The 72,089-nt window shown below is 36.4% G+C and overlaps 2 protein-coding genes and 1 long non-coding RNA gene across 5 annotated transcripts; 2 read left to right on the top strand and 1 right to left on the bottom strand.

Annotated features, from left to right (window-relative positions):
- Positions 1-27,244: 27,244 nt before the first annotated feature.
- On the top strand, positions 27,245-28,366 carry LOC110920094. The gene has a single exon (XM_022164330.1). It carries the CDS (start codon positions 27,245-27,247, stop codon positions 28,364-28,366), a length of 1,122 nt encoding a protein of 373 aa, XP_022020022.1.
- An 807-nt stretch (positions 28,367-29,173) lies between these two features.
- LOC110918227 (serine carboxypeptidase-like 13) lies at positions 29,174-41,694 on the top strand. Of its 3 annotated transcripts, none has more exons than XM_035984930.1 (15): positions 29,174-29,356; positions 29,513-29,658; positions 38,804-38,877; positions 38,979-39,101; positions 39,200-39,302; positions 39,398-39,435; positions 39,520-39,621; positions 39,697-39,786; positions 39,874-39,948; positions 40,049-40,120; positions 40,323-40,471; positions 40,549-40,662; positions 40,749-40,803; positions 40,911-41,002; positions 41,376-41,694. In XM_035984930.1, the coding sequence occupies exons 1-15, from the start codon at positions 29,205-29,207 to the stop codon at positions 41,425-41,427; spliced, it is 1,437 nt and encodes a 478-aa protein (XP_035840823.1). In that variant the 5' UTR covers positions 29,174-29,204; the 3' UTR covers positions 41,428-41,694. The 3 variants fall into 3 exon arrangements, with proteins under 3 accessions (XP_035840823.1, XP_022018258.1, XP_022018257.1); XM_022162566.2 differs by having other exon boundaries at positions 29,175-29,356; positions 40,911-41,038; XM_022162565.2 differs by lacking the exon at positions 41,376-41,694 and having other exon boundaries at positions 29,175-29,356; positions 40,911-41,117.
- A 16,372-nt stretch (positions 41,695-58,066) lies between these two features.
- Positions 58,067-64,644, bottom strand: LOC110916234. The gene is made up of 4 exons (XR_004883087.1): positions 61,134-64,644; positions 59,848-60,492; positions 58,592-59,609; positions 58,067-58,299 (listed from the first exon to the last, which is right to left on the bottom strand). It is a non-coding gene; the product is annotated as an uncharacterized LOC110916234 (long non-coding RNA).
- Positions 64,645-72,089: the final 7,445 nt, after the last annotated feature.

Raw genomic sequence — 72,089 nt, 5'->3', positions numbered from 1 at the left:
ATAGTGTCCATCTCATCTAGCCAGGTGATACAATCAACAGCACCTTTCTCCCCTGTGAATTCCCGGGGCTTACAAGACACGAAGTACTTGTAGGTGCAACCCTTGGCACCAGATGCATCAGTGTTCTCTCGTTCACGACGAATACTATTTTCAGCTGACGAGTGGTTGTCGTCATCTTTCTTGGGTTGAGAGGGTGGTTTGGAGTGTGTCTTTGGTTTGGAGGGTGGTTTTGTTACAGATCTGCTATGAGACTCAGTGTATTGACGATCAAGAGCTGCCTGAACAGCATTGTCAATCAGAGCCTTTAGCTGTGCGCCTGTCAAATGCACTGGCGCATTGTCGTAGTCATCTTCATTTGTATGGCTGTTCTCTCCATTGGGATCCGCCATTGTAACTTGAATCTGATACAGAAGATAACAAAATTTTATTCAGGAGATTATTATATAATTGTCTTTTATGACAATTTGTCAACCATGGTAACAGAGACCATATTTGGTTAACTTATTACTTCATTAAATATTAGGATTTGAATATATCCTATTTCAGCTATATCAATAATATTGGCGGCATAAAGCCTAATCACGAGGATGTTTTATACTATTAGCCGAGATTTCAGAGAATCAAAGGCATAGAGATTTGAACCGTAGTTCTTTTATCTCTTTCTGACAGAGAGTCATAGACCACCACTGCCTTTTGTCTTTATAATACAATTATTATGGCCCATAGGCAATACACCACAAATGGATGTTTTATCAAGGTTGGCCCGTAGGCATTACATCACAAATGGATGTTTTAATAAGGTTGGCCCGTAGGCACTACATCTTTAACGGATGTTCTAATATGGTTGGCCCGTAGGCACTACATCACAAATGGATGTTTTAATAAGGTTGGCCCGTAGGCACTACATCACTAATGGATGTTTTAATAAGGTTGGCCCGTAGGCACTACATCACTAATGGATGTTTTAATAAGGTTGGCCCGTAGGCACTACATCACAAATGGATGTTTAATATTATTGATCACCTTCATTGGTGATTTAACCCACGATTTATAAATCATTTAGTTGGGTTTTGAAATCCTTAAAGGATTATTGTATAAGAATGACGTGCGTGATTTTAACGAATCACATCTGCCATGATTGTTAACATGCTTCCAGCGGTTAACAGGGAATCTGAATCTTTTATTAAGTCCTACCATCTTGGCCGGATCTTAAAAGACACCAGGCTAGGTTTCACTCGTAAGATTCTTTATTTAGGCAGATCAATTTAAAAGGAATGGTTTTGATTTATTTCATACATATTAAAATAAAACTCATAACATACATTCCATAATCTCAAATACAATCACATATTGCCCTAAACGGGTCTTTCAAATAGTACATACCTCCATAGAGGTTTAAAATAAGTGACAAGTCCACGCAGGGACTAACATAAGATAAGTGTCCGTGCAAGGACTAAAAGATAAGTCCACGTAGGGACTGAAATACGATAAGTGTCCACGCAGGGACTTATTTCAAAAATAGAAATTAGTACAACTATTAAGGGCTATTGGTCACGTTTCTTCTTGTTGCCCTTTAGTAGGTTCGCCAAGCCCTTGAGAAATCCTCGGTGGCTCTTTTTCTCTTCCTCGAACTCTCTCTCCACTTGATCTAGTTGATGGAGTATCTCTTCCTGTTCAGGAGGAGAGAAACGTGGTTGTGGCACTTGTTGCGGAACTGGAGGTCTGGGAGGTATTGGATACCCATGAGCTGAGTAGTCCGGTGGTCCCATGTTTCCATGTGCTCCGTCAGGGTAGCGTGCATTATATCTAGCCGACACCACATATGGGTCGCGCTCATAATTGTAGTTGTAATGTGCCTGTTAGTGCAATATCTGTCTATCGCCTCCGTCAATCTAGTTCGTAGCAGAAATAGAAGAAACTGAAGGTTTTTAAGCTTTCAGGTTACAATTAGTTAAGAAGGGCAAGGTGACAAAATTGTAAATAAGGAGAAATCCTTATAATCCTTGTGCCTATAAATAGCTCATTTAGTTGTAAATTAGAAGACTTTTGCCACATTAGAGCTTGGAGAGCTTAGGTGCTTAGAGAGAGAAACTAGAGAGAGAAAGTGGCAAAACGTGATTCACGGAGCTTGTAATCGTTACATCATCAATGGAATCACGACATTTGTACGTTATTGTGTGTTCGATCACATACGTTCACGGATTCCGCACGTCGAACGTACGTTACGCAATCGAACGGTATCGAAACCGGTCCTAACAAGTGGTATCAGAGCTAGGAGCTCGATTGCTTGATCAAACACATCTTTTCGTACAAGATTTCAGCAGAATTTGATCCGATTTTCGTCGATTTCTTCATCTTCTACTCATTTCTTACGTTTTTTTCTGAAAAACGTCAAATTGAACAGGTTTTCACGGTCCAAATCGTCTGATTTTTGGATATGTTGTGCGCATAGACTCGATCTACAATCCTACCAAGTTTCAGCTCGAAACTCCAAGCCGTTTTGGAGATATCGCGATTTTTGGTCCGATTTTGCGTCATACGATCAGATCTGACATGAACCGCTTATACGAACAAGTGTTGGATCGCTCATAGGACATATTTGGGTTGAACCGCTTATACGAACAAGTGTTGAATCGCTCATAGGGCATATTTGGGTTGAACCGCTTATACGAACAAGTGTTGAACCGCTCATTGTGACAAATATGGATCGCTTATAAGGGTTGAGTGTTGGATCGCTTATTAGTCATCGTCTTCATGTGACTATTTGTCAGTTGGGTAAAATCGAGCTTAAAGGTCCAATACTTGTTGCCGACCCATGTAACTGAGACATACATTAATTGGTGAAAACAATCGGCCAAATTGTTGTTGATTAAAGTTCACTGATTCCAATAGGCGTTCCTTGAAGTCCACCGCCCCACTAAGTGTTTGTGACCAATCCATTTTTTTAACCACCGCCCAACCGCCCAAAACTACACAATCCCACGTTTTATTACACCGCCCCATATATAGTTGTTTTTGTCTATGACCACTTATTCACCGCCCATAGTTGGTTTTGAGGCCCTATCACAAGTTCATTTGACAGTTGATTAGTTTTTGAGGTTTTGATATTTTTTTAACTGATCATTTGTTTGTGTGTTCACAGGTGATTCAAGGGATTCAAGTTGAAATTGTGTGAGCTTTGAGCGAAAAACATTTTTTTAAATCAATTCACTATTATTCAAAATTTGGCAAAAATGTTTGATGAACAAGAGAACAAGAATCTTGAAAACTTAAATAATTGGTCTTGTGAAGCTTGGAATGAAACGAGATATGATAAAGAGGTTTATATAAAAAGATACGAAAATTTCTTGTGTATGAAGGATGAATCGATGGAGATGTTGAAAGAAAGATTTTGGGAATTAATTATCAAATTAGAAAAACATAAGGTTTGGTACTCAAATGATGAAAGAAATCTAAAATTTGTTGAGGCGTTACCTTTGGAATGGGATAACTTCGTGAATGGACTAAAACGAGATTCTTGGTTATCTACTGACTTAAGAAGTCTGCTCAACAAAATTACAAATCAGAGTGGTTATGATTATCGAAGAAAAAGAGAATTATTGGATGAAATAAAAGAAGAATCAAAAAATATTGATTTGAATGTAATCAACGAAATAAGAAAACGAATTAATGTGTGTCTTGCAGCAAAAAAGAATATGAGATACGATATTAAGAGGGGTTGTTATATTGATAAAAATTCGAATCCTCTTGATTTTGTTAAACTTTTTTGTGCAGGTACATATGAAAAGATGATTGAAGATGGTTTGAAATGCGAAAAATCAGAAACAGACAATGGCAAACTTCTGAAGGATGTAGAGAGTTTGACATTGGAAAACAAAAATTTGAAGATCGAAAAGAAAGCTGATGAAGAACAGATTTTGGATTTACGTTCAAACTGCGAAAAATTGAGATCTGAAAATGACGAATTTTTAAAGATTGTTGAGAGTTTAACAACAGAAAACAAAATTTTGAAAGAAAATGAAAAAGATTTTGAAAGCAAAAGAAAATCTTCAGAAGATGAAGATCTCTGGATAAAATTGGAAAACAAAAATCTGAAAGAAAATGAAACAAGATTTCAAGAACAGTTAAAAGTCTTGGAAAATGATAAATCTGTTCTTGAAAGTCTTAAAATTGAAAATGAAAAATCAATTAAGTCTCATCTTGAGAGAATATCTCAGCTTGAAAATGAAGCTGAGAATTCAAGGATCAAGATTGAAGAACTTGAAAAGAAGTTGAAAGGTTTTGTGACTTCATCAGATAGGTTGAATTTTCCCTGTCCAAAACCAATCAACTCTGTTCCAATAAGTGACAAGGTCACAAATTTTGACAAAGTCAAAATTGAAGATTGTGATGATGTATCTGATGATGAATAAGAAAAAGAAAAGAAAAGAAAAATATTTTTAGATTTAATAGAAAAATTTAAAAGTACTGTTTTGCAATCTACTGAGAAAGGTGAATGCTCAAAGCAAAAACCTGTAAAGAAGATTGTGGAACAGAAACAAAAAGATAAAAATTTGAAAACCCCTAAAAAAGAAAATAAAAGCTCATCAGATAAGTCATCCAATCATTTTCAAAAATCACAAAAAGTTAAAAATGAAAACTCACAAAATGTTGGTAATAAGTGGTGCAGGTTTGACCACAGTGCTTCAAAGCCAAATCCAACTTTGAGGAGGAGTGCAGATTACCACAATGCCAGACAGTGTCATGATCTGAGCATTTGGAGTGAAGGTGATATATGGTATGATAACAGAGTGTGTTACTCTTGTGGAGTTAGAGGTCACATTGCTGTTAACTGCCAGAATTGGAGTTATGAAACACGAAGATGCTTTAATTGCAATATCAGAGGTCACATTGCAAGAGATTGCCCAAGGAGATCAATGGGAAGATCGAGGGCTGAATCTCAAAGAATGGCAAAGAAACCAGTCAATGTCAAGCCCAAAGGACAGAAAGTTCAAGAACCAAAAGTTCAAGAACAGAAAGTTCAGGAAACGAAAGTAAAACTTTCTCAGGGGCAAAAAGACAGACTGCGGAAGAAGAGGAAGAAGGCGAGAGAATATCTCGAAAGGATTTTGTCCTTGGGTTCACCCGACAAATCGAATAATAGTGCTGATGAAACGATTCACTCGACAACAAAGTCAAGTAAACCGAATTCGTCAGATGCAAATCTGAGGACGAAAAAGGACGAGAAAAAGATCGGCGATGAATCTGATATGTCGAAATCAGACAAGCCACCTTCAGGCGATGAATCTGACATATCAAAGTCAGACAAGCCACATTCAGGCAATGATTCTGGTTCGTCAAAACCAGAAGAGCTAGTTGTTGAGGTAAAAACTATCAAACCCAAGGCTGGTCAGGCTTGGGTGGATCTTTTCAAGTGAAAAATCCTGACTTGCCGGAGTTCCCAGGTTGGTAAGCGTGGAACATGAATCGGCATATTTCTTGAGAAATTTCACTCTGGTGATTTTTCGTTTTACATGTGGTAAATCAGGGACATTAAGTTGTACTTGATTTTCTACAAGTGATGTTTGTGATTAAAGGAAAACAATGTGATGAAATAACCCCGAGTTTATGAAACAACACACAAAACTAATTTTCCGGAAAAACCATTTTGATTAAAACAAACTTAAGTGTTTTGAAATCTAAATGAGAAAATAGTTTGTTGTGAGGGGGAGTTCTGATTGTTTACGCCAAGTGGATGGAGAATTGAAGTGATTCGATATCAGTTTGTCATTTTATTTGTACAGTTTTCAAATTTTCCTTGAAAATCAAAATTGAAACATATTTTGATTTTAGGGGGAGAAAAATTTAAAAAAAAATTAGAAAATTTGAAAATTCCAAAAATATTGAAAAATTTAAAAAATGAGTTTTGTTGTGAAAAAGAGGAAATGATAGTAAATCAGTGGACTATCACAGCACGCTAAAGAATTGTAATGTCAAATGTAATAAACGGTCTCACTGATGATGTGACGATAGGTTTTCGTACATTTAGTAGATTTATTCGGGATATAAACCTAAAATTTCAAACTTGTGAAATTCGTGGGGAACACTACTTGGATATATAGGTAACCCCTGAAATCTCGTTTGAAAGGTCTCGTATTCTGATATACTAGGTGGTTATACTCTATGATGTCTGGGGTATTATTCCGGGACTTCTGCTGAACGGTGGTTCTGACCTAGTCCTTGGCTAATACTTTATCCAAAATGCTTGAAACATAGCATTATAGCCCTCAGATTGATTAAACAATAAAATTGATAATCATCTGTTGTAGCTGAAAAGATTCTCTAAAGGGAACAAATTGCAAAAGTCGAAAACTGATATCTCTCTGCGTATACGGAAGTATCGACCTGAGATCCCTCAGTCTTCGCATACCCTAATTTATGTACAGACATCATTGTAGTATTCTTGCCTGTAAGACTGAATATTGAGATTCTGGATACGGGAGTATATTCAAGAGGTGGGACACATGAATTGAGCTAAGTTCTTAAAACATCTAAATCGTATCCTGAATAGATTGAAAATTGTGTGAAAATTTAAGAGGACAACTATATCGTCAATCGAGGTGAATCGTTTAGAACTTAAAATGATTAAAGCTTAATGGTGCTAGTGATTTGTCTCAAGAACTGATATGATCCTCTTACACAAACTCACAAAAATATTATTTGTATATATTTGTTTACTGCTTTTCATTCAAAAACAAAAATCCAAAAAGATTTTCAGAGTGTTTTAGTATAAATTTTTGAAAAGTCAAAAAGATTTTCGACAACTGATTTTGAAAAGCTGATATTCAAAATTCGAGGGCTAATCATGATGAACAGGTTTGGGAAATTATGTTGAAAACTTTGAATGTTATATATAAATTTGTTTGAAAGATTGTAAGCTTAGTTAATCAAGGTCATTCATTTGAACTTGATGTAACTAATGTATTTGTTGAAAATGATTTCTACCGGTAAGTTTACGGGAATTAATTTGACATAAATTTGTGAAACTTATGATGAGGTAGAGGTTGTGCAGGTTTTGAATTTTTGTTGCTACGAAAAGCCAGACTACGATCCCGACAGCTGAGACTAAGGGGGAGTCTGAAGACGAGCTTAACGCAAGAGGAGCTTGTATATGGAAATCCAGGTGCCGATCCCAAAAGCACGGAAGCTTGACGAAAGGGGGAGCCTGAAGACAGATCCACGGGGATTCTGTTCGAGAGAGAGAAAGAGAAGGCGCTACGAGATTGACTACGGCAATATCCAAGGGGGAGTCTGTTAGTGCAATATCTGTCTATCGCCTCCGTCAATCTAGTTCGTAGCAGAAATAGAAGAAACTGAAGGTTTTTAAGCTTTTAGGTTACAATTAGTTAAGAAGGGCAAGGTGGCAAACTTGTAAATAAGGAGAAATCCTTATAATCCTTGTGCCTATAAATAGCTCATTTAGTTGTAAATTAGAAGACTTTTGCCACATTAGAGCTTGGAGAGCTTAGGTGCTTAGAGAGAGAAACTAGAGAGAGAAAGTGGCAAAACGTGATTCACGGAGCTTGTAATCGTTACATCATCAATGGAATCACGACATTAGTACGTTATTGTGTGTTCGATCACATACGTTCACGGATTCCGCACGTCGAACGTACGTTACGCAATCGAACGGTATCGAAACCGGTCCTAACAGTGCCTGAGACGGTTCGAACGGGTTGTAAGCCGTTGGACCCGTGTAAGCAGGTATGGGTTGGTCGTACCCAAATGGTGGCGAATTTGGTGCAGCTGGTGCGGAGTTCGCCTCCTGTATAGGACTTGAAGGTCCTTCTTCTTGTAGTGGCGGATAGTGGCTACTACTAGAGTGTCGAGGGGTGCTGAAGTGGATACCCCCTCCTCCTCGTGTGGACATACGAGCATTCGTCCTCCTACGCCTTGGCGGATCAGGTATTACTGGTTGCGCTGGTGGCGGAGGTGGTGGCGTAACTGCCACAAAGCGTGAATCCTCAGAGGGATCCTGTGGATGTCGCGGTTGTTGGGATGTCTGTTGAGGTGGTGTGTAGTACCACTCATGTCGGTCAAACAACGCTTGGAAACTGTCTGGCCCCTGATAGGGTGTGCCATGGAAGGATGACCCATCAGAGACTTCTATCGGATGTGTGGGCGTACCACGAGCAGGTTCTGTTGGATCAGTATCTTCATCCATATGGTCCTCGGAGAAGTGATCTTGTGGCCCTAGTGGAACAAAACCTGAAGGTTCCTGTATGTAGTCAGCTGGATTGAACTGACCTATGAAGTATGGAGTAGGGTCGTCGTAATTTCGGTGTGATACCGAACGTTGTAGAGGTATGAAGGAAGGTTGTGGGTTGTTGGGATCATTCTCTGAGTTTGGCCCAAAGGAGTGCCGTTATGATGGCGTCGAGCTGTGCGAGGTGGAATGCCTCGCGGGTTCGTAAAGGTCTCTTCGCCGTTGTGGTTCTTTGCTCCTTGTCATCGAAGGAGGTCTTGTACCTGACGGTCCAGCTTCGTGATCGTGATGTGTCACGATATCTCCTCTGCCTCTTCTTCCCCTTCCTCTTCCTCGGAATATAACAGGTGGCATTTTCCTGCTCCAAAACTTATTAAAAATCGAAGTGAAAATAAAGACAAAAAGGAGTATCAATCCGAATTTGTCCTAAGTTATTGTCTAGACTCAAGTATGTGCAATTGTGTCATCGAGATTAAACACAATAGGATAGTGTTTAATTCACTCAATGTTGGCTCTGATACCAACCTGTCACACGCCGATTTCCACGTGTCTCACCGGTGGGCCCGGTGGGGGATTACTGTGACGATGTTGGCAACAATATAGTCAAACCACACAATTTTATAAATGCACAGCGGAAGCTTAAAGATAAATATATACTTCAACCTCTGGTTGTAATATCAAATGTATTACAGAAGTCGAATATATCCACAGCGGATCAAAATAATAATAAAATATTGTTCATTCAGATACGGCATCGAGTTTGCGGGACTATTCGTGATGCTTAGGAAGCTAATACCAGCCAATTTCGTATAGTACCTGCACTTAATCTTTTGGGGAAAATACGTCAGTTTACACTGGTAAATACATTCAACTGACACATTTGAAAATGTTTACTAAAATTGATTTGAATGCACAAGGCACAAACTCTTTTATAACTTGGGAAAATTATTAAAATCTTGTGAACGTTTTACATGTTCTTTTATTCGTTCAGTAGCCCGGGTCGTGCCGGGTTAAAGATTTATAGACACACAACATTGCGTAAAACCGTAGTATAAAAACCAACTGCTACGTCTTTTAATTTAATGTCGACAATGTATACCGGGTGTACGCCTACACCGGGATGTCGATGGTCGTGGCCATTTCGTAAAATGATGCCAAGGATATCCGGGACAACGGTCATTAAACCCCCCAAAGGCTTTTAAGAAACAAAACTGTTTAAATGAGCCGATCATATTATTCAATTAACCACCTAAGCGATGGAAAAATATAATGCTCAATCAAGCGGTATTAACATACCGTAACCCAAGCCCGTATAGGGGAAATAAGTTAAAGTATTTACCTTTGCAAGTATTATTCCTTAATTTGATTAAATCACCGATAGCTTTTACTGGGCTCCTAATCTGGAACGAAGGTTTCAATTAACCTCTTAGAATCCTAACGGGTCTTCATATTGGCCGTAGCCTAGATCGGTTGGTTCCGGAATATAAATATGGTTTAATCGCGCGAAAAGGCGAAAACCGAGAATGGAATGTGATTCTGCCCCAAACAAGTTCAGAGACTTGTTTTATATGGGTTCAAGGTTCACACTCTGGATTTTGGGGTCCAAATAATATAATTTGACCCATATCGGCTAATTTACGAAAACTAGTTTCATAAGCCGAACCGTGCGCGCAATAGGCGAAACGGTTAATCATGAGAGTCTTACGCTTATTTCCTAAGTCAATATGCCTTAAAGAAGTCGTGGTATCAGTAGGATACCTTCCGTGATGCCCGTAACGAGTTTAAGTTAATATTACGCCCCGTAGGGGTTTTCCGGTCATTTTAAAGACTTTTAAAGAGCTTTTCGAGTTCTACAGGAAATTTGAGTTTCCCGAACAGTTTATAATGTCTAAAATACTTTATTTATTATTTAAAATCAGTAGCAACTGGAATCGGGTCAAAAGACCTTGGAGAACTCATGTTTTGGCCGAAAAGGGCATATTCGGTATTTACCGAACCGTAGCCATAACCGCAGGTTATGAGCAAGGTAAAAATTATTAAAAATCTTTAAAATTCCAAAAATATTATTTTATAACAGTGGATAAAAGTTTTGGTGACGAAATCTTGGTTTAGATGGGCGTTATGCTAATTGCGCCGTTAATTATAAAAGTTTACTTTAATTGCGCTTTTTAGCATAACTCTCATTCTAGACCTCGGATTGACGTGAAACTTTAAGGACATGCTTATAATTTAATAAGCAAGGTTATGGTCCGTTCACGTGTCCGAAATACTCGTTTTATTTTTAAAAAGGCCGTTACAGTCAACTTTTAGGCGATTAACGGAAAGGCGTAAAAGACTCGGACAATTCATGAACCGATCACAGAGGTCTATACCATCATGTAACCTGGTCCTAAGAGAGTCCTAAGGCATATCTATACCTCACTAAAACGGGTCAGAACTGAAGTCAAAGCAAAAGTCAAACTTTTGCGATATTCGGCTCCGAACCGGGTCAATATAGCAAATGGTCGATTCAAACGAGCGCAGACCCGTTTTATTAACAGGATTTATCACTACTTTAGCTACTTTAGCGGCCTGGCCCGTTACAAGTTTATATACTTAATATTATGTTTTATGAGTGTCTAAACAAGTTTCATAGCATATATTTTACAGGTTATGCATAAATCGCAAAAATAGCTTTCTGTTGACTTTTTAACCGCACGTTTGACTCGACATTTGACATAGTTAGAGTGGTGATCAGGGGGAACCCTTTTAGAGGTTTATTACCCACATAAATACCAACTCATAACTACCTTTGATTCGTCATAAGACTGAACCGTCTTGGATTTATTTTAAAGTCAAACCGTATTTACGACTGTAACACCTCGAAATTTTGTGTCCAATGATGTGTTAACACGTGTCATTTGTTTACACGTGGCATCTATAATAAATAAAGGACTAATTTTGACAAACCTTGAAAGTATATAAATTCGAGGGTTATAAATGTCAACAAGGGTAAATATACTGTATAGTATCCCTAAATGATGCTTAAACCTTCAAACGAATAAATTAAAGGTCGTACAAAAACAAAACGCGAAAGAAAGTGAGAGATTACAAACTACAGGGGTTAACTGTGTCAACATGTTTAATAATACCTCTGAGTGACCCTTTAACGTTCCCAAGACTTTGTAACGGTATTATACCCTCACTAAAATAATATATATGAACTTCGCGAAGTTTCGGTATGAAACGAGAAAGTTACGATCGAATTCGTAGAAGAAGGGTTAAAAGCGTCAACAGTGAAAGTTAAGGCTTTCCAATATAATTAATAAATAAACCGGGGACTTAATAATGCGGGTAATTAACACGAGGCCCCTATCGGTAAATAACCGAGGGCCAAACCGCAAAGTTACCCCTTCAAATCCGAAAGGTCAGGTGAATCATTACGAAAGATTTCGTTATTAATGACCGGATTCTGTAATCATTATAAAAGATTTGAAAAATTCAGAAAATATAACCTCACGCGACCCGCGTAAGGTTTAGACATAAGTCGAGGCGGGCCGCGAGCCTCCTCACTAACTCGCCTGATTTCTTAACCTTTAGGCGACCCGCATTAAAATGCATGGGAACTCCCATGCGGGCCGCGTAAAGTGCCCAGATGCAGAAACTTTGTAACTACTTGGCTTTTGGAACCTTTGGACGATCAAACACCACTTAATGGAGCATGGGCACCCTACATTTGACCCATAACACTTAGGGGACATCTACCCATCACCCCTGACCTGTTGTGGTAGTTGTAATGATCATAGGAGCTTGTTTTTGGCTATAAATAGCACCTTTGTGTGCATAACCATTCACACAATCAAAACACACAACTACTGATCATTCTAAGTGCTCCCAAGCCTTCTCTTCTGCTCTATAATCAAGAAGCAACTTCTGTAAGTCGTTGATAACCATTTTGGTTTCACTTTTCCATAGTTATAGCTCATAAACGCAACCGTCGTAACTAACGGTTGTCATTACAATATCTTGCAAATGGTTCAGTCCTATGACGAATCAAAAATGGTTATGAGTTGGTATTTATGTGGGTAATAAACCTCTAAAATGGTTCCCCCTGATCACCACTCTAACTATGTCAAATGTCGAGTCAAACGTGCGGTTAAAAAGTCAACAGAAAGCTATTTTAGCGATTTATGCATAATCTGTAATGTATATGTTATGGAACCTGTTTTGACAATCATAAAACATGATAATAAGTATATAAACCTGTTTGCGCTCGTTTGAATCGATCATTTACTATATAGAACCGGTTCGGAGCCGAAAGTCGCATAAGTTTGACTTTTGCTTTGACTTCAGTTCTGACCCGTTTTAGTGGGGTATAAATATACCTTAGGACCCTCTTAGGACCAGGTCACATGTTGGTATACGCCTCTGTGGTCGGTTCATGAGTTATCCGAGTCTTTTACGCAATTCCGTCATTCGCCTAAAAGTTGACCGTAACGGCCTTTTAAAATTAAAACGAGTATTTCGGACACGTGAACGGACCAAAACCTTGCTTGATAAATTATAAGCATGTCCTTAAAGTTTCACGTCAATTCGAGGCCTAGAATGAGAATTATGCTAAAAGGCGCACTTTTAAGAAAGTTTTGTAATTAACGGCGCAATTAGCATAACGCCCATCTAACCCAAGTTTTCGTCACCAAAACTTTTACCCACTGTGGTAAAATAATATTTTGGGAATTTTAAAGATTTTTAATAATTTTTACCTTGCTCATAACCTGCGGTTATGGCTACGGTTCGGTAAATACCGAATATGCCCTTTTTGGCCAAAACGGGAGTTCTACAAGGTCTTTTGACCCGATTCTAATTGCCACTGGCTTTAAATAATAAATAAAGTGTTTTAAGCTTTATAAACTGTTCGGGAAACTCAGATTTCCTGTAGAACTCGAAAATCCCTTTAAAGTCTTTAAAATGACCGAAAAGCCCCTACGGGGCATAATATTAACTTAAACACGTTACGGGCATTACGGAAGGTATCCTACTGATACCAAAATACTGTTAAGGCATATTGACTTAGGAAATAAGCGTACGACTCTTATGGTTAACCGTTTCGCCTATTTGCGCACACGGTACGGCTCATGGAACTAGTTTTCGTGCAATAGCCGATATGGGTCAAATTATATTATTTGAACCCCAAAATCCAGAGTATGAACTATAAACCCATATAAAACAAGTCTCTGAACTTGTTGGGTCCAAATCATACTCCATTCTCGGTTTTCGCCTTTTCGTGCGAATTAACCATATCTATATATCGGAATCAACCGGTTTAAGCTACGGCTAATATAAGGACCGTTAGGATTCTAAGAGGTTAATTAAAACCTTCGTTCCAGATTAGGAGCCCCAGTAAAAGCTATCGGTGACTTGATCTAAATTAAGGATTAATACTTGCAAAGGTAAATACTTTAACTTATTTCCCCTATATGGGCTTGGGTTACGGTATGTTAATACCGCTTGATTGAGCATTATATAATTTCATCGCTTAGGTGGTTAATTGATTAAATATGATCGGCTCATTTAAACAGTTTTGTTGCTTATAAGCCTTTGGGGGGTTTAATGACCGTTGTCCCGGATATCCTCGGCATCATTTTACGAAATGGCCACGACCATCGACATCCCGGTGTAGGCGTACACCCGGTATAAAGTGTCGACATTAAAACTAAAAGACGTAGCCGTTGGTTTCTGTACTACGGTTTTACGCAAACGTGGTGTGTCTATAAATCTTTAACCCGGCACGACCCGGGCTACTGAACGCATAAAAGAACATGTAAAACGTTCACAAGATCATTATGAATTTCCCCAAAAAGATTAAGTGCAGGTACCTAAACGTAATTGGCTGGTATTAGCTCCCTAGCGTCGGGATAAGCCTCGCAAGCTTGATTGCAGTATCTAATGGAACAATACTTTATCTGTATTTACGATCCACTGTGGATATTCAACTTCTGTAATGCATTTTGATATTACAATCAGAGGTTGAAATTATATATTTAAATTATGCTTCCGCTGTGCATTATATAATTGTGTGGTTTGACTATATTGTTGCCAACATCGTCACGGTAATCCCCCACCGGGCCCACCGGTGAGACACATGGAAATCGGGGTGTGACAGGTTGGTATCAGAGCCAACATTGAGTGAATTAAACACTACCCTATTGTGTTTAATCTCAGTGACACAATTGCACATACTTGAGTCTAGACAAGAACTTAGGACAAATTCGGATTTATACTCCTTTTTGTCTTTATTTTTCGATTTGATTTTTAATAAGTTTTGGAGCAGGAAAATGCCACCTGTTATATTTCGAGGAAGAGGAAGGGGACGAAGAGGCCGAGGAGAAATCGTGACACATCACGATCAAGAAGCTGGACCATCTGGTACAAGACATCCTTCGATGACACGAAGCGAAGAGCCACAACGACGAAGAGATCTTTACGAACCAGCGAGGCATTCCACTTCGCACAGCTCGACGCCATCCTACCGGCACTCCTTTGGGCCAGATTCAGAAAATAATCCCAACAACCCACAACCTTCCTTCATACCTCTACAACGTTCGGTTTCGCACCGGAATTATGACGACCCTAGTCCATACTACGTAGCTCAGTTTAATCCGGCTGACTACATACAAGAACCTTCAGGTTTTGTTCCACTAGGGCCACAAGACCATTTTTCTGAAGATCCCATGGAGGAAGATGAGGATCCAACTGAACCAGCTCGTGGTACGCCCACGCATCCGATAGAAGTATCTGATGGATCTTCATATCATGGTCCACAATATCAAGGCCCAGACAGCTTTATGGCCTTGTTTGACCGACATGAGTGGTACAACACACCATCTCATCAGACATCGCAACCGAGACATCCACAGGATCCCTCTGAGGATTCACGCTTTGAGGCAGTTACGCCACCACCTCCGCCACCGGCACAACTAGTAATACCTGATCCGCCGAGGCGTAGGAGGACCAATGCACGTATGTCTACACGAGGAGGAGGGGGTAACCACTTCAGCACTCCTCGACATTCTAGTAGTAGCCACTATCCGCCACTACATGAAGAAGGACCTTCAAGTCCTATACAGGAGGCGAACTCCGCACCTACTGCACGAAATTCGCCACCGTTTGGATATGACCAACCCATACCAGCTTACACAGGTCCAACGGCTTACAACCCGTTTGAACCGTCACAAGCACAATACAACTACGGCTATGAGCGCGACCCATATGTGGTGTCGGCTAGATATAATGCGCGCTACCCTGACGGAGCACATGGAAACATGGGACCACCGGACTACTCAGCTCATGGGTATCCAATACCTCCCAGACCTCCAGTTCCGCAACAAGCGCCGCAACCACGTTTTTCTCCTCTTGAACAGGAAGAAATACTCCATCGACTAGATCGTGTGGAGAGAGAGTTCGAGGAAGAAAAGAAAAGCCACCGAGGATTTCTCAAAGGCTTGGCGAACCTACTAAAGGGCAAAAAGAAGAAACGTGACCACTAGCCCTTAATAGTTGTACTACTGTAATTTCTACTTTAAAATAAGTTCCTGCGTGGACAACTTATCGTATTTCAGTCCCTACGTGGACTTATCTTTAGTCCTTGCATGGACACCTATCCTGTATTAGTCCCTGCGTGGACTTGTCACTTATTTTAAAAAAAAACCTCTATGGAGGTACGTACTATTTAAAAGACCCGTTTAGGGCAATATGTAATTGTATTTGAGATTTTGGAATGTATGTATGAGTTTTGTTTTAATATATAAAAATAAATCAAAACCATTCCTTTTATATTGATCTGCCTAATAAAGAATCTTAAGGGGGTGAAACCTAGCTTGGGGTCTTTTAAGATCAGTCAAGATGGTACGACCTAGCTGAAAAGATTCTGATTCCCTGTTAACCTCTGTACGCATGTTAACATTCATGGCAGATGTGATTCGTTATAATCACGCACGTCATTCTTATACAACAATCCTTTGAGGATTTCAAAACCCAACTAAATGATATACAGATCGTGGGTTAAATCACCAATGAAGGTGATCAATATTATAAAGACATCCATTTAGTGATGCAATGCCTACGGGCCAGTACTATAAAGACATCCATTTAGTGATGCAATGCCTACGGGCCAGTATTATAAAGACATCCATTAGTGATGCAGTGCCTACGGGCCAATATTATAAAAACATCCATTAGTGATGCAATGCCTACGGGCCAGTATTATTAAAACATCCATTAGTGATGCAGTGCCTACGGGCCAGAATTATCAAAACATCCATTAGTGATGTAGTGCCTACGGGCCAACCATATTAAAACATCCATTAGAGGTGTAGTGCCTATGGGCCATAATAATTGTCTTATAAGACAAAAGGCAGTAGTAGTCTATGACTCTCTGTCAGAAAGAGATAAAAGAACTACGGTTCAAATCTCTATGCCTTTGATTCTATGAAATCTCGGCTAATATTATAAAACATCATCATGATTAGGCTTTATGCCGCCAATACTATTTATATAGTTAAAATAGGATATATTCAAATCCTAATACTTAATGAAATAAAAAGTTAACCAAATATGGTCTCTGTACCATGGTTGACAAGTTGTCATAAAAGACAATCATATAATAATCTCCTAAATTAAAATTTTGTTATCTTCTGTAACAGATTCAAGTTACAATGGCGGATCCCAATGGAGAGAACAGCCACACAAACGAAGATGACTATGACAATGCGTCAGTACATTTGACAGGCGAACAACTGAAGGCTCTGATCAACAATGCTGTCCAGGCAGCGATTGATCGTCAAAATACTGAGTCTCAAGGCAGAACTGTGTCAAAACCACCCTCTAAACCAAAGACACACTCCAAACCACCCTCTGAACCCAAGAAAGATGACGACAAGCACTCGTCTACTGAGCACAGCGTTCACCGCGATAGAGAATATACTGATGCGTCCAGTGCTAAGGGTTGCACCTACAAATACTTTGTATCATGCAAGCCCCGTGAATTTACAGGGGAGAAGGGTGCGGTTGATTGTATCACCTGGCTGGACGAGATGGACACGATTGTGGACATCAGCGGGTGCGCTGAGAGGGACGTGGTTAAGTTTGTGTCCCAGTCATTCAAGGGCGAGGCCCTGGCATGGTGGAGAGCTCTGGTGCAGGCTTCAGGTAAGTCTGCCTTGTACAAAATGTCATGGGGGGAGTTTATTACCCTCATAAAAGAAAACTACTGCCCTCAGCACGAGGTTGAGAAGATTGAGGCTGATTTTGTCTCACTAGTGATGACAAACCTGGATTGTCAAGCTTATCTGACAAGCTTTAACACTATGTCACGCCTGGTGCCATATCTTGTGACACCAGAACCACGAAGAATTGCCCGATTCATTGGGGGCTTAGAACCGGCGATTAAGGCCAGTGTAAAGGCCTCTAGGCCAACGACCTTCAGGTCAGTTACTGACCTCTCCTTGTCTCTTACACTTGATGCTGTCCGTCTGAGGGCACAAAGGAGCAAGGAGGCTGAAAAGCGAAAGCGTGAGGATGATACCTCACGAAAGTCCGGTAAAAAGCACCGTGGAAACGGTGAGGGCAAAAGAGGGTCGGAGGCAAAGAAGGAGGGGCAAGCTGATGGAAGACCTCACTGCAAGGTCTGCAAGAAACCTCACTCCGGGAAGTGTAGGTTTGCGTCTGGTTCGCAGTCGCAACAAAGGACTCCACCCTGTGGGCTATGCAAGTCCAAGGAGCATAAGACAGTGGAGTGCAAAAAGATAAAGGACGCAACCTGCTTTAATTGCAATGAAAAGGGGCACATAAAAAGTAATTGCCCGAAGTATGCCAAGAAGACGGAGGAGACTAAGAAGTCGAATGCGAGAGTTTTTCGCTTGGATGCAAAGGAAGCGGTTAAGGACGACACTGTGCTTACAGGTACTTTTCTCGTAAATAATATATTTGCAAGAGTACTATTCGACTCTGGCGCTGATAAATCCTTTGTAGACCAGAAATTTTGCCAACTACTAAATATGCCTATCAAAACCCTTGACGTGAAATACGAAGTAGAGTTAGCAGACGGCACGATAGAAACCGTCTCTACTGTTCTAGAAGGATGTGAAATGTCCATTAGGAACCATTCTTTTCCTTTATCTCTACTTCCTTTCAAACTTGCGGGTTTTGACAACGTGCTAGGCATGGACTGGTTATCCCATAACCAGGCCCAAATCATTTGCGGCAAAAGGCAAATAGTTTTAAAGACTCCGAGTGGTGAATCTCTTACCATTCGAGGGGATACGCATTACGGATTACCCGAAGACGTATCTATGCTGAAAGCTTCAAGGTGTTTGAACAGAGGCTGTGTAATTTACATGGCTCAGGTGATAATTGAAGAACCAAAGCCGAAGATCGAGGATCTTCCTGTCATTTCTGAATACCCCGAGGTTTTTCCTGAAGAACTACCTGGTTTGCCACCAGATAGACAAGTGGAGTTCAGAATTGACATCATTCCTGGAGCAGCTCCGATAGCCAGAGCACCTTACAGATTAGCTCCAACGGAAATGAAAGAACTGAGGACCCAGTTGGATGAACTGCTGGCGAAAGGTTTTATCAGACCTAGTTCATCTCCCTGGGGAGCTCCTGTCCTGTTTGTAAAGAAGAAGGACGGATCGATGCGGTTGTGCATCGACTATAGAGAGCTGAATAAAGTTACCATAAAGAATAGATATCCTTTACCAAGGATCGATGATCTATTCGATCAGCTGCAAGGAGCAAGCTACTTCTCAAAGATCGACTTGAGGTCGGGTTATCATCAACTAAGGGTCAGAGATGAAGATGTACACAAGACTGCATTTAGGACTCGCTATGGTCATTACGAGTTCCTAGTGATGCCTTTTGGGCTCACAAATGCACCGGCTGCGTTCATGGACCTCATGAATCGCGTGTGCAAGCCGTATTTAGATAAATTCGTCATAGTCTTCATAGACGATATCCTGATCTATTCTAAAAGCCAAGATGACCACGAGAAGCACCTTCGTTGCATTCTCGAATTGCTACAACGTGAGAAACTCTACGCCAAATTCTCGAAATGTGAATTCTGGCTACGAGAGGTCCAGTTTTTAGGACACGTTGTGAGTGAGCGTGGTATCCAAGTGGATCCCGCTAAAGTAGAGGCAGTCATGAACTGGCAAGAGCCAAAGACGCCTACCGAAATCCGTAGTTTCCTGGGATTAGCAGGATACTACCGAAGATTTATTGAAAATTTCTCAAGGATTGCTGCGCCCTTGACTTCCCTGACCAAGAAGAAAGAAAAGTACATTTGGGGCCCGAAGCAGCAAGAGTCCTTTGAAATACTGAAGCAGAAGCTAAGCAACGCACCTGTGTTGACATTACCGGAAGGTACAGATGAATTCGTAGTTTACTGCGATGCATCACATACAGGCATGGGGTGTGTGCTTATGCAGAAGGGCAAGGTGATTGCCTATGCTTCAAGGCAATTAAAGGTGCATGAAAAGAATTACACCACCCATGATTTGGAGTTGGGTGCCGTTGTATTTGCACTGAAGTTGTGGAGGCACTACCTTTATGGTATCAAATTTGTGATTTATTCTGATCACAAAAGTCTCCAGCACCTGTTCAACCAGAAAGAGTTGAACATGAGACAACGCCGTTGGATGGAAACCCTGAATGATTATGACTGTGAAATCAGGTACCATCCCGGCAAGGCGAATGTGGTCGCCGATGCATTGAGCAGGAAAGAAAGGGTAAAACCCATTCGAATCAATGCCAAGAGCATTGAAGTTAAAAATAATTTGATTGAAAGGATTTTGGCTGCACAGCGAGAGGCTGTGTTGGAAGCAAATTATCCTAGTGAAAAGCTGGGAGTAACTGAAGAGCAGTTGAATCTTAGCAAGGATGGAATTCTTAGGCTGAATGGACGTATATGGGTTCCGATATATGGGGGACTACGAGATGTTGTTCTCCAGGAAGCCCATAGTTCCAAATACTCAGTCCATCCTGGTGCTGACAAGATGTACCAAGACTTAAAGGCAAATTATTGGTGGATAGGCTTGAAAAAGTCTGTAGCCGCCCATGTAGCAAAGTGCTTGACTTGTGCTCAAGTCAAAGCCGAGCACCAAAAGCCGTCTGGCTTGCTGCAACAGCCTGAACTTCCCGAGTGGAAGTGGGAATGCGTAACTATGGACTTCATAACCAAGTTACCCAAAACCAGGAAAGGAAACGATACAATATGGGTCATAGTTGATAGGCTGACTAAATCAGCTCATTTTCTACCCATCAAGGAGACGTATAGCTCCGATATGTTAGCCCAACTATATGTTGATAAGATTGTAGCCTTACACGGCATACCTGTGTCTATTATCTCCGACAGGGATACTAGATACACATCTCACTTCTGGAAAAGTTTCCAGCAATCTTTGGGCACGCGTTTAAATTTTAGTACGGCTTACCATCCACAGACGGACGGTCAAAGTGAGCGTACTATCCAAACGCTAGAAGACATGCTTCGTGCATGTGCGATCGATTTAGGTGGTAACTGGGATAAAAACCTACCCCTGATCGAATTCTCCTACAATAATAGCTACCACACCAGCATAAAGGCTGCGCCTTTTGAGGCATTATATGGTAGGAAATGCAGATCGCCTGTTTGTTGGGCGGAAGTAGGAGAGGTCCAATTATCGGGACCAGAGATTGTTTTCCAGACAACGGACAAGATTGTCCAGATCCGGGAACGTCTCAAGGCTGCCCGCGATAGGCAGAAGAGCTACGCTGATCCAAAGCGTAAGGATTTTCACTTCGAAGTGGGTGAAAAAGTATTACTTAAAGTGTCACCCTGGAAGGGGGTGATGCGTTTCGGCAAGAAGGGCAAGCTGAGTCCGAGATACATAGGGCCTTTTGAGGTCATTGAACGAGTCGGATCAGTTGCCTATAAACTAAACTTGCCTGAAGAGCTCAATGGAATTCACAATGTGTTCCACATCTGCAATCTCAAGAAGTGCTTCGCCGACGAATCGTTGGTGATTCCACACACAGATGTGCATATAGATGAGAGCTTAAAGTTTATAGAAAAACCCTTGTCGATTGAAGATCGACAGGTGAAGAAGCTTCGCAGAAAGCACGTACCAATTGTAAAAGTCAAATGGGATGCTCGTAGAGGGCCTGAATATACGTGGGAAGTCGAAGCTACAATGAAAGAAAAATACCCCTATTTATTTGAGTAAATCTCGGGTCGAGATTTATTTTAAGGGGGTGAGGATGTAACACCTCGAAATTTTGTGTCCAATGATGTGTTAACACGTGTCATTTGTTTACACGTGGCATCTATAATAAATAAAGGACTAATTTTGACAAACCTTGAAAGTATATAAATTCGAGGGTTATAAATGTCAACAAGGGTAAATATACTGTATAGTATCCCTAAATGATGCTTAAACCTTCAAACGAATAAATTAAAGGTCGTACAAAAACAAAACGCGAAAGAAAGTGAGAGATTACAAACTACAGGGGTTAACTGTGTCAACATGTTTAATAATACCTCTGAGTGACCCTTTAACGTTCCCAAGACTTTGTAACGGTATTATACCCTCACTAAAATAATATATATGAACTTCGCGAAGTTTCGGTATGAAACGAGAAAGTTACGATCGAATTCGTAGAAGAAGGGTTAAAAGCGTCAACAGTGAAAGTTAAGGCTTTCCAATATAATTAATAAATAAACCGGGGACTTAATAATGCGGGTAATTAACACGAGGCCCCTATCGGTAAATAACCGAGGGCCAAACCGCAAAGTTACCCCTTCAAATCCGAAAGGTCAGGTGAATCATTACGAAAGATTTCGTTATTAATGACCGGATTCTGTAATCATTATAAAAGATTTGAAAAATTCAGAAAATATAACCTCACGCGACCCGCGTAAGGTTTAGACATAAGTCGAGGCGGGCCGCGAGCCTCCTCACTAACTCGCCTGATTTCTTAACCTTTAGGCGACCCGCATTAAAATGCATGGGAACTCCCATGCGGGCCGCGTAAAGTGCCCAGATGCAGAAACTTTGTAACTACTTGGCTTTTGGAACCTTTGGACGATCAAACACCACTTAATGGAGCATGGGCACCCTACATTTGACCCATAACACTTAGGGGACATCTACCCATCACCCCTGACCTGTTGTGGTAGTTGTAATGATCATAGGAGCTTGTTTTTGGCTATAAATAGCACCTTTGTGTGCATAACCATTCACACAATCAAAACACACAACTACTGATCATTCTAAGTGCTCCCAAGCCTTCTCTTCTGCTCTATAATCAAGAAGCAACTTCTGTAAGTCGTTGATAACCATTTTGGTTTCACTTTTCCATAGTTATAGCTCATAAACGCAACCGTCGTAACTAACGGTTGTCATTACAATATCTTGCAAATGGTTCAGTCCTATGACGAATCAAAAATGGTTATGAGTTGGTATTTATGTGGGTAATAAACCTCTAAAATGGTTCCCCCTGATCACCACTCTAACTATGTCAAATGTCGAGTCAAACGTGCGGTTAAAAAGTCAACAGAAAGCTATTTTAGCGATTTATGCATAATCTGTAATGTATATGTTATGGAACCTGTTTTGACAATCATAAAACATGATAATAAGTATATAAACCTGTTTGCGCTCGTTTGAATCGATCATTTACTATATAGAACCGGTTCGGAGCCGAAAGTCGCATAAGTTTGACTTTTGCTTTGACTTCAGTTCTGACCCGTTTTAGTGGGATATAAATATACCTTAGGACTCTCTTAGGACCAGGTCACATGTTGGTATACGCCTCTGTGGTCGGTTCATGAGTTATCCGAGTCTTTTACGCAATTCCGTCATTCGCCTAAAAGTTGACCGTAACGGCCTTTTAAAATTAAAACGAGTATTTCGGACACGTGAACGGACCAAAACCTTGCTTGATAAATTATAAGCATGTCCTTAAAGTTTCACGTCAATTCGAGGCCTAGAATGAGAATTATGCTAAAAGGCGCACTTTTAAGAAAGTTTTGTAATTAACGGCGCAATTAGCATAACGCCCATCTAACCCAAGTTTTCGTCACCAAAACTTTTACCCACTGTGGTAAAATAATATTTTGGGAATTTTAAAGATTTTTAATAATTTTTACCTTGCTCATAACCTGCGGTTATGGCTACGGTTCGGTAAATACCGAATATGCCCTTTTTGGCCAAAACGGGAGTTCTACAAGGTCTTTTGACCCGATTCTAATTGCCACTGGCTTTAAATAATAAATAAAGTGTTTTAAGCTTTATAAACTGTTCGGGAAACTCAGATTTCCTGTAGAACTCGAAAATCCCTTTAAAGTCTTTAAAATGACCGAAAAGCCCCTACGGGGCATAATATTAACTTAAACACGTTACGGGCATTACGGAAGGTATCCTACTGATACCAAAATACTGTTAAGGCATATTGACTTAGGAAATAAGCGTACGACTCTTATGGTTAACCGTTTCGCCTATTTGCGCACACGGTACGGCTCATGGAACTAGTTTTCGTGCAATAGCCGATATGGGTCAAATTATATTATTTGAACCCCAAAATCCAGAGTATGAACTATAAACCCATATAAAACAAGTCTCTGAACTTGTTGGGTCCAAATCATACTCCATTCTCGGTTTTCGCCTTTTCGTGCGAATTAACCATATCTATATATCGGAATCAACCGGTTTAAGCTACGGCTAATATAAGGACCGTTAGGATTCTAAGAGGTTAATTAAAACCTTCGTTCCAGATTAGGAGCCCCAGTAAAAGCTATCGGTGACTTGATCTAAATTAAGGATTAATACTTGCAAAGGTAAATACTTTAACTTATTTCCCCTATATGGGCTTGGGTTACGGTATGTTAATACCGCTTGATTGAGCATTATATAATTTCATCGCTTAGGTGGTTAATTGATTAAATATGATCGGCTCATTTAAACAGTTTTGTTGCTTATAAGCCTTTGGGGGGTTTAATGACCGTTGTCCCGGATATCCTCGGCATCATTTTACGAAATGGCCACGACCATCGACATCCCGGTGTAGGCGTACACCCGGTATAAAGTGTCGACATTAAAACTAAAAGACGTAGCCGTTGGTTTCTGTACTACGGTTTTACGCAAACGTGGTGTGTCTATAAATCTTTAACCCGGCACGACCCGGGCTACTGAACGCATAAAAGAACATGTAAAACGTTCACAAGATCATTATGAATTTCCCCAAAAAGATTAAGTGCAGGTACCTAAACGTAATTGGCTGGTATTAGCTCCCTAGCGTCGGGATAAGCCTCGCAAGCTTGATTGCAGTATCTAATGGAACAATACTTTATCTGTATTTACGATCCACTGTGGATATTCAACTTCTGTAATACATTTTGATATTACAATCAGAGGTTGAAATTATATATTTAAATTATGCTTCCGCTGTGCATTATATAATTGTGTGGTTTGACTATATTGTTGCCAACATCGTCACGGTAATCCCCCACCGGGCCCACCGGTGAGACACGTGGAAATCGGGGTGTGACAACGACGGTTTGGTTTCTAGTGCTCTACTAAGCATAATTTGAACTACAAAGGGTCTAAGCAACTTACAGAAGTTAAGACTTGTTTAGAGAGCAGTGAGGAAGACTTGAGAGCTCTTGAAATGACCAGATGAGTGAGTTTGAGTTGTGATGAACTTATGAACACAAGCTTGCTATTTATAGCCAAAGTCATGGTCCAAGATCATCACACAAGGGTCTACAAGTGCTTATGGATGATGGGCAGGTGTCCCTAAGTGTTATGGGTCGAGTAGGGGGCGCCCATGACTCTGAGAACCCATCATTTCGTGTTTTGCCGCTTAAAACAGCCAACAGCCAACAATCTGTCGCTGGGCGCTGCTTACGGACCGTATGGCTTCGGCCTTGCGGTCCGTAAGCCATAGGCGGATCTTAGCAATCATTCCCCCTCCTTACGGTCCGTAAGGCATACCCTTTACGGCCCGTAAGGGGTTACAATTTAAATCTTTTTCAAATCTTTTTGTAATGATTAAGAATCTTGGTAATTAATTACCTGACCTTTCGGTTTTGAAGGGGTAACTTTGCGATAAGGCCCTCGATTAATTACGATTAGGGACCTCACGTTATTTACCCGTGTCGTTAAGCCCCTGGTTAATTTATTTATATTCCAGAAGGCCTTAATTTATATTATTGACGCTTTTAACCCTTCTCCTACGAATTCGATTGTAACTTTCCTGTTTCATAACGAAACTTCGCGAAATTTATATATTATATTTTAGTGAGTGTATAACACTGTTACAAAGCTTTGGGAACATTAAAGGGTCACTCAGAGGTATAATTAAACATGTTGACACAGTTAACCCCTGTAGCTTATAATCTCTCACTTTCTTTCGTGTTTCGCTTCCGTACGATCCATGATTTATTCGTTTGAAGGTACAAGCATTATTTTAGGGTTATTATACAGTATATTTACCCTTGTTGACATTTATAACCCTCGAATTTACATACTTCCAAGGTTTGTCAAAATTAGTCCTTTATTTAATATAAATGCCACGTGTAATCAAATGACACGTGTTAACACATCATTGGACACAAAAATTCGAGGTGTTACAACCATGTGGCCTCGTTTTTTGCATCAGCGAGCCGCTGCAAGATAGGCCAACATTGATTTGCCCGAATTTGAATACTCTTTCGGATGTAGAGTCAGACTCGTTTGTTACTCCATTCTCTTCGGAAGAGATCCGTAAGGCTGTTTGGGACTGTGCGGGGGATCGGGCACCGGGTCCTGATGGAATTAATTTCCGATTTATCAAGAAGTGTTGGCACATTTTTGAAGGGGATTTTAGGAAACTATTTGATGAGTTGTATGGTCTTGAGGTAATCAGTCATGAATGTTACTCGTCATTTTTAGCCCTTATCCCAAAGTGTTGTGACCCGGGAGGTTTGGGAGATTATAGACCGATTAGCCTCATCGGTTGTATAAAAAAAGTTATATCAAAAGTCTTAGTGGGTCGGTTAAAAGCGGTGGTTCAGAATATTGTGTCTGAAGAGCAATCGGCTTTCCTATCGAATAGGAGTATTTTGGATGGCCCGCTAATTCTCAACGAAGTCGTGGCATGGCTGAAACAAAGCAAGAAGGAAGGTATGATCTTTAAAGTGGACATTGAGAAAGCCTATAATTCACTGAACTGGGAATTTCTTGATTCAATTTTGAGTCAAATGAATTTTCATCCAAAATGGAGGAAATGGGTAATGTCCATTGTATCAGCCGCTAGAGCATCAGTCCTAGTTAACGGGTCGCCGACACAAGAATTTTCGTGCCAAAGAGGATTGAGACAAGGTGACCCTTTGTCCCCATTTCTTTTTGTACTAGCCATGGAAGCTCTTACGGGGGTTATGAAGGAAGCGTGTGCGGTGGGACTTTTTAAAGGGATTAAATGCAATATGGGTGGTCCAACTCTCTCCCATTTTCTTTATGCCGATGATGTGGTCTTCGTGGGAGAATGGTCCTCATATAATGCTCGATGTCTCCGGAGACTTCTCAGATGTTTCTACCTGTCTTCGGGTCTTCGAGTTAATTGTTCGAAAAGTAGTGTTTTCGGTGTTGGGGTGAACGATTCTCGGGTTCAGAATTTAGCGGGAGAGCTTAACTGTAGGGTCGGTACGTTTCCATTTAAATATTTGGGCCTGTATGTCGGGGCAAACATGAACCTTTGTAAGAACTGGGATTCGGTTATCGAAACGTTTCGAAAAAGACTTTCTATTTGGAAGGCTAACACTATATCGTATGGAGGAAAGATAACTTTAACCAAGGCGGTGCTTAACTCCTTGCCGACGTATTTCTTTTCTCTATTCAAAGCTCCGATCCAAGTTATAAAACGCTTAGAGGCTATTCGAAGAGATTTCCTATGGGGAGTAACACCGGAACACGGGAAGGTTTGTGGGTAAAGTGGAGAAACGCGATGACTCCAAAAGATCTGGGTGGACTAGGTATGGGTTCGCTTCGGGAGGCAAATGTCGCTATGTTGTCAAAGTGGTGGTGGAGGTTTAAGGTGGACCAGCAAAGCCTCTGGAGGAAAGTGGTTTGGAGCATTCACGCAGCCTCAAGGTCGTGGAATTATATCCCAGTTAAACTGTCTCTCGCAGGTCCATGGAAGCAACTTGGAAAAATTGGGGAAGACTTGATGAAGGCCGATATTGATGTCCAAAAACTAATCAAGGTTCGACCGGGTGTGGGTTCAAAAGTATGTTTCTGGACAGATTGGTGGACCGTAGATGAGCCGTTATGCAGGAAATTTCCAGAACTGTTTGGATTGGAAAGGAAGAAACAAGTAACGGTTGAAGAAAGATACGGGACGACAAATGGTGAGACATACTTGACGTTCGACTGGACGCGACAGCCAAGTTCGGATACGGAAACAAACGAACTAGCGACTCTCTTTGGGATGATAGCGGGATTCAATAGTTTGTCCGGAACTGATATATGGGAATGGTCATTGGAATCCTCAGGCATTTTTTCGGTTCGTAGCATAAAAAGACGGTTGCAAGTGGCTACATTTGAAGACCTAGGAAATGGCTTTCAATGGAATAAGCTGGTGCCCATAAAAGTGAACTTTCTTGCATGGAGACTAAGCCTTAATAGACTACCTACAGTGGATAATTTGGAAGCTAGAGGGCTGCAAGTTGGATCGAGTATGTGTTCTTTCTGCGGGCTACAGCGAGAGACGGCGGAACACTTGTTTGTTTCGTGCAGATTGTCTCAAGTAGTGTGGGATTTCGTAGCTACATGGTGCAAGTTATATGGCTTCTTCATGTTCGGTGTTACGGATTTAATTAGCTACTACAAGAAAGCTAGAGGATCGGAAAAATGGAGGAGTTTAGTTTATTTGGTGATCCAAACCGCGGTTTGGTGTATATGGAGGAGTCGAAACGAGGCTATATTCAGAAGGAAGCAGCCTACTTTGGAGCGGATCAAGAACGAGATTACAGCAATGGGTTATCTTTGGTATAAAAGCCGATCAAAATTGGCGAATTTAACGTGGGAGAAATGGTGTAATTTTGATTTAGTGAGTATGGCTGTATGATGTAACAGGTGTATTTCGTCCGGTGTTAACATATTGTTAATCCGGCGATTTCGTTTTTGAATAAAAGTTCGAATTTGTTGGCCGTTCAAAAAAAAACTAATTTCGTTTTTGTTGATTACTCTGCTATACATTATCGTAGGTTATAATTTTGTTTTGTTAACTTTTAGTGATTAATATTATTTATTCTATACATTTAATATATACATCCTAATGAAATTATCAGTGAATACACTAACCAACTAAAAGTTTCTGGTTTCATCAGTGTCTAAGCAAAGTTATTCTAGCACCAAAGGATCAAAACTGGATTTTAGGTTATAGTAAAGTTACTAACTTCTGCTGTCATTGTGTATTTGATTGTATAAATGTACGGTAAAAAAATATATTGTATGAATGTACGGTCAATAAAAAATTGAGATACCCCTGAATTGTTCTTCTAGTTCCACCACTGATGTTCATCACTCATAACACCCAACAATAAACCCTCACACCCCGTCACATCCTTCCATTTATCACGCGTGAATTTTATCACGCATTAAAAAAGATTAGCGGCGACAAGGGCTTTAGCGGCGACATATAGCCCTTTAGCGGCCAAGCTTTAGCGGCGACTCAATAGCGGCGACATGTCGCCGCTATTACCTTTAGCGGCGACATTTGGAACTATTAGCGGCGACAATTGTCGCCGCTATTGGTCGACTTTCTTGTAGTGTTTATCACTCGTGGAACTTGTTTATCTAGGAAAAATTGTTTCCGACCCCACCTCCCCTAATGCATAGAACTTGGTGAATGCATTCTATATATAGTACAACCAAAGCATTGAAGAGAACACAAAATTTGAAGCATGGAGTGCGGATCAATGACATTGAAGTGTTTCTTACTTCTGCTCGTTCTTCTAACTTCGCAATCTCACTCCACAACTCCATCAAATCCAAAATCCATTGTTAAGAGTCTTCCTGGATATCCTGGCCAACTTCCTTTCAAGCTCGAAACTGGGTAGGTATATCACATCCTCGGATGTGATTTTGACTGATTATTTGCAGAAATAAGTGGTTTAGTTAACACGTTTTACCTCGAATCAGATTAACATTTATAAATGGTTTTAGGCCTTATAAATCGATAACTCACGTCTTAAAATTTTTTGTATGGAAGGTATGTAGGAATAGGGGAAAAGGAAGAAGCACAGTTCTTCTACTACTTTGTTGAATCTGAAAGAAATCCAGATGAAGATCCACTCATATTTTATCTCACCGGTGGTCCTGGATGTTCTGCTGTTATCACCTTCTTCTATCAAATAGGTATTGTTTCTTCTGTTTTTCGTATGGTTTTAAATTGTCATTGGCATATCGTATACGTATACGATTGCTGGTTTCAATCCGCCTGAGGTTATTACGTATACGTATATTGGAATTATTGCCTATTCTCAGCCATATATACTCACTCAGCCATATATTTTCCCTTTTTCCTTGTATTCCTTTTAGATAATTTTTTCTCAATTGTCTGATAGTGTAAGACACGTATGAAGTGAATTCCTCTCTTGGCTACCAAATTCATTAGAATTAACATATGATACATAGACAGAGTGATCATGTTTAAATGTTTAACCATATATGATGCATGCTAACTTGCTAAACTACAAGAATAAGTTAAAACACCTATATTATTTCAATGAAACCCATGCTAGCTATTATAAAGGGACGAACGTTAAGTAGCATAGGCTCAAACTGCATAGAACTCGAGCAAGGCATAAAAAATTGTCTTGAAATAACATGGATGTGCATATAAGGGTTGTATCTAGGGATTAGGATCAAATACAAAAGATCCTAACTGTAAGAAGGGTATAAATGCTCCTAAAAAACCCACTTAAACATCCACCACCACCCAAAAACATAAACCCCCACCTCCACCCCAAAAAAAACTTAGGTTTTTGGGTGGGGGTGGGTTTTTAGTTTTTTTTTTTTTTAGGTTTTTGGGGGTGGGGTTAGGTTTTTTCTTAGGTTTTTGGTGCAATTGGCATGACCCCACATTTTCCAACGGATAGCATCGTTATGGGCTTGGCGGTGCCGCCTTTAGCGCCCGGTCATAACACCCCTAAGACGGTATTTAGGACGTTAAAGCTCCTACGTAACTGAAGACATTACGACACAACTTGTGCGGGTAAACATATAATAATTTCGATGCAAAGTTTGGTTGAACCGTTCGATAAAACCGATTAAACCATCCGATATACCCCATTAAACCACCCGATACATTTAGTTAAACCGTTTTTAAGCCAAATTCACTACGAATTTTAAAACACGGAAAATAACTAGAGGACGGGTACAATATCCATGTGCATGCTGGATCGGGAATAAATTATGATCAACAATGTAGGCCCACAAGGAGACAAAGTGGGGACCACATTACAACTACACGAATGATACTGCAACACGTGGCCGAAAACTATTTGTGCTTCTTAAAGAAAACTGTTTGTTAAGGTTGTTACAACTTGCAAGTCGTCCATCCTTATTAATTAATTTTTATAAGACTGGAGGGTATGGGGCCGGTGTGGCCCGGCGCCTCACCCCCACACCACCCTCTATAGGCGCGTCCTGGCGACTTCGGCTCCCCAACGACGTGCTCGATGGGCCTGTGTTCTCTCTCCTCACACACACATCTATACATATATATATATGTATATATATATATATATATATATATATATAAAGGGATTTATCCCCCACCCTCATAGGTCCATACCCTTTAAGCATCGCTTACGTGGCGGTAACGTAACGGCCTATCCCCTTGGGGATGAGGCTCTCCATACCCTCCGGTCTAAATAAATTGGAATTAAATTTTGTTTTGAAGTTCGCAAGTGATTGACTGATTGTCCACCTCAACACGTGAACAAAAACGAGAGTGGTGACGTGGATATTGACTGAATGTGACTCAACATACAAAGTTTTGTTTTAACAATTTAGTCCTTTAATAATTTACAATCTCAGTTTTAACCCACATGTTTTAACGTTAGCACTTGCATTGCATGACATAATAATCTCCTTCAAAGTTCAATATACTATACAACTTGCATAAAAGATTTCAAAATGTTGATTTTTTTTTATTTTAAGGCTTAGGGTTCAAGGTTTAATACACAATGTTAGATTCGATAATTTTTCATAAATTTGGTAAAAAACGAGCCGAGCAAAAAGAACTACATTAAATAGTAAAGAAAACTTGAAACTTTTAGGAGTCTTTTTTTACAAAGCTCTGCACAAACTTTTAATATAACTAGTTAGTCTCAATTTCATCAGAGTTTTTTTTAGTCACGTGCAACTGCACATGTCTAGGCATAAAAAATGTCTTCAAATAAATATTTTGAGTAAACTGTCATTTTGGTCTTTGAAGTTTGGTCATTTTTGCCACGTTAGTCTAAAACTCAAACCTTTTGCATTTGGGTCCCTGTGGTTTTAATTTTATTGCCATTTTGGTCCAAAAGTAAAATCAGGTTATATTTGTCTAATAAAATCCTGCTATTTTGTCCTTTTCCTCAAGGGCAAAATGGTCATTTTAAGCATATATATATACAAATTAATTAACCGCTCTCTCTCATTACTCTCTCCCCCCCTCTCTCTCTCTTTGACCCAATTATCCCTTCTACTAGAAACCCTAATATTGAATCCAGCAAAGATCAGAGTACTTGAAGCAAAGTCACAGATTAGCTCACAAGATTTCAAAACCACCAATTAGAAAACAACCCCCTTTGAATTCGATCATCATCACCTCCATCAATAAATCCATCATCCGCCGTTGATTTCCGATGAATCTCAGTTGTCCAATCTCCACAACAGCCAACAATAACAACACCAGCCGCCGGTCTACAACGTCAGCAAAAGCGACTTCCGTGACGTCGTACAAAAACTCATCGGCTCACTAGCACACGAAAGACTCATCAACCCAATACCGCCGGTAAAACCCCAAAGCTCCCGGTTACAAAATATTCGTCCACCGCCGTTACAAAACCTCGTTAACTGCCCACATCTGGCTGCCGGAGCGATGCCGTCAAACCCTAACTCGTGTGTGACTCCATCGCCGCTCGGATTCCAGAGCGGTGCCTGCTCTGAAGCGACGTCGTGTGAGGGTGCTAGTGTTTGTGTGGGGGTGTTGCTCTGATTCCAGATTTGGATTAATCGATTTTGACTCCATGAAACTGATGATCTTGATAAGAGGTAGTGCTTGTGGGGGTAGGGGTGGGGGTGCGAGAGGGTGGTGGCAGGTGGTGGTGCTTGTGGCGGTAGAGAGGAGAGAGGGATAGAGAGAAAGAGAGAGAGAGGGGGGGATAGAGTAAAGGGAGAGAGGGGTTAATTAATTTGTATATATATATATATACTTATATATATATATATATAATGCTTAAAATGTCCAGTTTGCCCTTATGGAAAATGACAAAATAGCAGAATTTTATAAGACAAATATAACCTGATTTCACTTTTGGAACAAAATGTCAATAAAACTGAAACCGCAAAGACCCAGATGCAAAAGGTTTAGGTTTTGAACTAAAGTGGCAAAAATGACCAAACCTCAGGGACCAAAATGACAGTTTACTCAAATATCTTAAAACAAGTATGAATATATAAATGTTAAAATGGAAAGGATCACTAAAAAGTGGGTTTTGTGTAAGTTTTCTAAAAAGGATTGCGATTATAACATGTGACACTTCTTATAAGTAGAAATGAATGACATTTTTGTATTGAAACATTTTATTCCTTACAGTATATAAGTAGGATATGTGAAGATGATATGTGACACCTTTTAAATAAAATAAACTTTTTATTTAATCTTACCACTATGCAAGGTTGGAGAACTCGCTAGTCGCTAGCGGATCGGTGAGGTAGGGACTAACGACTACTCGGGATTAATCTGGATTAATCGGATCGGACTTTTTATGTATAATTTTAAGTTTTTATACATATATACATATATTTTTATATGTAATTTTTTAAGTGGACAAGTTTTGACCGGAATCTGGGAGGTTTTGGCCGGAATATGTGTTTTTTTCCGATTTTTTCTGATTTTTTCCGATTTTTTTTGTTTTTCCCTGATTTTTTTCCGATTTTTCCTGACCGACTAGTCGCGATTAGGGCCGACTAGGGCCGATTAGGGCCGACTAGGCCGACTAGCGATTTTTTTACTGATTAGCTGAAAATTACTCAGTTGATGGGCGACTAGCGACTAGTCAGCGATTAATCGCCGGCTAGTCGCGATTTTTGCAACCATGCCACTATGTATACGTATATCTTAGTATACAAATTGTAAAATCTATATATTTACTCCAGGTTTATCATTTTTATTTCCAGACTATTATATATGTGCATCTGAACGAGTTGGATGCTCCCAATAAAAAAGTTAATTTGTTCATATTGATAGCTTTAGCTATTTATATTTATCTATACTTACTATATAATAAAAGAAACTATTCGATTGACATGTGTCATTATATTAGGCAATCTCTTCTACTAAATATTTTTTAATTTAATATCTTATGAATAATTATTATTTAGTTTAATCTCCATCTCATATATATATATATATATATTATTTATTTATTTGAATTAATTATTACTTTTATATTTATCTATTTACTTCAAATTCACACTTAGTTATCTAATTTGATCTTAACTATATATTTGAACGTTTTGTTTAGTTTGATATCAAATAGATTTTACGAAACTTAAAATAAAATTAACAAATATTAATTATCATTTATATGTTTAAGGAGTTTTAAATAAAGGGTTAATTTATTGAGACCCCGTTAACAAATTTTACTACAAGAGAATTAATATTATCCTAAATTTTAAATTGTTAATTTAAAATATTTTTAAATAAAACAAAGTAAAAAATAAAAATGTTATATTTTTAAAAAACCTCGTTTATCACACGGGTTGAATGAATATAATAAAAATTTATATCTTAAAAAAACTAATGGATATACTCGATATACGATGGATGGGGTGATTGCGGTGATGGTTCTTATAAATGTCACGCAAACATAGTGGTTACCGTATTTGAGTTGAGAGTTGAACACGAAAATTAAAGTATAGATCCAATATACATTGATTAATTTATTTATGACGCAATTCAGATTTCAATTCTGGTCCATACCAGTAAATCGATGAGACAATCGGTCTGGTTATGAAAAATACATGCAAATCATATGTATAAAAGATATGATAACTTAAAAATTAAAATATGTAAAACTACAACAATTTAAACGTGTATAGTAATATGTATTTATCATTATACGTTACAAAAATGTGTTATTTTGTATTCTTGTTATAATTTGAATTTAAAAAATATAAATGGGTCTTAATACAAATATGTATTATGTATTATGTATTATGTATTATGTGTTATTTTGTAGTCTTGTTATAATTTAAATTTATCAAATACAAATGGGTCTTAACATACAAATGTGTATTTACATTACTAGTATAAATTTATATTTTTATTTAGATTTTGGGACTAAAATACTTAATTAACAAGATGGGCAAAAAATTAACAAAAAAAAAAAAATCCTCCTTTACTTCTCATGTTAAACTCATTTGTATGTTAAGACCAATTTGTAGCGAAACCTAACTAACCCTCCACTGATATGTGGATCATCATCATCATACTCGATAAATATCACTAATAACAAAGCCAATGTAGGGTCTAAGAAGGGTAAATGTAGACAATCTTATCTCTACCCCGTAAGAATAGAGAGGATGCTTCCGGTGAGACTTCCAGCTCGATAGTTGTTTTGCATCAAGCATTGGACATAAGACAAATAACACTTAGCAATCGGGACCACCATATGATGCATGATTAATCGTCCGTCACTTTTAACATTATTTTCACAAGATTAGTAAAATAACGATAAAATTGGTACAATTTCACTTTTGCCCCCCCCCCCACTCTTCAAAGGATCATATATACATTATATGCGCACACCACAAACAGGACTTTAGTTGATTGTGTGGATCAAAATGTATTATTTTGTAGTCTTGTTATAGTTTGCTTTCAATGGAATATGAATATATAAAGCATATAGATATAATTTTTCTCATTTTCATACGAACAAAATTAAGAAATATATAGTTTCAACTCTTTTAGAACATCTCAGGCGCTCTTTCATTCTACTAATTGATTATACTTATTTGTTCACCACGAGCTTTGAGCACTTAACGTTTATAAAAACAAAGGTTTATCCAATACTTTGGTAATTCTGACAGATAAACATCTTCATCAACATTGCGTGCCATTCTTATGTCCTCCAACATAATTAGAGTGAATTGCAAGTTTTGTCCTTTATCTTTAGACAATTTTGCAAGTTTTGTCCTTTATGTTTAAATTTGACGAGTTTTGTCCTTTATGTTTGAAAATCAAGCACGTTTTACCCTTTGGGGCAAAACGTGCTTAATTTTTAAGGACAAAACGTGCTTGATTTTTTAAACATAAAGGACAAAACGTGCTTGATTTTTAAACATAAAGGACAAAACATGCTTGATTTTTAAGGCCCAAAGGGTAAAACGTGCTTGATTTTTAAACATAAAGGACAAAACTCGTCAAATTTAAACATAAAGGACAAAACTTGCAAAATGGCCTAAAGATAAAGGACAAAACTTGCAATTCACTCACATAATTATAGGGTAATGTTTGAAAGATTGTTGAAGTACTTGTAAAATAGACGGTTGATATATATTTTCATCTCAACATGACATATGGTACAACTCATTCCTTCAAAATGTACATGCAAATTGGTCCACGTCCAATCAAGGCACATTAACGTCATGACACCTGTCTATTACATGATTCATATCGTAATATTCCATCGATTTAAATTGACGAATATAAAATAAATTACATGTTATATCTTATTATTTAAAATTATTGTTTTTAAATAATTTTAGATTCTGAGAAATAATTGAAGGGAAAAGTGGTGTTTTAGGAAGAGAGAGAATAAACATATTTTTCTTAAATACTTCAACTTACAAATCTAAATAAACATATATTTTTTTTTAAATACTTCAAGTTAAAAGTCTAAATTATAAAAAAATTATAATTGTTAGCTTTTTCATAGGAGTTTTTAATGATATCTTCAAATAATTGTTAGCTTTTTTATAGGAGTTTTTAATGATATAGGAACTGAAATATCCATACCTTCTAACATCACATGGCACCGTTGATATTATTGAATTTAAATGGAGTTTTTTTCCCCCTAAATTAGTGTTGGTGGTAAAAATAATTTATTATTTTGGTGTTTCTTCAAAACTATTTATTAAATTGGGGTTTTCATTTATTTTGTATTTGCCTTTTTCTTTTAACCAACATAATAGACTTATTCTTTTTTTATTCAATCAATTCGTTGTGCGTATTTTTATTTTTTTTATTATATTTTTTTTTCAATCAATCCGATATGTTTTTTTTTCAATCAAATTATTTATGTTTTATTTATTTTGTATTTACCTTTTCTTTTAATCAGCATAAAAAACTTATTATTTTTTTATATTAAATCAATATTATACCCTTTTCCATCTTGTTATAATTTTTTTCAACCAACCCATGTCAAAGACAAACTAATAAAATCATTCCTAGTAAATTTAAACAATGAAATAAAAAAAAAACATACAAAAAAAAAAAAAACTAATCAAACATTATAACTGTAGTGAAAATTATACTAACATTCTTGGGTTGAGATAGCAAGAAAAATCAATTTCAAAAACAAAATGGTATAAATTTTTGAACAACGAATTTGTTTTTTAATACTAACTTAGTGTAGTGACATGATTAAAAAAATGATTACTTAATGGTTTTACTCTGATAACAAGACTTAATAATGTTACCACATCTATTCACTGTTTTCTTGACTTCCTAATGTAATTATCATATTACATTCACTGAATGAGGAATATACTCTGAAAAAAAAAGAATTATTGTTTTGAAGAGGTTTAAGTTTTAAAAAGACGGTATTAATATGTAAATAAAAAGAGTAAACAAGGAAAAAGAAAGAAACAATTTAATTCTTTTTCATTTTTATTCTTTTATAAACGACTAAAAATGCTAATAGTGGATTGATTTAATAGAAAAAAAAAATTAATAAGTTTTTTATGTTGAATAAAAGAAAAGGCAAATACAAAATGAATAAAAACACTATTTTAGTAAATAGTTTTGAAGGAACACCAAAATGATAAATACTTATTCCACAACACTAATTTGGGAAAAAACTCAATTATATTATATATATATTGTTGTTGAGCAACGATGAATAGTAACTTTAAAAATATAATAATATATAGTTTTTTAATATTTTATTTATTATTTTAATATTATACTAATATTTACTTTTAACATATTTTCTTTTTTATTTTCTGACGATATATTTTTTTTCTAACGATATTTTCTTTTATCATTTACTTTTTATTTTTCATAATTCTTTTTTCTGTTTTTTTCAAAAGATATTGCCTTAATCAATTAATTTAATATTTTTTAATAACTTTCGTACGCTAATTTAAAAAAAAAAAACTTAAGTATGCTTATTTTTTCCCTGAGTATTCCGAAATAAGTATTGTTAAAAATGAAGTTGTATTCAGATTAGAGTATTTATTTTGTATTGTTTTTTTATGATACGGTGATAAACTAAACCGATTCTGCTGATTTGGCGTTTGAAAAAACATGCTATATTTTCAAATAACGTTTGTTTAACATTATCATTTGCACTGTTTCGCCGCAACGCGCGAAATCAATAAAACCTAGTTTAAATTTAAATTAAATGTGATTAAAACAGATGGATAGCAACAACACGATAAATCCCATCGTTTAGTTATCAGGTGAGTCACTACTGACTCAGAATGATGTGTGTGCCATCTTTTTATTTATATGTTACACAATTTACCCCTTTATTTGAAGCATTTTGTCATCCTATGCCCTTCCTAACTAATATCTTTGAGAGGTATTCATGTTAGATTGTTTATCTAGTATATCCACATAACAAAAACTTTTGTAGTGCTCATAGAGATGACTTGTAATCCATAGAAAAAGTTTAAACTCGAGAACGTTTCACGTGATTGGTAACTAATTGATTCGTCACATGTATACATTCCTATATGTGATTCGATACATGTACTTGTAACAAAACATATGTTTCGTACGTGAATAAGTTTGTTATTATAGTTTTAGTATCATAAAATATCTGTAGTTGCATGAAATGTATGAATTAAGTTTTTACTAGTGAATTACTAATAATATGATCATGTAAAAAATTACTAATGAATTACTGAATCAAAGTAAAAAACTACATTGAATAAAGTAAAAAACCGGTTCGCCTTAATTATAACTTTTCATTTTTTTTTAAACAAATAAATATTTGGAATTTGTTTTCAGTCATTTTGTTAAACTTAAAACACGTTTTGATGAATTACTTTGTTGCAGGTCCACTTAGCTTCAATTTTGAAAATGCTCCAGAAAACATCACACTCACAACAAATCCAAACTCATGGACAAAGGTTCATATATACTTCTGTGACAAATATACTAATTTTACTAGAAAATTTTACTTTGTTACACCAAGTAAAACTCATGAAATGGTTGGTTAAATGTTTTGTAGATGGCTAATGTAATATTTGTTGATATGCCTGCTGGTGCTGGATTCTCGTATGCCACGACAAAAGAAGCATCGATTAGCAGTGACAGCATTGTCGTGAAGCAAGCTAACGATTTTCTTAGAAAGGTCTGATATCGTCCTTTATCCTTTTCTTTTATTTTTCTGTATCAAAATCAATATAAAGTTTTAACAACTTTGTATACATGTTAATGTACAACATGCAGTTTCTTATCGACCATCCTAGGTTCTTGAAAAACCCTCTATACATAACGGGTATCTCTTACATGGGAATCGTCACGCCTATCATCACTCTAGAAGTGTACAACGGTAATCAATCCTCTCTGATGATATGTTGATTTTCATTATCTTTTATGCCTGAAAGGAAAGATTATGAATTAACTTTGAAAAGGTATTGTTTGTAGCTAACGAACGCGGTGATCAACCTGCATTGAATATCCAAGTAAATAACATTACTCTGTAATTGTTAAAAATCCTATCATATATAGTAATAAAAGTGTGAAACTAATCTTGATTTGTGACTCAGGGTTACATTCTATGCAGTCCCCTCACTGATAAGTTCATGGACTTCAATTCTAGAGTCGAGTATGCTCATCGAATGGCACTAATATCTGACGATATTTATAAGGTAACTTACTGTAAATTTTTAAACAAGACAACATTAATCTATGAGTTATACTTATATTCTAGTTTTATTTTCCAGTCTGCGACAGAAAACTGTCGAGGTAATTATGTGAACACCGACGACACAACCAATTCAATATGCGTAAACAGTCTTGAAAGATACAAGGAGGTGATCCCATTGAATAGACTTATAAAACCACCTTATCTTTTGAAAACCATGTCTTAATATGTCATTAATTTTTTTTTTGAATAACAGTGCACAAGTAACATAAATATGGAAGATATTTTGGAGCCGCTTTGTAACAAATCAGATCTGAAGCCATACTGTCGAGTAATTTGTCTTTATAGTTAATCCTGAGTAATTATTACAGAAGAAAAAAAAATCCTTGTGAATATATAACGGATGTCTCGTGTTTATTTGGGTCTTCCAGGAGTACTATTACGATTTTGCAGTAGATTGGGCAAATGATGAGGCAGTGCAACAAGCTCTTAACATTCGTCAGGTATATCAACTAAACATTATTATGTGTTATCATTTCTAATAATGTCTATACAATAAATTACATATATATGTGATATTAACTAGAACAAATAAAATTAGGAGATGATTGATATTTTAGTTACATGATATCCTAACTACCAATGTATATATGTATTAATGCAAAATAAAGACGATTTCATTCAGTATTATGTAAAAACATTCAGGGAACAATTGGAAAATGGGAGTTCTACAATACTACCATGCATTACAGTGAAGGGAAAAACGACACATTCTGCTACACTTATGATATCTACAGTAGTTTTTCCTACCATAAGAAACTTGTTAGCAAAAACTGTCGCGCTTTGATCTTTAGGTAAGTTGACAATACTGCTCCTCGTATAATTCACCTAATGTTTACTAGTGTATATAACGACGTTGTGTTATATGCAGCGGTGATCATGATATGACCTTTCCATATGTTGGAATTGAGCAATGGATAGCTGCTCTTGGTCTTCCAATTGACAGCCCATGGGAACCATTTTACGTTGACAATCAAGTTGGAGGGTGAGAATCAACTTTATATATATGTGTACCCAGTACCCCTTAAATATTGTATACTTGTGTTTACTAATTTCATGGTGTTTCTTCAGGTATGAAATGACATACGTACAAAACAACTTTTCACTGACATTTGCTACGGTTAAAGTAAGATGCATGTTACTTTTGATTACCATTTGTTTCACGGTGTTAGATAATATATACTATTACCAGCTGTATTTCTTAACCTCTTTGAATAATTAATTCCATTGTAGGGTGCGGGTCATTCGGTGGCACAATACAAGCCCAAAGAAGCTATGGTTCTAACCGACAGGTGGCTTGCTTCACAAGCTCATTCAAGCGACATGTAATGCATCATGAATTTTTTTCACCATTTTTAAATGTAAGACAAACGTATGGATTGATTGATGTTAGTGACGATTTGGATGTCATATATTTTATCACATTTATACGTTTAATTAGTGATATTGCTAAATATTTACATTTTTTCAAGTAGCTTCAAACGAATTTTTTTAAACAAAAAAGATATATATGTTATGAATGTATCATTTATATTGTGACTCTTCACATACATAACTTATCTAACTCCTATCTCTTTAGTTCCTTTAATATTAATGTATGTGTCTATATGTATAATGGCATTTGTGTATGGTAAAAGGAGATCAATCAATAAGATTTACAATCTCATTTTCTTATTCTTCCCTTCATATTGCTAATAGGTTATGTTGTTCTACAACACGTTATCAGCACGAACGGCTCAAAGGGCGATAGACCGATGCGTTTGAACTAATCGGGATAATAGGCAGAGGACCGAGGCATGTTTTCCGTGAGGTTTTTGAGTCTTTGGAATCTACCGGAATCCATGGCCACCTTAATCCTTAAACAAGGTAAATTATTGAGAATTGTTTAACAGGTAATTTTGAAAAAAAATTAATAATTTTATTATATCGTTAAAGTATCTAACTTGCATGATGATTGAATCTATGTCTTGTTTACTGGCTATGAATTATTATTTTATACCACTAATTTATTTTATTAGTTTGTGATAAAATAGTTTTTCAGTTATTTCAATAATGGTTGTTTGAAGTATTAAAATTGAATTCAATGTTATAATATTAAAATTTAAAACTGAAATATATTCTTAGCTTTGTCTACAAATTTGGTTTTGTTTAATGAATTATTCATTTTGATGCATATCAAAATAGATTATGATGCAATACGTGGTTTTTGTTATTATTATGTCATGATAGCTAAATTATTTTGCTACTTGAAATACATTATTTATGATTCAACTTGACTAAATTTGAAAGTGTTATTAATTGGATTTATCTTAATAAAATAGAGAAAGAAATTTATGTTACCACTCCACGTCTCGTGTATTGATTCACAATTCGTATATATATGTTTTGGGGTGATGTCTGGCAACCAACGGCTAGGATTGATAATTGAAATAAAACAATAATTGAACAAATCTATAGGATAAAGAAGTGAATTCAAATATGATATTTCTATAGTGTGAAGCAAAATTTATTATAATATTCATATAATATTAAATAGGTTATTTGTGATGCAAACAATATCATAAACTAATATGTTTGTACATTATGGTGGATTAATTATTAGTTTTTCTTGTATGCTTGAATATTCCAAAATGCAGGCATGATATTTAGAAATTCTCAGTTTGTTGTCTCTTCATGTTTTGATGGTGACAAATTATTAACTTGAGAAGAATGAATGATTCACAAGTCAATATATCCACTTTTGCATTTATTTGATGATTATATGTCCTTAGGATTCTAAATTCTTTAACAAGTAATAAAAAAAAAACCAGGGATTCCTTGTGTGATGAAAAGTCACAATTTTTGTCGACTATTGATATGAGATTTAATTTACATCAACATGACTATATAAAAAGTTTAGCTATGATTCTAAATTGATTTCATTATATCTTTTGTCTTATATAATGGAATATTAATATTTTAAAGGTTAACGTATTTAATGTTGAGAATATAAAGAATGGTCTTTAATGGGTTTTATTGGAAAATTATCGCTATTTCAATTTTGTTTAATAACATTACAATAAATATAACTTGTTTTACATGATATCTATAATGTTAAAAGTTACATACTTTAACTTTGTTGTAAATAGGTGTCTATTGCAATTCTATATGCTTTATGGATTTTATTGAATATCTATATAAATATTACTTAATATTTACTTGTAACGGACAACAACATATCTTATTTTATAAAGTTTTATCATAATTGGTTTTATACGAGGATATGTTATAAAAATCATATAATTTGATTTGATGTATAATTTGTATTCTATATATGGTTATTTATTTATATAGCTACTATAAAGTAGAACAATTAAACTAAAGTTGTGATTTGTTATGACTTTCATGAAAGAGTATATGAATATGTTTAGATATGACACCCGAAGTGTCATACTCATGTTAGATTGATGAATCTTATATTACTCGGATATATAATTACTTCTCAATTGATGTTATATATTTGGAAGGGAACATCAAAGTGGCCATAGTTGTGGTATATGATCACAAGTTATAAACACGATTGAATTGTGGTCAAGTTATATATAAAAAGACACCTGAAGTGTCCAGCTCCTCAAAGCTTATTATGAACTTATCGAAGCTTGTAAGATTTTAAACCGATAAGTATAAATGTCTCGGTTATATAACTACATCTCAATTTATATCATGTGATGAGAAAAATATATATTATAATCCATTGAGCAAAACAATTTCCATCGTCAAATATCATTGATTGTTAAAGAATATATAAAGTTTGAAACAACAAGCATGAAAGTTATGTGGTACTAATCCATTCCTTGATGTGAATGTGATGATATAATGATCAATTCAAGGTTATGATCATATACATAACTCAGAAAATTGTAATGATGCCACCATGAATGTTGTATGGGTATAATTTATTCCTTGAATAGAATGTGATGATATAATAATTGGTGTAAGGATTGTAATCATGGTAATTGAGAAAATTGTTACGATGCTTATGTAATGAGATCAACCATGTTAATAACAAGATGACTATACAATGATCGTTATAAAGGTCGTAAGATATAAGATTGATAAATTTTATACGACTCATCTAGTTCTCAATTGATGGTAAGCAAAGAGAACATTATTTACAAGGAAAAATCGATTATACTTTTTTCATTTGTCACACTTGAGACATATTCTCCTAAAGTAGCAATATCATTATAAGAGTCATGAAAAAATGAAATGATTTTATACTCATGTGACCGAGTAAATAATGAAAAACTATGAAGCTTGTTTTGGTTCTACTCCATTCTCAAAAGTGAATGTGATTATATATTAATCATTGTATAAGTAATGATGGACCTAATTGAGAAACTTGTAATGATGAGAATGACTTAAGAATTGTAATGATGGTCATTTTAATAATGAGATGGACCACCAAAAGTGGCAAACTAAGGAGTGATTGCATAATGAGATGGTTTTAACTTAGAAGTTATAGTATATTCTCTCGTATCATACGTTTTGTATTACATACGAGCAAGTAATACACATACGATCATAAACCAGGAGTTTATGGATCATAATTATTTAATTAGTTGGCATGACCGGTTAGACCACACCAAGTCAATGATGATGTGAAACATAATGAAGAACTAGAAGATTCTTCAAGATAATAATTAGCATGTAATGTTTGCTCTCAAGGGAAATTATATATTTGCAAAATAAACGAGGGTGTGTATACCTAAATATTATGGAAGCAATTAAAGGATATGCATATCCCAAAATGATACCATTTAGTTTTTTTAAATCGATGCATCGTCTAAATGGTTATTAAATCCACAACCTGAAGTTTGTGTGATTGTGGCTTAGCTAATGTGATAGCAAGCATATTAATCCGGATTAGTATATTTATTTGATAATTATGAATTTGATTCCCAAGTTATTAACGATCATTGGAATAAGTGTTATTGGGATCAATAAACGTCTACTATTGGTTACAAAGCTAGTAATCATGAGATGAGCAAAAGTTCATTTAGGTACATGTAATTTTATATATAGTACCATCAATTCACATCAAGCCAATAAGTTATAGTTCTCCCCATACAGTTGGTTTTTGGTCAGGAACCAAATATGTCTCATCAATGATTTTGGTTGTGCGACATATATTGAAACTCATCCACCACACCGCACAAATATGGGACTTCTAAAAAGTTTGAGAATATGTTGGGTATAAATAATCGTCTATGATTAAATACTTAAAGCCATTAGTGAGAAATTCGTTTATGGCTCATTGGTTTTCACTTTAGTGAATGAATGTTCCCAACATTAGGGGGAGATAACAAGCAGTTGGAAAGTGAAAAGTGAAATGAATTATCATGTCATCTTGATCCTCAGACTATTGTCACAACCCCCAATCCCTAGTTCCCGGGAACGGGCGGCCGTGAGCCAGTTTCGGTGGTATCACATTTATTTATCTAATTTGGCAGCGGAAATTTTCATCAGGACCGTAGTTAGGAAATATTTTAATCAGAGTAAACCACCATGTTTTATAACATTAAACATATGGGTAAAACCCAAGTTTTCAATACACACGTTTCATAGGAATACATCCTATTTATTTGAATAAAAACATCCATTTTATTATTAGGTAACTTTATTGCCACTTTTCCAAGCCTCCAGTGCTGTCCAGCTGGCTTCTATTTGGCTTTCACAATTTGTTACCTGAAACGCGTTTTAAAAACATTTTGTCAGTGGGAAATACTGGTGAGTGATTCCCAGTTTAATCAAGTTTAAGTAAAAACCAATTTGCAGTATTGAGGGCACATCCGCAATTACATTTGTATCCAAGACATCACAATTAACATCAGTGGTACGGTCATACTCAACTTATGGGATGTTACCACGCCAGTAACCAATTTTGTATACAAAACCCCAACATACCCACTATAATTGTATTCTTTACAAATACTCAATAACTGCTTTGTATATATTAATTAAGTGAGGTTTTGTTAAAAACAGTAAACAAAAAGGTTTACAAAAGGTGGATCAACTCACAAAAATGAGTATATAACAAGAAGGATCACTCACATTGCTGTTTTAGGTTTTTCGTAAGGGTTTCCTGGAGATAATCTATAAATTACACAAATGTACGTGTGTTAGTATAATAACCCATTTTAACATTAGTAATACTCTCCCCGAGACGGCATTCCAACGACTACGTCGGGCAGAACCACGACAGCCGTTACGGAACCCTAGATCAATCGGGCGGCGTATCTAATACGTCTCCAGGGGTTATAATACTTACATCGTAGCAGAACCTCGCTATTTTAGGGGGTATAATGCCCGGCTATAATAACTCCCTACAGAAATTGTGATTTGAGATTGAGAATGTGAACGACGGAAACTGAAAGCTCGTTGCCTTCTTATATAGGGCTGTAATTGGACTTCCTCGCGGCCCGCGTGACATTAGGGCTGGGCCTACGCGGCCCGCGTCAATCCTGGTCAACGGACTAGCTTGTCCGGCTCACCCCCTAGACTCGCCACGATGATGACACGTGTCATCACCGGGCTGCGCCACTATCTTGGTCGCTCGCGGCCCGCATTAACTTGGATACACCTTTACGCGGCCCGCTTGAACTTAAAAATCAAAGAATTCTGGTTATATCCTCGCGCGGCCCGCGTTAAGTTGAGGTGAGGTCCCATGCGGCCCGCCTCAACTTATTATCTATTGTTTTTAATTTATTTTATATATTATATTCTAATTTGGGCTCGGTTTTCACATACGGGGTGCATATAAAGACATATTAATATATTTACAATATATTAGGGTGTCAGAAATATTATGAGGATGTTGGTTTTACCGAGGGTTGTTATATCCTCCCCACCTTGTTTTAGAGCTCGTCCTCGAGATCTACTGGAACAAGTGTGGATATTTCTTTTGCATTTCTGATTCTAGTTCCCACGTGTATTCAGGTCCTCTTTTGGAGTCCCATTTCACTTTGACCAGAACTAATCTCTTATGCTTGAGATTTTTAATTTTTCTATCTTCAATCTGTAGAGGCTTCTCTACAAATTTGAGTTGTTCATTAACCTCTATATCCTTGAGAGGTACTACGAGTGATTCATCAGCTAAACACTTTTTGAGATTAGATACATGAAATACATCATGTATTCCTGCCATTTCCTCTGGCAGTTGTAGCTGATAGGCTACAGGTCCTATTCTTTTAAGAATTTTGAAAGGTCCAATATACCTAGGACTTAGCTTTCCTCTCTTGATGAATCTTACCACTCCTTTCCAGGGAGAGACTTTCAATAATACTTTATCTCCTACTTGAAATTCTATTGGTTTGCGTCTGTTATCGGCATAACTCTTTTGTCGATCACGTGCTGCTTTTAGTCGTTCCTTGACTTGAATGATTTTGTCAGTTGTTTCTTGTACTACTTCAGGTCCAGATAATTGTTTTTCCCCAATTTCTACCCAACAGACTGGGGTTCTGCACTTTCGTCCATAAAGTGCTTCGAATGGTGCAGCATTGATACTTGTGTGATAACTGTTATTATAAGAAAATTCTATTAAAGGTAAGTGTTCGTCCCAATTACCTCCAAAATCAATTACACAAGCTCTAAGCATGTCCTCCATTGTCTGAATTGTCCTTTCACTTTGTCCGTCCGTTTGAGGATGATAAGCTGTGCTTAGATTTAACCTGGTTCCCATTGCTTTTTGGAAATTTGACCAAAAATGAGAGGTAAAACGGCTATCCCTATCAGAAACAATTGATAAAGGAATGCCATGTAATGAAACAATTTCATTTACATACAGTTTGGCTAATTGTTCCATACTAAAGGTTTCCTTCATTGGTAAGAAATGAGCTGACTTGGTTAATCTATCTACAATCACCCAGATTGTATCATTACCTTTCCTTGTTTTAGGCAATTTGGTAACAAAATCCATTGTTATCAATTCTCATTTCCAAACTGGTATTTCTAATTGTTGTAACAATCCTGAGGGTTTCTGATGTTCAGCTTTAATTTGTGAGCAAGTTAAACATTTAGAAACATAGGCTGCTACATCCTTTTTCATTCCTATCCACCAGAAATTTTTCCTTAAATCCTGGTACATTTTATCACTTCCTGGATGCATCGTATATTTAGACTTATGGGCTTCTTCTAATATACGGTGACGTAAATTTTCTAATTTAGGTATCCATATTCTCTTTTTATGGAATCTCCAAATTCCATCCGTTCCTTGTTCTAATTCCTTAATCATTCCCTTTAGTTTTTCAGTATCTTCCTTGATTACTGATTCTTGTGCTTTTCTAATTTGATTGTTTAAATCTACTTGTAGATTTAATTTAAGAGAACGTACCCTTTTTGGCTTTTCGTGATATTTTCGACTTAAAGCATCAGCCACCACATTGGCTTTTCCTGCATGATACTGGATATCACAATCATAATCACTAAGTAATTCCATCCAGCGTCTCTGTCTCATATTCAATTCTTTTTGCCCGAAGACATATCTTAAACTCTTATGATCCGTAAATATGGTAAACTTATTACCATAAAGATAATGTCTCCAAATCTTAAGGGCAAAAATTATGGCTCCTAATTCCAAATCATGGGTCGAATAATTTCCTTCATGACTCTTAAGCTGTCTAGATGCATAAGCTATAACCTTTTGACGTTGCATTAATACGCATCCATAACCTAACTTAGAAGCATCACAAAAGACTACAAAGTCTTCAGTTCCTTCTGGTAATGCTAGTATGGGTGTATGGGTTAATCTTTGCTTAAGGATTCTAAAGGCTTCTTCTTGTTTTGGTCCCCATTCAAACTTAACAGATTTACAGGTTAACTTAGTTAAAGGAATGGCTATTCTAGAAAAATCTCGAATAAATCTTCTATAATAACCGGCCAATCCTAAGAAACTTCTAACTTCAGTTGGTGACTCTGGGGTTTTCCATTTGGTAATTGCCTCGATCTTTGTTGGATCTACATGAATTCCTTCATGATTAACTAAATGTCCGAGGAATTGTACTTGTTCTAACCAAAACTCACACTTTGAAAATTTAGCATAAAGCTTCTCTTTTCTTAATAAACTTAAAAGTAAGTGCAAGTGCTTTGCATGCTCATCTTTACTTTTAGAGTAAATTAGAATATCATCTATGAAGACAATTATGAATTTATCCAAATATGGCTTACATATTCGGTTCATCATGTCCATGAATGCGGCTGGGGCATTGGTTAAACCAAATGGCATGACAGTAAATTCATAATGACCATACCTTGTTCTGAATGCGGTTTTAGGAATATCCTCTTCCTGTACCTTTAATTGATGATATCCTGATCTTAAATCGATTTTAGAGAAAAATCGAGCTCCTTGAAGTTGATCAAACAAATCATCGATCCTCGGTAATGGGTACCGATTCTTAATTGTGACTTTGTTCAATTCACGGTAGTCAATGCACATACGCATTGATCCGTCCTTCTTTTTAACAAATAAAATCGGCGCTCCCCATGGCGATGCACTTGGCTGTATAAATCCTTTCTCCAACAATTCGTCTAATTGTTTCTTTAGTTCTTGCATTTCAGCGGGTGCCAAACGGTAAGGTGCTTTGGCAATCGGTGCTGTTCCTGGTAATAGGTGAATTCTGAATTCAACTTCCCTGTCTGGCGGTAGTCCTGGCAATTCTTCTGGAAAGACATCTGAAAATTGGGACACTACTGGAATGTCTTTTAATTCTTTTTCTTTAGTGTTAGTGATTATAGAAATCAAATACACTATAGATCCTTTCCTTATACAACTTGCAGTTTTCATTACATAGATGAATTTAGGGGATCTAGATGGTTTATCTCCTTTAATTGTGATCTTTTCACCTCTTGGTGATTTTATCTGTATTGACTTTTGATCACATAAGATATTGGCTTTATTGGCTATTAACCAATCCATTCCTAATACGACATCAAATCCTACCAGATTCATTGGGTAAAGGTTTGCAATAAATTTTTGATTAAACATTTCTATTCTCGCTCCTTGCAAGATTTCAGAAATTTTAATGGTTTCTCCATATGCTGTTTCTACTAGACATTCTTGTGGTAGTTTAGTTAATGATTGATTTAGGAGTTTGCAAAATGAAGTATTAATAAAACTTTGGTTGGCACCAGAGTCAAATAATACTTTAGCAAAAATATCATTAACTAAAAACGTACCAGCAATGACGTCCGGAATTAGTCTAGCTTCGTCTGCAGTTAGCACGAATGCTCTAGCATTTTTAGGATTTTTGTTGGTTGCAGCTGGAGCCAATTTCGGACAGTTTGTCCTAATGTGACCTTTTTCTCCACAATTGAAACACATTCCATTACTGGATTTCTTCTTGCAATTCTCTTCCTTGTGTCCTGGGGCCTTGCAAAAATTACAGTAAGTAGAGCATCTTCCAGAATGCTTCTTTCTGCAGGCTTTGCAGTAGGGTGCAGAGGTAGAACCTACATTCCTACGATTGGAATTCCCAGAACGGAATTCTTGAGTAAGCCTTTGGGTTAGGTTTCTCCTCTGGTCTTCTTCTCTAGTACGGATTAACTCATCTGTCAAGGTATTGGCTAGTTCTACAGCTTCCTCTATGGTTTGGGGTCTAGCTGCCTTGACTACATGTCTAATCTCTCCAATTAATCCCCAGATATAACGGGAGATTAATACCGGTTCAGGTGATGCAAGGGTAGGTACTATCCTAGCATATTCAAAGAATGTGGTAGTGTAACCCTTACTGTCTACTCCGGTCATTCTTAGATTTAGAAACTTATTTGCTATCTGTTCCTTTTCATTGGGAGGGCAGAATTTCCTTTCTACCATATTCTTAAATTCCTCCCATTCCATGTTATAAATTCTATCACTTCCTCTTGACTGGAGGATAGTGTTCCACCATTCTAAGGCTGCGTTTTTAAACAGATTTGAAGCAAACATTATTTTATCTTCTTCAGCACACTTGTTTATTTTCAGAACTGCCTCAGTTTTCTCTATCCAGCGTAAAGCTGCAATGGGTCCTTCATTGCCCGAGAATTCTATTGGTTTACAGGACCAGAATTCCTTGTAAGAACAACCATGTGGCATGGTTCTTCTTCTTTTGGGAACGGGCGCTTGAAGTATGGGTCCATTGTTCACGCTGTTTTCTGGTTCAGTTGGTCGCTTACTGCTATGCTTACTTTTATTATTCGCTTCCTGAACTGTTTGAATAATAAATGGCATCACATCTATAATTCCCTGTGCCACAATATGCTGAACGGCACTATTATCCATTTGGTTTCCGTTGTTATTATTGTCCGAATTCTCATTAACCACGTTAATGTTACTCTGGTTATCGTTATTCAGATTTTCTTGATTTCCCGCGTCGGCCATCTGAATTTTAGACATTTACCAAATATTAATATCACAAATAATATTTATATATAGCCAATCACATGACACGCACTTTTTAACCAAAAGCGTCGAGCATTGCGACATTTACTCTATTTATATAGTATGCATCAATACACACCAGTACAGAAATAAAAATTTACAGTACCGACTGAAATGTAAAACTACAATACTAATAGTATGCATCCGTAGTTTTTTTTTTTTTTTTTTTTTTAACACATACACACATATATTATTATATTATTATTACTACTACCGTACTGCCATCACGTTTACTGATATGGATTCATCCAGAAATCCATATTGCGCTCGTTGTACTTCCAGACGAGACGCTCTCCCACCTGTCGCATTCGATCACTGCTTTCTAAAATTTCCTCCCCAAAAGTCCTAAGTTCCTGGACATTTTCTTCACTCATTGGGGGTGCAGGTTCTAGGACTGGGTTTGGAAACTGAGGTACGGGTTCCTGATACGGAGGCATAGGGGCCTGGTACGGGTATGGATTCTCTAAAATTTCCCTAACGTATGCATCACTAATGTTATAGGGATCTTGAGGATCTAACCCTGGATAAGCTCCTAAGTTGGGCATTGGCACATTTTCCTGTATTGGGTTTTGTTGCACGTAGTCCCTAACATCGTCCCACCAGGGGTCGTAATTGTTTGGGTCTAGAGGATCAGGTGCAGGTACCCTAGGTATCTCCTCCGGGTTGTAATCAGGCATTTCTATCTGGTCTTCTACTTCCATGGGTTGGTCAGGATTTTGTGGTTGTGGTGCTAGCATTTGTTCCAGGTTTGGGTCAGCAGCAGTGGTTGCTAAAATATGGATATTAGCGATACCCCTATTAAGCATATCCTGATTATAAGCATCAGTTTCTCTTTTTGTTGCGGCTAACACTCGCTGTTCCTGCAACTTTTTCATTCTTTTCCTACGCTCGTGCGCTCCCCTACTGAACCATCCCCTCTTTTTCTGAGGAAATGGCTCTTCAGACTGAGCCTTAAACACAAAGATCCCTTCTTCTGTGTCAGCAGAATACCCTGAGAGGGCAGGCTGAGAAGAGGAGGTGCCTTCGCTCCTAGGCGAACCAGACAGTTGACGATAGGCGTCAGAAGGTCCTTGGTCACTCATACTGTAAACTAACAAATAGTCAGATAACACATAGCAAGAAATACAATTATGCACGTATTTCCATAATTTATTTCCTAACACTTTGAATTTTGATGTCAGCAGAACACTTCTGTGGCTGAATCAGTGGCATAGCTCTGATACCACCTTCTGTCACAACCCCCAATCCCTAGTTCCCGGGAACGGGCGGCCGTGAGCCAGTTTCGGTGGTATCACATTTATTTATCTAATTTGGCAGCGGAAATTTTCATCAGGACCGTAGTTAGGAAATATTTTAATCAGAGTAAACCACCATGTTTTATAACATTAAACATATGGGTAAAACCCAAGTTTTCAATACACACGTTTCATAGGAATACATCCTATTTATTTGAATAAAAACATCCATTTTATTATTAGGTAACTTTATTGCCACTTTTCCAAGCCTCCAGTGCTGTCCAGCTGGCTTCTATTTGGCTTTCACAATTTATTACCTGAAACGCGTTTTAAAAACATTTTGTCAGTGGGAAATACTGGTGAGTGATTCCCAGTTTAATCAAGTTTAAGTAAAAACCAATTTGCAGTATTGAGGGCACATCCGCAATTACATTTGTATCCAAGACATCACAATTAACATCAGTGGTACGGTCATACTCAACTTATGGGATGTTACCACGCCAGTAACCATCTTTGTATACAAAACCCCAACATACCCACTATAATTGTATTCTTTACAAATACTATATAACTGCTTTGTATATATTTAATTAAGTGAGGTTTTGTTAAAAACAGTAAACAAAAAGGTTTACAAAAGGTGGATCAACTCACAAAAATGAGTATATAACAAGAAGGATCACTCACATTGCTGTTTTAGGTTTTTCGTAAGGGTTTCCTGGAGATAATCTATAAATTACACAAATGTACGTGTGTTAGTATAATAACCCATTTTAACATTAGTAATACTCTCCCCGAGACGGCATTCCAACGACTACGTCGGGCAGAACCACGACAGCCGTTACGGAACCCTAGATCAATCGGGCAGCGTATCTAATACGTCTCCAGGGGTTATAATACTTACATCGTAGCAGAACCTCGCTATTTTAGGGGGTATAATGCCCGGCTATAATAACTCCCTACAGAAATTGTGATTTGAGATTGAGAATGTGAACGACGGAAACTGAAAGCCCGTTGCCTTCTTATATAGGGCTGTAATTGGACTTCCTCGCGGCCCGCGTGACATTAGGGCTGGGCCTACGCGGCCCGCGTCAATCCTGGTCAACGGACTAGCTTGTCCGGCTCACCCCCTAGACTCGCCACGATGATGACACGTGTCATCACCGGGCTGCGCCACTATCTTGGTCGCTCGCGGCCCGCATTAACTTGGATACACCTTTACGCGGCCCGCTTGAACTTAAAAATCAAAGAATTCTGGTTATATCCTCGCGCGGCCCGCGTTAAGTTGAGGTGAGGTCCCATGCGGCCCGCCTCAACTTATTATCTATTGTTTTTAATTTATTTTATATATTATATTCTAATTTGGGCTCGGTTTTCACATACGGGGTGCATATAAAGACATATTAATATATTTACAATATATTAGGGTGTCAGAAATATTATGAGGATGTTGGTTTTACCGAGGGTTGTTATAACTATAAACTAGAAGTTTAAAGTATAATTTATTTACCAATATTAAAGAACAAATTTACCAGACAAGTTCACTGACCTAAATAGAGTGACTGAGTAAGTCACATAATCAACTGCTTATGCTCCAGTTATATTTGTGTCCAAAAGGACAACCACATATTTTGTAATGAGTCTATTGCACGCCTAAAGCGTGGTAGACTAGTCGATTCCAATAATAAAATTCCTCGAAAATTGGAGCAAGTAATTAAGATGGTCAAGTCGAGGTTATAGTAATAAGATCTAAAGACGAGACAATAGACATGATGGTTCAAGAAGAACCTCAGGTACCTGAAAATAAAGAGATCTCGATAAGTTGTATCATGTCTAACATATGTATGGAATCGAAATAAAAATCGACTTCGTTATACTTTTGTATATAATGTAGCGCTTAAAATGATTAAATGATAAGGATCAAGATTTAAGATCTGCCTATGAATGAATATTAAGAAATGATTGGCCAAAAGTAGAAAGACGCAAATAAGGCAGAGTTTAGTTCTCTAATGAACTGGAAAGTCTCTGGACCAACAGTCCATACAACTAAAGTTGTAAAATATGTTGGATACAAAAGTGTCTTTTACGCGAATCATGTGAAAATAAAATTAAGTGATATAAGTCAAAATTGGTGGCACAAGAATTTTCACAAATACCTATGATTGATTATGAGAAAACGTATTCTTCAGTGGTGGATGCATTAACTTTCCAATATCTTATTAGTCTGGTAATATATAAAAGAGAATTGACACGCGTCTTATGAAAGTTATGTATCACTTGATACTAAGTCATATAAAATAAGTTCTTGAGAATATTATGAGTATTATATAAATTCAGATCTGAATACATATACATGTTATATATGTTATTGAATTGAATATAATTAGAACTCCCCATGAGTATCCTAAAACATTTGAGTGCTTAAGAGGTTAATTGAAACACCTTATGGATGTAACAATAGTGCACCAATACTCCAATAAACATACCTAGAAAATGTGTACCTGGTTATTATGGAAACTCAATGTACACAGTGTACAAACATGGTACAATATGGATTTTGGAGATAAAAGCTAGTGTTTATGGCATTTTTGCATATGATATAGATATCAATGTGTTAAATGCGAAAATTTATGTAGCAAAACTTCTAAAGAGTGAAAGCACATGCATATTTGGATAAGATGGAAAGAATTCCCTCATGGATTGATAATGCTAGAAGCATTAATGATGTCAAAACCTCAAGAACGTACTATATCGAGTTCATATATGGACTAAAATAGTTAGATCGAGTGTTATACAACTCGAGATATTTGCATAAAGAGGGATATAAGTTTGATTAAATTAGCCATGTTTTATCGACCTTCTACTTTTAAAAGTTCACTATAATCGCAGTTTACAGTGATGATGTCTATGCATCATCGAGAGAAATTGTCGAACTTTTAGAGGGAGAATTTTTGAATGACCTTGGCACGGTCTAACTATTACTCGAACTGCAGTTAGAGTAATATATGTAATTAAATTTTACCAATCCACCAAGTGCAACTAGAAGATGATGTTTGGATATTTTAGTATGGGCATAGTTAAACCTTAATGTATGTTAAAGGTTGTTAAGTCATTTGTTATAAGAAATGCCTATTATCATCTCCTATCAAAGTAGAGATTCTCATTCTAGAAGTACCATCGTTAAATGCATAAGTGCATTAACATGTTTTGCTAGCTATGTCATAACATTTGTCAAGCGAAGAGACATTGGAATGAGTTCAAAGAAACATTTCAGGTATAAATGATATTTGATTATATTTTACTAACCCATCAAAACAAGTTTGGTTAGTCTTGTAGATGCAGGAATGTAACGAAATACAGTCATGGACATATGATAATTTTTGTAAAGAGGCACCTAAAGTCTCTTTAGAAGATTATACAACATTGCTCAACATAAAGGATTGCACATTAAGGGATCAAGCAACAAATCATTCGCTACAAAGGCTTTATTCGACTTTCAAGGAAGATGGACACACGTCACTTAAAGGATACATGTTAAAATGAGGGGGAGACATATTCAAGTTGCACTCTTTTTCCCTTGACTAAGTTTTATCCCAATGAGTTTTCTTAGTAAGGTTTTTAATGAGGCAACATACCTGATCCAAAAGTATCAGGAGGAGAAAATACGCGCTGCACTCTTTTTCCCTTAGCTGAGGTTTTGTCCCACTAGGTTTTCCTAGCAAGGTTTTTAACGAGGCAGCATCACCAAGCGTATTAAAGGTATGTGGATAGTCAAGGAGGAGTGTTATGAATGTATCATTTATATTGTGACTCTCCACATACATAACTTATCTAACTCCTATCTCTTTAGTTCCTTTAATATTAATGTATGTGCCTATATGTATAATGGCATTTGTGTATGGTAAAAGGAGATCAATCAATAAGATTTACAATCTCATTTTCTTATTCTTCCCTTCATATTGCTAATAGGTTAGGTTGTTTTACAACAATATAATAATATATAAATTTAAACATGTGGTTGTACAATAATACTAAACCGCTTATCTTCAAAGTCCAGGGGTTGAACCCGTCAGACCTAATTTAAGATATTAATATAGATTTTTAAAATATATAAGTTTTAGGGGGTGGGGGTGATCACTAGTGATAGAATTTCATCACTCACAAGCACCCAATCAAGTTCCGCCATGTCATCAACCATTTTTCCATCACTCACAACCTTTTTGGTGGCAATGGTCATCACTCACAACACCCAACAATAAACCCCCGGCCACACCCCCTCACATCCACACCCCATAACGCGTTGATTTTATCACGGAATTGAGCCTATAACGTGTTGAAGTTTTGGTGGTGGTGGTTAAATGTTTTCTTCACGCGTGAACATTCCTTTATCACGGAAAAATAACGCACCACCCCTCCTCCTCTTAGGGGGTGGGGGTGGTCATCACTCATCACTCACAACACCCAATCAAGTTCCGCCATGTCATCAACCATTTTTCCATCACTCACAACCTTTTTAAGTGGCAATGGTCATTACTCACAACACCCAACAATAACCCTCACACCCCCTCACATGTTCCATCACTCACAGTTCATAACGCGTAAATTCTTTCATGGAATCTTGCATCACTCGTGATCATTGAATGGTGGCGGTGGAAAAATGCCAACTTCCACGCGTTGAACTTTCTCCATCACGGACACTTTTTGTCCCACCCCCAGGCCCCTTAGGCTATAGAGTGTGGTCATAACCTATATTACCACCATGATCCTCCACGTTAGCGCCATGACACCCACCTCTAATCCGTCATCTAAAACCACTACCTTAAGGGTGTGGTCATGACCTAAACCACTATTCCCTTACTTATTTTAATTTATTTTTGTCTAAAAAAAGGAAAGGAAATCTTGGAAAATGGAGAATAGGACCATGGTTTAATTTATGTGAACCATGGTGGATCACACAACGGGATGATGTAGCCTTCCATTCATGTTCCTACGTGACGAATCATATCCCAACCATAACTCTCACACCCTTTAACAATATAAAATTATTAACACAAATAAATTATTTAAAGGAAAATTAGATTTATTAATTCCACATTTTCTTTATTGACCAATAATAATCCAACCTAAGAATATCGCATCCAACAGTCCCACTTTTACGGCTATTTCTTCTTACAGGACATGCGTTAACACTACTAGAAAACTAGGTTTTTCCGACCGCAATTTTGGTCGCAAACCAGTCGCAATTGCCCTGTTGCGACCGGTTTCCGACCAGAACTGCGATTGGAAAAACACCCGTCGCAATTGCTCTATTCCGACTAAGTTGCGACTGCTACTATCGTTTGCGACCTGGGTTTTGCGACTTTAATAATGGTCACAAATATTGCGACTGTCCCTAGTTTTGCGGGACTTCGGTTGCGACGGTCTTGATGTGACCGTACTCCGACCGCATGCCTTTTACAAACTGCGATCGTTCTCCGACCGCATGCCTTTTACAAACTGCGACCGTTTTGCAACTACTTACCTTTTGAAAAATTGCAACCGTTATTGCGGTCGCAATTTTTATTTATTTTATATTAATTAATTTCAGCCATTTTCTATTTTAACCTGTATATAATGTCAATTTTAAAATTTACACATTAATCAAACTTTCACATTTATATAGAACATTCCGCTTGAAACATCAAATACCAAAGTTACCATAACAAAATACATACTCAAAACAAAGTGTTTATATGTTTTGAAACCTAAGTCGATGATTATACGTTTTGAAACCTAGCTTTTAGCATTGCTTTAATGTTTGTCATTCTTTCATTCATAGCCTCTTTCTCGCCTTATCTTTCTCTTTTTCCACCACCAATCCCGCAATAATATCATTCAACCTTTCTTTTTCTTCTTTTTCTTTCACTATATCTTGGACAATCACATTCAACCTTTCAATCTAATAAAACCAATGCAAAGTGAAATATTAATGGCCAACATAATCACAATTTATGAAACTAATTAGCTGCTTATACAATTCTAGAATAAAGAAAAAAAGTCAGTTTGACTTCTAAGGTCAAATCGCCTATTTTCAAATCGCCTATTTTCAATATTATCCAATATTATTGACAGAGAAGTGATGCATGAAAAAATGAGGTCAATATTTGAGTTTAAACATGTTTTACCAAAACATAGATCAATTTCAAATCAACATTAGCCTTGAACCAAACAACTTACAAGAATAAACATACCTCTTGGTCTTGTTTACCATGTTGTTGATCGTTAAAATCATTTGCTTAACCCATATACTTAAAAGAATAAACATACCATGTAAGATGGATGCAAAGGTTTACATTAGACCAATGACAATATATAGGTAAAAATTTGATATGGTTTTACCAATAGCACTAGCCCAATGGATAGGAAAGGCAATGAGCGTGATTTTGGGTTTATATAACAAGACCTTGGTACCTTAGCCTTTTAAAATTAACATCCAGGTAGAATAAACTTTTGCGATCAACATTACAGGTAAATAATTGTAGGATAATGCCCTACACGATTTGGTACAGAAATCCAATATATATCAATAACCCCATTTGGATCACAAATTCATTCATTCAGTTCACTATATGCTCAAGAAGGAACAAATTACCACTTGAACTGAGAGCATTATCCGTTGTGGAGATCATGTGCATTCCCATACAATATATCTCCATCTGAATCAACAAAAAATAGCAAAATAAACAACGTTAAGGCCCTTTATAATAAACAAAACAAAAAAAAACCAAAGCTTCAACAGTTTTAAATTTTACGACTAATTAAAACATGTACGAAATTATCTTCTAGACAGAGAAGGTCAGCAAACCATTAAATCTATAATGTGAGTCGAGGTAGTACAAAAGATAAAACTTACGCATAAATAATGAATCATTTGCAGCCATTCATGGCACCAGAATGGCATTTGAACTTCACAACTTACAAAGGCTTCCATTTGATGACCATAAAGCAACTAACTAATTTTTATCAAGATACACAAACTTAAAGTGGAAAAACTTAAGGAAACTTCAAAGATATGATCACCTGTTCAGCAATGATGCCAGCATTAGCATATGATTCACGGCTCTTAGAAGTTAGACCTGTATATAAACCACCCGCAAATGCAATGCCTGGAATCACTGCAACACTAAGAAGAGCTAGCTTCCGTGCGGACACAAAACCGACCACCAATCCAGCCAAAAACATTGACAGATAAGGTATAAAGTTTCCCACCTGAAATATGTTTCATGGAAGTGAGGCCAGTAAAATAAAGTCCTGCGCAGGTTAACCAAACTATGCTAACTTGCACTGGTTAATTTTTATTTTTTTTTGTATTGGTCCCACTATTATATGGATCACGCAGAAATGATGATAATTCTTCCATTCAAAACAAATGTTCTATCCTCGAATTCATTATAGAATTACTATTGTGGTATCACACTCAATGATCAAAAATAAATGTTGAAACTACCTTCTCGCTAATGGCGTCTTGAACGAGAAGTGTGTCCGTAGAGACACTAAACACGGTATCACCTGTTCTCGCATCGGTATTGTAAAACCCTACGTCCTGTTTCAACACTGCTTCAAGGTACCTCTTCCTCAACGCGCTCACTTGTCGTTCTCCGGTATAGATCCAGCATCCGGATCTCTGTACAAAATTAATCAACAAGTTGTTAAATGTTAATGGTGCTTAGTTAAATTAAAATTGTGTTTGATAGGGATAGAGGAGATGGAGACTGAACATAGAAAAAAAATATTCCAAAATTTGACCAAGTAAAGGACAAACATAAGCCACGTGCATCTCATCCTTGATGAATGGGCTAAAATAACTTATAAATTTTACAAATAATCAAACATGAAATCAATAATTTCATGAAAAGATGCTCAAGTTCTCGTCAATTAACATGTAACAGTACTACAAGTAAACCGTGTGAGGATATTGTTGTTTTGTACCAGACGGGTGTCCTGTGTAGTGGGTTGGTGGATTATCTATCCATGAACTCACGGTTTTGTTTTCGCTTGACGAATGAATACATTAACAGATCGAGGTTAGGTTCTCACCTGCGTAAGACGAATCGCACACCACCAATCCTAGATAAACGAAATACAAAGGATTCTGCAATAAGTTAAATCAAAATATCATACAGTGATACAAATCTGAAAGAAAGAAGAAGAACAACAAAAAAAAGTTGTAAACAATATTGTAATTTATATAATCACCTTAGAGACATCATGAGTCATGGTAATCAAATCAGTTTGGTTTTTACTGAAGCCATTAACCATTTGACCGAACAATAAAAAGAAAAACGGCATGGAAGATCCGTGAACAACGGCACCGATACTTCCGATAATCCGGATACATAAAGGTTGAACAACCACAACAGGTAGTGCTACTTTCAATCCTAAACATCCACTAATCCACAACAGGTAGTTCTCCCTAAAACTGATTCAAGTTTGGATTAAACTACCTAACCTAAGCATGACCTTGCATTCCTCAATCATTAAACAAGTAAAAATTCTATCAATTAGGGATCTAAATCACCGTAGTAGGATATCATTTCAAAATACAGTCACTAATCAAAATTAACACGTTACAGGACAACACAAAAGTTCACCAAAATTTCAAAAGATCAAATTTAGATTCAATTCCTTTAAAATCGTCAAACATTAACACTAGAATCCAACAGATCACTTCACCATGAACAAATTTAGGTTTTACATCTTCAATATTTTTAGAAAATAGAAAAAAAAACTAACCAGATGAAAGGCAAATTGTAAGATAGAGAGAAGCCGATGGACATAATCTTTGTAAACGATTCCGGTTGCGATTTCTTCCTATATAATTCGTTCCAATCGCACATAATCTTCAACTATCCACCAAATTTCCAGTAATTGTTCTTCCAATCGATTGAAAATCAAAATTAGCGTTCATCAAATTCGTTTCAGTTCAAGGTTACTCGAAGTCGTTTAAGATCCCCTAACCTAATCAATTTGAACGCCGTGATCATTGAGTGGCGATTGAGATGTGTTTGAGAGATCTAGGGTTTCAGAATGTGGTGATGATAGCGAAGTGTCGGAGAGAGAGAAACCAGATGGGCCGCTGTGTGACAATTTAATATAATAGCAGGTCCTTTATATATAATCCGGATAAAATTAAATTAAATTAAATTAGATATAGCAAGACAAACTATATAATATAAACAGTACTACTCCAAATTGATATTCTCGAATTGCGACCATTTAGACAGTCGCAACTTTTGTTTTTCATATATATCTCGTATTTGTGACTGCTTTAGACGGTCGTAACATTTGTTTTTTATATAATGGTCACAAATATTGCGACCGCAAAATGTGGTCACAAAATTTGCGACCGTTTTGCGATCAAATCCGGGTTGGTCTTTTTATTTGCGACTGTTTTGGTTATGATCGCAAACCAGTCGCTAATTTTGCGACTGCATGATGTTGGTCGCAAATTTTCATCGCAATTGCCTAGTTTTCTAGTAGTGTAAAAAATCTAACGTAGTTTGTTTTTTTATGACGTGGACAATGACCGGGCTATGACGTGGCAAATAACGTAACCTTGTTCCTCTTCATTTTCATCCACAAAACCATCAGAACCCTAATTTCTAACTGTTACCGACCACACCTTGTTCCTTTGTTCTTTCACACTACAACAAGCAATTACCACATCGTATTCCTTTCTTCTTCTTCTTCACACTATAACACCTACAACCTCCTAAACTCTCCCATAAACTATCACTGCAAATCAATTACCAGCCACAACACATTTAATACGAAGCCACCAAACAAGATCGGAAAACTACAATTTCGATTCACCTTGTTAATCTAATCTTAGGACAAGTAAATAGAATTACTGCAAGTAGACGCATCGATGAAGTTTTTGCAATGAAAAGTGGTTATTCAGAAGTGTATGCTCGAGATCTAATTCGTTTAGAAAATTCATGTTTTTGCCTAAACACAATCACCGGAGTTTTTTCTCTCTAAAAAATTATGATTTATTTCTCTAAAACACAGAAACTGTGTGTGTTCTTAAACAAACCAAATGAGGATGAAGATGAATCTGCTATTTGATTTTGTAACGTTGAATCGAAACAATACAGATTGTTGAAATGTTGTGATGAAGCATTTAAGTTTATGATGCTTTTGTGTAGAAGTTTTAATTGTGGATCTATAATTAATGAAATTTGTGGAATAAAAGTGAAATGCTTGTTAATTCGAGACTGGTTTTTTGTTTAATGTTTGAAGCATTATGTTTATTTTGAGCCTAAGATTTATAGAAGTTGAAGTTTGTGGTGTGAATTTGGATCTATCTTTCTCAATGAGTAAGTACGGTGATTGATATAACAAATTGGTGATTGATATAACAAATTGATGGAAGTGATGTGGTTTAAAAGGATATAATATTTTTCACTTCATTACCCAGTTGACGTGTAACTCCCCGACTGCGCATAAAACCCGCGACAGAAACCCCGAGGAGTCATATTACAAGATTGTTTATAACACATGGTATTAATGTTTAATTATATTGATTTATTGAATTACAATGTCTTTCAAAACACAAAGCAAATACAAACAATTGTTTTTAAATTAAGCAAAACTAAGGCTCGAGTCCAAGCCCTATATGTAAAATACTTGATTTTCATCAAATATTTGTACTTGAAACATATGTGAAAATAAATGGTCAACAATAAAGTTAGTGAGTAACATATGTTATATGGTCAAATTCATGGCTATGAATTTGCATTGCAATACGTTGTACGGTTACGAGAGTGGATGAGTGAAATAAACCTTGTAACCAAACGTGTATCAATTGTGTTTGGTTTTGCAATATGTTAACCAACTATAAGACTTGGTATAATAAATAGACTTTGTAGCCATGAAACTTGACAAAAGTGTTTCTTGTAATAATTGTATGAAAAACAAATCATTTTAACATAAATTGTATGGTTTATATGTTTAGAAACCATTTGTAATTTTGTATAACAAGCTATTGTGTGTTGTAAAAACAAACTGTTGCATTTGGATGTACGAGTGTGGTCATGGGTAAATACATTCAAGACTGTGTTGACTCATCTGAGAAATCCCAAAAGGGTTCGTCAAAAGTGCATAGTTTCTATCATTCCCTAAGCAAACTTCCTCACAAACCTAGGAAGTGGGGATAGGGTTCAATCCTATAGCGTAATAATATACTACCGGTCGGCTTGGCCAAAGTTAATGAACGTATTCATATTATAGGTTACGCACCACCAAGTTTCATACCAAATGAAAAGTGTATTGTGTATATATATTTATATATATAAAATTATATAAACCATATGTAATAAGTTTAGGAAAGTTTATAAAATTAGTAGGCACATATGAATCATCCCAAAACATTTGAAAACGGAAAAGTGGAGACTATATACTCACCTTTATGTCCTAGTGATTAGTTTGTGTGTCCTCGAGGTTTACAAGATCACGAGAAAACGGAAAAGTGGAGACTATATACTCACCTTGATGTCCTAGTGATTAGTTTGTGCGTCCTCGAGGTTTACAAGATCACGAGTAATTCCTAATGATGAGGATTGTTCGTTAAGGTTCTGTTGCGATGATGTTTGTGGAAAGTATAGGTTAAAGGGGCTATTGGTAAATTGAAAATGTTTAGATTTTTAGGAAATATAAATTTTGACAGCATATTGTGTTGTTTCTGTTTTACGTTTTAAAAATAGTAAACGACGTTGAAAATTTAAAAAAAAAATCCATTCAACTAAATTAGAATGTGATCTACAACTTTCTTCAAGACAGTTTTTCTTTTTGGAACCCGGAAATGGTCAAGACTGGGGATCTTTGTAGATTGTTCAGTTTTGACCTTCAGTTTGGTTTTAAAAAGTTGAGGGTCCAAACGGAAGTGTTTTTAAGCGTATAATATATTGTTGAACATGTTTTTTGAAGTACTTAATCATGAAGTAAGAGTTTACTTTATTTAGTTATGTTTTGACTTAGTTATGGTTGTGCAAAGTGTTAACACATCATCTATCTAAAATAGGAAAAACACCTATGTGTTCCGTTGATAATTTTACTATGCGTAAAAATACGGGTTTGGACGGAAATAAGCTACGAAACTATTTGTTTATTGAAAGAGTTAAAGGAAAGGAACTTACTAACTTTAGGGGACTTCTCCATAAGACTAGAAGAGAAAACTCAAAGTAAGAAGGAAGAAACTCTTTATAAGACTTCTAAGTGAGGTGTTTATATTTTGAGTTGGTGTGTAGAAAATGGTGATCCAAAGGTGCTATTTATAGTGAAGCGAGGTTAAGGAGATTAAGACAAATGTCCATGGATGCCTAAGCATGTGATTAGTGTCCATTGAGGTGTCAAAACTAGAACAAGTGTGGCAAAAGAGAAGATAGGTGGCAAAACATGGGCAAGAGAAGTGTTCATGGGTATCTTAGGGGGTATCTTAGGAGATGATTAGTGTCCATTGAGGTGTCAACACTAGAAGAACTATGGCAAAGGAGAAGATAGGTGGCAAAACATGGGCAAGGCAAGTGTTCATGGGTGTCTTAGGAGATGATTAGTGTCCTAGGATGTGTTTAGAGCTTGATAAGTGTCCATGAGTTAAGTGATTAGTGTCTTGTTAGGTGGCATCACATGGTTAATTAGAAGTTTTTTGTATTTTTAGTCCCTAGACCTTGAGGTTTCGTGTTTCGACGATTCTAACCCTTCAATTAAATGTGTGAATGATAATGAAATGGTTGACAATCAGGGGAACGTCTGATAAGCCTGAAAATCAGACTGCAAATTCTAGTATGTTAGATGATGAGCAAAGTGTTTCTAAGGATTCTATTTCTCATGTTGAATCCGAATCCAATGTCTTAGAATCCAATGAAAAGCTCAAATATTTTAAACAAAAAACCCTCATTATCTGACGAACCAGAATCAGCTGTTCCCAAAAGTTAAGATTCGGAAGAGGAGGTTTCTAAAGAAAATAATTCCACAAAATCTACTCTTCTAAAGAAAAAGAGATCACACAAAAATAAGAAGCGAAACAAAAAGGCAACACAAGTTGAAAACTCACTAATGCAGTAAATGAAAAACAAAAAGAAAATAATTCCTATATTTATGTTTTAAGTTATGTTCATCTCAATTAATAAATCAAATCATCCATTTGTTTAAAAAAGAATGATCATCAACAAATTGAAATCAAACATGCGTAATCATCAATTTCAACGAAAACAATTTTAAATTCCTTGTTTCAAACCACTCATTATAACTTTTGTTTTTTTTTTTAAATCAATGAAACATATTAAGTATCATCCTCTAAAATTATTTTATGAAATCCATTTTAACCAAAAACATTTAGGTTTCATGAAAATCATATTACGCGTGAAGGAGAACAAGAACCTAATATAGTTGATGTGCTGATAACATATACATAGTTGTGTTAATTAGGAAAATATATTTGTTTTTTTTAAATTGATGTGTTGATTATACAAGTATATCTACACTTTACGCTAACAAACATAATCAACAATTTTAGTTGATTATGTTGATGTGTTGGTTAGACTAAAATGAACCAACACAAAGATGCTCGAAATTAACACAAACAATTTTAAAACCGTAACATATAGTTTCGAAATTAGCACATGCAAATCAGCACAAAACAAGTTTGAAAATAGCACTGACATGACCAACACCATCAAAACCAGCACAAATAGTTTTGAATGCTACTTTAGTACTTTTTAAAACGGTGGAGGTATCCACACCCCTCCCCCCCCCCCCCCCCAAAAGTATCTACACACCCCCCTAACCCTAAATTACCCTCATTGCCCAATACGTCTCAAACTGGCCCCACCCATACGCCCCTCATTGCCCAATACGCCTCAAACTGGTCCCTACCATCTAATTAATGCCAATCATTGGGTGTCAGCCAATGATTACCAATGATTGGGGTGTGTGGAACTTTATTTTGATAGGATATTTGTATGGGGAAGTTGTGAAATATTAAGAAAATTAAAATTTTTTTTTATAAAATGTTGTTATAAAAAATTGTGTTAGTATTATAAAAACTTCGTATTTTTATGAAATGAATTGTGTACATTATAAAATGGCAATTTTTTATAAGTATTATTAAATGTCAATTTTTTTATAAAATGGCAATTTTTATAAGTCTTATTAAACGTTTTATTAAATGTCAACTTTTTTATTTATCAATTATTATTATGTGTTTAATTTTATTAAATGGGTATATTATAACATTTTATTAAATGTCAACTTTTTTATTTTTCAGTTATTATTATGTGTTTAATTGTTTCCATAACGCAATGTGTATGTTAAAAAATGTCAACTTCTGAAAAGCACGTGCTATCAGCTCATTACAGAAGGACCCCTCCCTTTTTTATTTGACATTTTTTATTAAAAATAATAATAAATAATAATAATAATAAATAATAACAATAATAATAATAATAATAACAATAATAATAATAATAATAATAATAATAATAATAATAATAATAATGATAACAACAACAACAACAATAATAATAATAATAATAATAATAATAATAATAATAATAATAAAAATAATAATAATAAATAATAACAATAATAATAATAATAATAAAATAATAATAATAATAATAATAATAATAATAATACTAGAAATAAACAACAACAACAACAACAAAGAATTTCACGAAAAGGAATTTGTTAACTTGGCAAAGGTGTTAGTAGATGTATCGTATTACACAAGGTAGGGCGTTAGTAGATAGTAATAAAACTTCACGAAAAAGAATTTGTTAACTTGGCAAAGGTGTAACATCCGTGAAATATAGTGTATGCAACAATTAAAAAAAATATTAATTAGGGTGTTTTATAACATAAAAAACCCTTAATTACCACATAAAATTATTAAAAAAATTAATTTCATATGAGTCGTATAGGGCAATGAGACCCATATACAACTCCTATAAGGTGCTCATTGATCAATAAGCCTCCCCTGGTTGACACCTTATGAGTGACACTTTAAAAGTGGAAACCACCAGGGGAGGCTTTTTGGTCAATGAGATACTCATAAGGTGTCAACCAGGGGAGGCTTATTGATCAATGAGCACCCTATAGGAGTTATATATGGGTCTCATTGCCCTATACGACTCATATGAAATTATTTTTTTTAACAATTTTATGTGTTAATTAATGGTTTTTTATGTTATAAAACACCCTAATTAATATATATATATATATTTTTTTAAATTGTTGCATACACTATATTTCACGGATGTTACACCTTTGCCAAGTTAACAAATTCTTTTTCGTGAAGTTCTATTACTATCTACTAAGGCTCTACCCTGTGTAATACGATACATGTACATTGTCACCCATTCATAGCTTCTATACGTCGGTGAGGTATTTCAAAGTCCATTTCGTACTGACATCGGACAATCATCCCGTTAACTTAGCAATAATAACAATAATAATAATAATAATAATAATAATAATAATAATAATAATAATAATAATAATAGTAATACTAGTAGTAGTAATAATAATAATAATAATGATAATAATAATAATAAAACATATGCACATTTAAAAAAAAAACGATGTTATATCTAGTCCCGGCAAACGGGTCGGGTCGGGGGTCGGGTATGGTCTTTGATCCATGACGATATTTTATGAAATAAATTTTGTGTATTATAAAATGTCAAATTTTTGATTTATCAATTATTATTATGTCTTTAATTATTTTTCACTTGTCATTTATAAACTATAACACAATAAATACACGAAATATCGTTTTATATTAATACACAAAACCACCACCACCACGTCCCGCCTAACCACCACCAACACCACCACCACTACCACCACACCCGCCTAACCACCACCACCACCACCACTACCACCACAGCCACCACCACACCCGCCTAACCACCACCACAACAACCACCACCACCACCACGACCAGAACCACCACCACCACAACCAGCACCACCATCACCACGACCACCACAACCACCACCACCACAGCCACCACCACAGCCACCACCACAGCCCCCACCACCACCACCACCACTATCACCACCACCACAGCCACCACTACCTCCACCACAGCCACCACCACAGCCACCACCACCACCACAGCCACCACCACAGCCACCACCACCACTACCACCACCACTGCCGTCAATCACCACCGTCGTCATTCCCCACCACAGTCAATCCCCCACCGCCGTCATTCCCCACCACAGTCAATCCCCCACCACCATCAAACCCAACACCACCGTCAAACCCAACACCACCACAAACGGCGGAAATAAAACCAAAAAATAAAAAAAGGTTGAAGATTAAGCAATAAAATTTGGAATACAAATTAACCTTCATCGTGTGGTCCAGAGTTTGTCTTGTGAAAATCGTGTGGTCCAGAGCGTTTGTGTGTGTTCTTGGTGTTTTAGTGTGTGAGTTTTGAAATTTTAGATCTAGTTTACCCATTTATTGAAGTTGGGAAAGTGTTTGTGTTCAATGAGAGCCGTATGGTTCAATGAGCACCTTATAGGAGTTGTTGGGTTTAAAGCGTATGTAGTGTATAAAGGATATACTATAACTAATTTATCAGTTCCTGTACAGGAGGATAAACTGGTTAAGGCTTGTGTGTTCTATGCGAAATGTGCGAGTTCGAATACCGTGGGAGGCCGGTCCTATACAGAAGGACCCCTCCCTTTTTTGAATCAATGAGGGGCGTATAGGGCAATAAGGGGCGGATAGATTTTTGAATCAATGAGGGGCGTATGAAGTGTATAAAGGATATACTATAACCAACTTATCAGCTCATGTACAGGAGGATAAACTGGTTAATGCTTGTGTGTTCTATGCGAAGGGTGCGAGTTCGAAACCTGGGGTAGGCCGGTCCGATACAGAAGGACCCCTCCCTTTTTATTTGTGTAGTTCTAATTTTTTATTATTCATTTATTTATATTAAAATTAATTCCTTTTATTAAAAAAAACAGATTTCATTTTTAGTTTGAGTCAACAATTTTAAATCCCTTTAAAAGAATAGTTTTCTTTTATTTTGTACTCTTTTCTTTTATATGAAGCACTTTAATTAAAAAAAACTATAAAAAATTGTTGCGTACACTATATTTGACGGATGTTACAATATATTTAAATTATAATAAAGAGAAACATTAATAAGTTTGTTGTGTACACTATGTTTCACGGATGCTACACCTAACACAAGTTAATAACTTCTTTTTGTCGAGTTTTATTACTACGTAGTAACGCCCTACCCTGTGCAATACGAGACATGTACATTGTATCCCATTCCATAGCTTCCATACTTCGGTATATATTCCAAAGTCCATTTGGTACTGGCATCGGGCTATCATCCGCTAACTTAACCATGATGAAATGGCTATCTTCGACATAAGCAATCGTTAAAATGGAATGGTTCGGGTAAACCTACGGTCCATCGAACATCGGGAAGTAAGTTTGACAAACACCGTTGCTTAAATGTTGAACAATCATCCCAAATTTTGAGCCACCAACAAACCTGTGTAGGGCAACCACATCCAGCATGCCATAGGTGCAGGTTCAACATTTAACCAATTTATCGATCGATACACATTTTCGTAACATCCCTCATCTACAAACACTTGGTTCAATTCAGGTAACGTGGGTCGCACACCCCCGTCATCACAACGAGGCACGGCCACAACCTCCTCCTCACCTCGATCAACGCCGGATAACCAAACGCTTTCGGAGACGTGCGACTGGTTCGAATCTTCGCCAAAAATATTACCAATGTCCCAAAACGACATCTTTATGCTTCACGGTCTCAACCAAATTTTTTAGTTAAGAATTTTCATCATTACATCGGAATTTTGTGAGTTTGAAAAATTTTCAAAGCCATAAATCCCGTATGTTTTGGGTAAACAAACATTTTTGGTTGATAAGAGTCGTATAGGTCGATAAGGGTCATATGGGCCACTTTCATGCTTTTTCAGACCGAACTCCTTTCATGTCAGTAATTATACCTTAAATTCATCAAAAGTCGTGCCGATAAGCCTCTCATTGCTCAATGAGAGGTGTATAGGGTTTAATGCTCCAACTACCACAACCTTATATGCCTCTCACAGGGGCAATGAGAGGCTTATCAAAACCTTTTTTCTGGCACATTAATTGCTTTCACACTATATACTCCTCTTATTGCCCTATATGCCACCTCTGGGGGGGGGGTGCACTCAAAAAGTAGGGGTGTGTCAATACCCTCACCCTTTTAAAAATGTCATTTTAAAAATAAAAAAATAAAGCAATATTATTCTCATATTAAAGATAAAAAATGTATGGTATATTTCTTTAGGATAATAATAAAATATATAAAGCTTATTTTATATTTAAAGATATTGGTGGAAGTAGTTAAAAAAGTCAACACAACAAAATTTTAGTTTTAATCTTTTTATTTAATTAACTTAACACAATTAACAAAATATCCTTAAAAACTGCTGTTTGACGCAACTAATAGTAAGGATTGATGTGTAATCCATGACATCTATTGATTAAATATTTAGATGGTTCAGATATGTCCTTACAGTTTTTATAAGTAGCATGGTTTGTACCGGATCTTAACTCCATAATATATATATATATATATATATATATATATATATATATATATATATATATATATATATATATATATAGGATTATGTTCAAACGTGAACAAAATCCCAAGAGTGAACTGCGTGAACTGATCTGGGCCCTTGATTTTTATGATCTTGAGATTAAAGTTAGTGGCATGATGGTAATTATTTGGTTAATTTTTTTCATTTAATTAAATACAAAAAGGGTATATGTGTAATATTAATATTAAATTGATTGCATAAATCTCTCACAAATCAAGTAATCAATTATCCTCTTAAATTGATTGCATAAATCTCTCACAAATCAAATCAAGGATTAGGAAAGATGTAACTTAATTCAATCATTAAAATAATTATTTGTTTAAATGCGATGTACACATGTGTATTCTGATTTTGCCCTCTTTTTAATGCGATGTACACATGTGTATATCGTCTTTTTTTGTGATATCTCAGAATTTTTTTTGTATTGAATGTTGATGTACACCTGTGAATTACTGTACACATATATACATATATACGATGCTGAGTACACATGTGTACTGTTCTATTTATATCCAAGTACACATGTGTATACCGTTGAAATATGAAGGTTATGTGGATCTTAAAAATCAAAATTTGAATTCTGGTGATGAAATCTGAAATAAAAATTAAAATTGAAATCTGGTGATTTGTTGTTTGTTTTGATAATTATCTTATTAATAAACAAACATAATGTGGATAATGAATTTAAATTAGGAAAGATGTAACTTAATTCAATTATTAAAATAATGATTCAAATTTAATTTTTTATATAATTACAATCCTACCATTAACAACTAAAAAGGAAATCAAGGGTTCATATCTGTTCACACAGTTCACTCTTGGGAGGTTGTTCACACCGGAACCCTACCCTAGGGTAAGGATAGTGTAAAAAGGGCCTAAAGTGTGAGAAGTGTAAGAAGTGTATTATAACACTATATATAATACTATATAACACCATATAAACACCGTATAACAATATGTAACACCATATAATACCATATAACACTATGTAACACTATATATCATTATATAACAAATATAACACTATACA

The sequence above is a fragment of the Helianthus annuus genome, chromosome 16 (assembly GCF_002127325.2).
Source record: "Helianthus annuus cultivar XRQ/B chromosome 16, HanXRQr2.0-SUNRISE, whole genome shotgun sequence".
NCBI classification, from domain to species: domain Eukaryota; kingdom Viridiplantae; phylum Streptophyta; class Magnoliopsida; order Asterales; family Asteraceae; genus Helianthus; species Helianthus annuus.
Note: the sequence above shows the minus strand (reverse complement) of the source record. Positions and strands in the feature narration are given on the sequence as shown.

Excerpts from the sequence above, each read along its gene's own strand:
- LOC110918227 (XM_035984930.1), top strand. The coding sequence starts at position 29,205 with ATGGAGTGCGGATCAATGACATTGAAGTGTTTCTTACTTCTGCTCGTT. Across the intron at positions 39,787-39,873 it reads GTCTTGAAAGATACAAGGAG|TGCACAAGTAACATAAATAT; the intron begins GTGATCCCATTG and ends TTTGAATAACAG. Across the intron at positions 41,003-41,375 it reads CAAGCTCATTCAAGCGACAT|GTTATGTTGTTCTACAACAC; the intron begins GTAATGCATCAT and ends TATTGCTAATAG.
- LOC110920094 (XM_022164330.1), top strand. The coding sequence starts at position 27,245 with ATGACTCCAAAAGATCTGGGTGGACTAGGTATGGGTTCGCTTCGGGAG.